Source organism: Populus alba, chromosome 15, assembly GCF_005239225.2.
Source record: "Populus alba chromosome 15, ASM523922v2, whole genome shotgun sequence".
Taxonomy (NCBI): Eukaryota; Viridiplantae; Streptophyta; class Magnoliopsida; order Malpighiales; family Salicaceae; genus Populus; species Populus alba.
In genome coordinates, this window is record NC_133298.1 from 6,502,503 (window position 1) to 6,560,619 (window position 58,117).

General features: G+C 31.3%; 4 protein-coding genes across 9 annotated transcripts; 2 read left to right on the forward strand and 2 right to left on the reverse strand.

Moving 5' to 3' along the window:
- Positions 1 to 4,954: 4,954 nt before the first annotated feature.
- On the reverse strand, positions 4,955 to 9,303 carry LOC118057277 (uncharacterized). 5 transcript variants are annotated; one of them, XM_035069800.2, is made up of 10 exons: positions 9,144 to 9,221; positions 8,398 to 8,469; positions 8,232 to 8,301; positions 7,863 to 7,988; positions 7,639 to 7,744; positions 7,136 to 7,318; positions 6,348 to 6,510; positions 5,728 to 5,960; positions 5,441 to 5,497; positions 4,955 to 5,310 (listed from the first exon to the last, which is right to left on the reverse strand). In XM_035069800.2, the coding sequence occupies exons 4-10, from the start codon at positions 7,950 to 7,952 to the stop codon at positions 5,249 to 5,251; spliced, it is 894 nt and encodes a 297-aa protein (XP_034925691.1). In that variant the 5' UTR covers positions 7,953 to 7,988; positions 8,232 to 8,301; positions 8,398 to 8,469; positions 9,144 to 9,221; the 3' UTR covers positions 4,955 to 5,248. The 5 variants fall into 5 exon arrangements, with proteins under 5 accessions (XP_034925691.1, XP_034925692.1, XP_034925690.1 ...); XM_035069801.2 differs by lacking the exon at positions 8,232 to 8,301 and having other exon boundaries at positions 6,348 to 6,429; positions 9,144 to 9,303; XM_035069799.2 differs by lacking the exon at positions 8,232 to 8,301 and having other exon boundaries at positions 8,398 to 8,446; positions 9,144 to 9,289.
- A 952-nt stretch (positions 9,304 to 10,255) lies between these two features.
- LOC118057278 (ubiquinol oxidase 2, mitochondrial) lies at positions 10,256 to 13,074 on the reverse strand. Its single transcript, XM_035069802.2, has 5 exons — positions 12,575 to 13,074; positions 12,128 to 12,256; positions 11,114 to 11,602; positions 10,882 to 10,996; positions 10,256 to 10,620 (listed from the first exon to the last, which is right to left on the reverse strand). The coding sequence occupies exons 1-4, from the start codon at positions 12,950 to 12,952 to the stop codon at positions 10,937 to 10,939; spliced, it is 1,056 nt and encodes a 351-aa protein (XP_034925693.1). The 5' UTR covers positions 12,953 to 13,074; the 3' UTR covers positions 10,256 to 10,620; positions 10,882 to 10,936.
- Positions 13,075 to 29,172: 16,098 nt separating this feature from the next.
- On the forward strand, positions 29,173 to 31,545 carry LOC118057280 (NAC domain-containing protein 100). Of its 2 annotated transcripts, XM_035069804.2 has the most exons (4): positions 29,173 to 29,722; positions 29,932 to 30,251; positions 30,356 to 30,633; positions 30,729 to 31,545. In XM_035069804.2, the coding sequence occupies exons 2-4, from the start codon at positions 30,062 to 30,064 to the stop codon at positions 31,338 to 31,340; spliced, it is 1,080 nt and encodes a 359-aa protein (XP_034925695.1). In that variant the 5' UTR covers positions 29,173 to 29,722; positions 29,932 to 30,061; the 3' UTR covers positions 31,341 to 31,545. The 2 variants fall into 2 exon arrangements, with proteins under 2 accessions (XP_034925695.1, XP_034925694.1); XM_035069803.2 differs by lacking the exon at positions 29,173 to 29,722 and having other exon boundaries at positions 29,738 to 30,251.
- Positions 31,546 to 42,730: 11,185 nt separating this feature from the next.
- On the forward strand, positions 42,731 to 49,613 carry LOC118057281 (uncharacterized). The gene is made up of 2 exons (XM_035069805.2): positions 42,731 to 42,909; positions 46,787 to 49,613. The coding sequence occupies exon 2, from the start codon at positions 46,921 to 46,923 to the stop codon at positions 49,102 to 49,104; it is 2,184 nt and encodes a 727-aa protein (XP_034925696.1). The 5' UTR covers positions 42,731 to 42,909; positions 46,787 to 46,920; the 3' UTR covers positions 49,105 to 49,613.
- Positions 49,614 to 58,117: the final 8,504 nt, after the last annotated feature.

The following is a 58,117-nucleotide window of genomic DNA, read 5'->3' on the forward strand; positions in this document are numbered from 1 at the left end:
ATATCCCGATATATATGGGATTAACGTAACTTACCTAGATGGTTATCTTGGGAAGGGTTTCTCTATATAAGAGAACTTCTCTGTAACGTTTTGTTTTCAATAAGAAAAGAGAGAAATACAGGGCGGCTGCTCTCTGAATTATCAAAAAGACTGTCTGGAATATCAGAATCATACCAGAAGAATTTGATTTCGTTTAAGAATATTGGATTTAGTTTAAGATTTGGACACAATGTCTACCCATAACAAGAAAAAAAAATGGTATTAATCATGTAATATTTTTATTTTATTTTATTACGCAGAAGGTATTTATTTATTTATTTATTGGGTTATTTGTTGGAAGAAAGAATATGTGTGGTAGGTGTTTATGTGAAGCAAAACAAAATAACAAAGCTAAAGTACGATAAGATATTTCAGAGAACATATATATTTCATTAAGTGTTTTCTCAAAGATACACTCTTATTCTCTTTTTTATTACTTCTCTCATGTTCTTGTTCTGATTACACATTTAATTATAGGCATAAAATCATAGACATTCACGGAATTAAATTAACAAAAAAAAAATCTAAACTAATAAGGAAAAATATTATATCAATTCAACCAGTTGATCATTTTTGAACTGGTTGTTTGATTTATTTAATTCAACCAATCGACCGGTTCTCAACTGATAGAATAACTCCTTCATTTTTTTAAAAAAATCAAAATCTAGTTTATTTTCAACATCCTCCTTAAACTCAATTTCTTTATAACTCTCAATATGTCTCTTATCTTGGCAAAAACATCATGTTTGAGTGGCTTAGTGAAAATATGTGTGATTTGGTCTTGGATCTTCATAAACTTAATAGTGCTTCAACCATAGTTTTGAAACTCGACTCGGTCAAGTGATTAGGTCACAGGTCAGATGGGTTAATCTAGGTTGACTCGGGTCAACCCAAAAAAAAAAATCTATACAACACATTCACTTTTGTTGAATAAACACATTAAGTTCTTCTGTGTCCATAGAAGTAAAATTTGGATTAAATTTCAAAAAAATTAAGCTAATCCCATCAAAACACCTAATAAATCATCAATATACTTCTTTAAAACTTCATCATTATAATCATCTTTAATATCATTAATATTTACATTTTAAACACAATTAATAAATAAATATTATATATTAAACAAAATTTTATTTTAAATAATATTTATTACTAAATAATCATAAATCTTCAACTCACCACGATTATTCAAAAGCAGATTTGATGTTTTCAAATATTTCACACCCTCCAACAACTGGAGCATTAAGCATTTAACTTCACTCTAACTAAATGGCATTGCATTGACTCCACGAGTCCTTTGAGGTCATGCTCCATGTACTCCATCACCATAAAAATGCTATCAAGGCTACTCCCTACCACAACTTCTTTAACATCAACAACTGAAGGATGATGAAAAGAAAGAAGAATGTTTATTTTCCTAAGAGAAGTCAGTGGAAAACCTTCATGTTCTTTCTCCATCTTTACCTTCTTCAATGCTACAATTTCCCCAGTCTTCTTTTCTCTGGCTCTATATACAATACCATAAGTGCCCTCATTTATTTTATTTAGTCTCTTAAACTCATCAACACTTCTACAACCCTGAAGCATGTTTATACTTCTTTGAGGTGGACCTGCAGGTTCTGGTGTTTCGCAAGAATCATCTTCATCCTCAGAATTTGTATCAGAATCACAGATCAAGAGTCAAGTCGTCTTCTACTCCTCTGGTCCTTCGTTTTTGTTTCATTAATTCAAATTGATTTCGTCTTTCATTAATTAGGTTTTCATTTGTCCCTGATTCTGCTTCGTTCTTCTTCAACGACGTCGTTTAATATCTATTAATAAAAAAAAAATAGATCGGTTCTCACCTGGGTTTGACCGGGTGGACCGGGTCCCGTGTCGACCGGGTTTCACCGGGCCAACTCCCAAGCAGGTTTTTACCTCTACCCGGACCGGTTTCAGGACCGGGTCAGCTGGGTTCTGGGTTGATCCACCGGGCCAGTCCGGGTTTTAAAACTGTGGCTTCAACTAAGTCATGATACATAAAACTGGGACATATGAGTGAAAGGGTAATAATAGAGTTAAGCAAAAAATATTTGCTATGTGATTAAAAAATAGATAAATTAGATTTCTATTAGGATTGTGTTTATGGTAAACAGTGTTGATAAAATCCAATATGACTATTCATTGTACCAAGAATATTGTGAATTATATTTATTCTGACCTTTAAGGTCCTTCTCTTATTATGTCAAAAGATGGAGCATAATATTTATTGATATTTTTTTATAACTACTCTAAGAAGGTCTGAGTGTATTTTCTAAAGAGAAAAGGTGATGTGATAATCACCTTCAAGTAATAAAAAGCCTTGATTGAGAAGCAAGCTAGGAAAAAAAACAAGTGCTTAAGAACCGGTAATGGTTTGGAGTTCAATGAGTTATACAAAAGTGAAGGAATTAATATATATCACACTATCAAGAATATAACATAACAAAATAAAATTGTAGAGCATATAAATAGGATATTCTTGAAAAGAGCACGTTGTATGTTTTCACAAGATGGATTGTCAAAGGATTTTTAGGATGAAGCAGTTAACATGATTTGTTATATGGTGAATAAATCTTCATTGATAGTTTTAGAGTTGAAGATCCCAAATAAAGTATGGTCTGATTTAATATTTAGTTAAGAAAAATAAATTTGGGTTGAGAGCAAGGAAATGTATATTCCTAGACCATACATCTTTGATGAAGGTATACTAGTTATGGTGTGTTGATTCCAAGCCAATTGAGTTTATTACTAGCAAGGATATGATATTTGGTAAGTCCGAAAAAAAGAAGTAAACTTATTCTGATGTCGAGATGAACTAAAGTACTGATAAGCAGGTGGAGCTTATTTGCAAACATTTTCCCACATAAAAACTATCAGACATCATCACTACAACTAGACTTCTTTTCATCATATTCAAGAAATGGGAAATGATGATCGTGTTGAAAATAAAATTAAACTAAGATTTCTTGCATCCCGAGGCATTTGAATTTCTAGATTGAGCCGGCATAATTACTTTCCTAGTTAGAATAGATTTATCGTTCATTTCAATTTCTTATTTGTCTAGAACTTTAGGTATATAAATAGGCTTGTAATTAGAGTTATAAGAAGCAGAGTATAGCATAGACAAAATCAGAAAGAAACACATAATAAAGTATACATTCCTCTCAGTTTCTTCTTATTCTTTAGTTTTGCAAATTAGCATTACTCTCCAGAGTAAGTTTACGCACCAATCTTCTTTCAACAAGAGCTATCAGAGCCAGGTTTGATTATTTATGGCTAAATTTGATTGTATGTAATGGCCAACTCAAATCTCTCCCTTCATGTCCTTACTTGACAAAGGACAATTATGAGATATAGAGTGTCCGTGCAAAGGCTTGGTTAAGAGCTCAAGATGTATGAGAGAGAGTTAAAACATGTTTTAATGGACCTGTTGAAGGAGCTGTGTTGACACCTGCCCTAAAAGAGGTTGTGCAAAAGGCAAGGAAAAAGAAAATCAACACGCACCAACAATGATTCATCATTGTTTGGATGACACCACTTTTCTAAGCGTGTCAAGAGCAACCACAGCTAAGAAAGCATGAGATATTTTGTAAGGGACAAACCAAGGAACTGAGAAAATAAAAAGGATTCGCCTTCAGAAACTAAAGGGAGAATTTGAGGCATTATGAATGCATTATGAAAAAAGCATGAGATCAATGCCTAGAAGGTTCAACTCTGTAGTAATCTCGATAGAGGAATCTGTGACTCAACCACGGGAACCCTTTAAGCCCATGAAGATAGAGTTAGTGAGAACAAAAGAGATACAAGTGCACAAATACTGTTTTTAAAGTTTTCTCTAAAAGAGAAACATGATATTCCAGGATCCAGCCAAAGGTGCAGAAGCCATGGACAAGGCAGAGGAAGAGGAGGAAGAGGCAGATTTGAAAAAGAAGGCTGAGGTAGTCTCAACAAATCATCAATAAACTGGATGAAGCCAACCGGCCTACCAAATCCTTAAGCAGTAGCAATCCGAGATACAGGTTTGACAAATAAAAAATTAAATGTTATAATTGTCAAGAAAAAAAGAAAGAAGCAAACCAAAGAGGTTGAAGAGAATGTCAATTTTCCCGCAGAAGAGTAGTAGGAAGCCACCCTATTACTAGTCTATGATGAACAATTGAAAATCAAAGAAAACATGTGGTATCTTGACAATAAAACTAACAACAACATGTGAAAGATAAAGACAAGTTTATAGAACTTGATAAATCAATTGCAAGTAATGTTATTTTTATAGATCATTCAAAGATTTGCATAAAAAAGAAAGGTACAATACTGATTCGAAAAGATGATAATCATCAATTTATTAGTAATATTTATAATATCCTAACTATAAAAAACCAATATATGGAATAATTATTGGAGAAAGGTTATAAAATCAAGATGAAACATTGTGGCTAGACATTATTTGATTCCCATGGAACGCTTATTGCTGAAGTAACCATGGCAAAAAAAACAGCTCCTGTCTGCGTCGATTCTCTACCCAGAAAAGGTGTCTGAGAAACTTTCATGCAGGTGTCATAAACAGTCCTTTAGAAATAGGGTTTTTTGAATTCGTAGTAAGGGTGCGGGAGGAAAGGGTTTACTTAAGGTGTTGAGGATTCAGGAGCCCAAGCACCCTTCACATGCACTTGTAGCAAAGTCTTGTGACAAATATTCTACTGTATAACAGGATAAAAAGGGATCAAAGCTAAAGTTATTAGCTTCCAATATCCTCCTTTAACTTCTGTTCAAAAACGTATTGCAAAATTCTACCCGCAACACCCTATACTACCTGCAATGCAGTGCGGGCAAAAATGTTACAAACCCCTGATAGATAATAAGTTGATTTTATTGAATGCACACTTCAAGATCTCAATTCATAAATAAAAATTTTCTGGATGTAACAATATATTAATAATGTCTGTACATTTTTTTATTGCATTAAAATTATTTTTTTATTTGTCCCGCAGCAAAATGCAGGTGAGTTTGCTTATTAGAAAGATAAAATATAGCAGAACGCTTATTGATGCCTGCCTTAATCTGCTTTAAGGTTTCAAATTCACCCTAGTGCACTAGATCCCTCTAGAAAGTCAAGAAAATTTGGGAAACTTCTCGAGTTCAAACTAAGATCTAGCTAAATATAAACTAGGGCCAAGACTGAGGGCTTCACTTAAGATTCTTCTTCTGATTGAGAGCTTGCGGCAGGAAAGGTATCGACAAAGAACTCCTCGACTGATGCAAATAACAAAAAAGTTAAATAAAAAATCTGGAGATAAGAGTGATGCAAATAACAAAAAAGTTATATAAAATATCTGGAGATATAGTGGGTCTAAAACACGATAAAAAAGAACTGGCAATTTACCATTGTCATTTTGCTCTGAAGGATCAAGCAATCCGGTAGAACTGGAACCTGAATACGCTGCTCAGCATATGAAAGAATAACATGAATTAAGCAACTCAGCAAATAAAAGGGGGATTTTTATCATATTATGTAATCAAGTCTAATGCAGTTTTTGCTTAATTGCTGTTGTTGACTTTCCTTGAGTCGGTTAATGATTTGATAGATTAATAGTGAATTACTTGGAACTAATTTAGAATGATGCGCGCGTGCACCACGAAGAGTTTCAGAATATAATGTGTTTGTCTCACCTTCTACCAAGTTATTGAAGCTAGCATTACCACGTCCATGTGGCACCTGTCTTACACTTTGCAAACGAGATAACTCAGCAAATTCAACAGCTGATGGGGCCCCACTCTCTTGTATCTCTCTTGGAATGAAAGGAAAATGACCTTGGGATGTAACTGATACAGGACTTGGAATCTCTGGCTTCATAAAAGGATGGTTAGGTTCTATATCTGCTGCGTTATTGTCCATTGCCATCCTTCAACAAACAGCAGAGCAGTAAGATCACAACAGCATAAACCAAGTACTTATATTGTTCCTATTATATCGCTTGATAATTTGTATGACCTCTAAACTTTTCAGTTCAATCTAATTTATCAATATTTTGTATATCTACAAACACATTTATGTATGTCAACTCTGTTTCTGTTTTGTTACTTGTGCAACAAGATTCACCAAGTTCCAGGCAAATCAACAATCACAACATAATGCATGGATGATAATGAAAACTTCTATGGAAGAAGCATATTTCAAAATCAATGCAGATTTATACTGTTGAGAGTATATATCTATAACAATAGCATTTAGAGCATTAAACGTTAAGAATAGAAAAGACAAGAAACCAAGACTGAGAAGGAAGTCTCACCATATCCCATAATTCATCTGAGTTGAGAGGAAATTGCCCCATCCTGGGTTTTCATATACCGGCTCATAGTTGGAAATGGTGCCTGTGGAATCATTCTGGGAATTACTAGTTGATGCAATTGGATGCTGCTGCGGGAGGGTATATACCTTATTTAAATGGTTAACTGTGCTACAGAAAAGGAGCAAAAAGCTCTAATTCAGAAAAAATATCATGATAAAATAGCAATAAGGATTTTTACTTGCTGGAAATAATTGGCATGATGAATAACAACTTGAGAATAATTCAGACAACCTAGCAAAATTGTATATGTTTTGTACTTGGATGTGGTTTTTTATCTTGAAGAAAGTTTTGGATTGTGTTTTATGTGCCCGATAAGAGATTCAAAGTGTCTAACTCTTACGCACTCCTTTGGCCACCTCTTTGTAATGTACATGACTATAGAAATACCATACTATCAATACCATGGTTATTCCTTTCACTCAAAAGATTTCTTCAGAATTGTCTGTGCAATTAACAAGATCCCCTTGCATACCAGTGCAAAAAAGGAAGACTGTGGAGGTGCTACCTAGGTAGGGGGTAAAGGTTGATTTCAGGGCATCAGACGCCCAGCTCCAATCTTCCATTCAAGATAATAAAATTAGCCTTTACAAATAAAGGCAGTAGAGAAAAATGTTGAGAGCATATTTTTTCTAGCAGTATATTTTTTTCAAATTTATTCAAATGCTAACTTGTATTCTCTAACTTTATGATGCTTTTGATACAATATAATATTTATGCCATTAACTTACCTGGCATGTGCTGAATGCCTTCCTGCATGGGTGCCAAGGGAGCCTCTAGAGGTGCAGCGTATCTCAGCAAATTGTGGTGATTCTCAAGTAATTCATTGAACTTAGCAATTTGTTTCTTCAAAACTAACTTTGTGTAATAGGCCTTAAAAAATCCTGCATTTTCTTGCTCCAATCTATTCCATACTAGGAAAAAAAGAATGTTGGAGCTATTATTTATAACAAAATATATAATATTAATACAAACCATCGATTCATGCACTTAATCCCAAATATATGCAGCGGATAAACATAGCATGTAACAGAAGAATAGGGGAAAAGGAAAAGATTATCATTAGCAACACTGGATCACAATGATAAAATATCAGCCCATGCACTCCAATGATAGAAGCACCATTGCACTAACATCTCGTTCTTTTTGTCCATTTTTCGAGTGATGACAACCAAGCACCACTGTATGTAGAAGAGCAAGTAAGAAGACTTGTAGTGAGGAATGAGTGATTTACCTATGCTTGTAAAGCCAGGCTGAATTCTAGCTTGTTCTAAGAGTGTCTTAACCACTTCATCTTTATTCATATAAAGTTGAAGACACCTTTCGATCAAATCTTGGACCTAAACAGCCAATTATATAAAAACAAAGCAAAAACATAGAATGATTTATCTCAATTGCAATCTATAAATCAACAAAACCATACACTGATGCAGATGAGCATCAAATGTATTCTCTTACAATTTTAATTTCTCTACAGAGAGAAGCTGTTCTGCTGTTTCTTGCAATGGACACTGAACCAGTACCCACACCAGAAGCCCCAGGTGTCATATTTTGTTGGTTTCTTAGTCTTGCTTCGGCCGGATCCTGTAAGAGTTTATTTCAATTAGTGATCCAAACCAATAGGAAACAAAATAGGTTTAATAGCGCTCAATTATCTTCACTTGGCACAGCAATGCAAGCAATATGGGAGGGGGTTTTCAATAATTGGAAATGCCTATTACTTATCTAGCATTGTCTGTAGTTTGATTAGAACAGAATTTTCAACAGAGATAAAAAATGTTCATCGTGGCCAATAACTCCACGCATATAACCAGCCCAGATTCTTACTGGTAATTCAATATCAGTGTTCCACAACAGAGATGAGCTGTGACAGCACTCGAAGCTGGTTTGCTACTAACTACAACATTAATACCATATGACATAAGACTTGAAAAAATTGACTAATTACATTAAGAAAACAGACAAAGAAAGTACGAGTTGATGAAGTCAATACCTTTTCAAACTTCATTTTAACTCAATAATAGCAAGGATCTCTCTTGATGCTGTAAAGGAAATGTATGGTTACCTGAATTTGATAATATAAATTAGAAATTATATATATATATATATATAAAGAAAAAAAATGATTCTTCGAATTCTACACAATTATATGTTTTGTGCCTGAAATAAATAAGATTAGATCAAAACAAGGAGATTTTTTTCGTGAACTTGATAAATAACCAAAATTCAAAACAAGGATAAGAACAAAAAAATCACCTGGAATGAAACAAGATTCGATTTTTTTCTTTCTTGCATTTTCTTAAGCAACCAAACAAAGCCAGTTCCAGATAATGGCAAGAGATTCAAAATTAAGATTATCAAACAGTAATTTAAGCCATAATCACATTTAATTAATGATAATGAAAATAACAATTAAAGGAAGTTTCATTATGTCATCTTCTAAGAAATCAAACACATCCAATCCAACAAAAAACACCAAAAAGATTCAAACTTTGAGTAGCCAAAATTTAAATTCCTCACAGAATATTTTTATTTCCTTTTGTTATTCACTTCATAAACAACCAAATCAACAACTCATTGAAGTTCATAATCCCAATTTTGTAAGCAACCAAACACACCCAGCTCCCAAAAACAAAAAAGTTTTAAACTCTAAATCACCCCAGATTACAAAAACTTGAGAATTGCCAACAGATCACAAAAAATAAATCCTTGAATTGTTTATGATCACAAATATCTTACCTTCACTGGTATTGAAAGAGGGTTAGTGGCCGATGTTGGCCAGCCACTACAAATAAGGAGTGAGAGTGTTTCAGTTCTAGCTTTCTACGTCTCCCTAAAGGGCGCACCTGAAAGTTGGTCACTAAATAAAGAAAGAAGTGGCATTTTCTGGGCTTGTTTGCGAAACTCTTGGGCTTTCTTAGCCCAAAAACTTTTCTACTCTAAATTTTCTTACCATCCAAACATGACAGAAGTTATCTATCAGTCCCTGATATTTTGAGATTGCATTAATTGTTATGTGTGAACAGTATATATTTATCCCGTCATGAGATAATAAGCGAGCGTGCTAGTGCTCAACTTTATAAAATTCAACGAATGTAATTTTACAAATAATTTGGATAAAAGGTTTCAAAGATTTTAGTAACTTGGTTTCCATCTTTGACTAGATTCTTGGATTCATATCCCCAACATATTAGAGTAATGGAAATCCTTCATAACTACTTTTCTATTTTGGTTTGGATGCATATCTGGGTAATTTGCTAACACATAGTTTGTTTTTATATTTTTAAAATATTTTTAAAAAATTAAGATTTTTTTATTTTATTTTTTGCTTTAAATTATTTTTTTAATATTTTCTAATTATTTTGAAGTGTTAATATCAAAAATAAATTTTAAAAAATAAAAAAATATATTATTTTAATATATTTTTAAATAAAAAATATCAGACTTTTTTTATACAGATACCATGGTTATTTGGGCATGTTCATGGGCTGGTTCCTAGACTGAAACATTTCTTGAAAATAGGTTCAAGGCTCAGCCCATAAACATAAACATGTGGTGGTGCTATAATAATCTGATAATTAATAATCATCATGATTATCACACATGCCTTGAAGGAAAAGGAGGCCAAGATGGCGGCCTGAAGGCAGCCGTACGTAATGCCTGATGGTGGCAGACTCGTGCAGCAGACGTGTTAGTATTTTTTATTTATTTATAAAAATATCACTTCGCTACGATAACTAAATAAATAATTATTATGAATAACTCATGAATAAGCCCATGTAGCAAAACTATAGAAAATTTGATTTAAAGGGCAAGGGAATCTGTAGCAAAAATAATAATAAAAATAAATAAATATATATATATAAAATCAAATAGCTCCTAAAACATGGCAGAATGTTTTTTTGAAGGATCTACAAAACAGTGAAAATACAGATATGTCTCTAAATAATTATAGAACCACAAATTAACCATACCGTTACAATACAGTAAACCAAGAAATGCGTGCAGTGGTTTTCCCACTGTAATAAGCATCTTATCATTTAATAATCACCACTCGCCGCCATTGTTGCCTGAACGTTAAGGGTCACGGTCATGATGACTAGTACCAACCACCGGCCGATGGTGATATCCAATACTAATCAGCCACTATGATTGGTGGCCGGGGCCCCACAATTCTAATCAACCACCTCGCCGCTCCACCAATGACCATAAATTGCTATTTAGAAAAAAAAACAAAATCAAAATCACATTATTAAATATGCTGTCATTTCATCAGAAATAATTGAAAGGAGATCATAAAGTTACATAAAAAAACACACAGATATATAACTTTATATTCAAATGTGACTTTGACCTTAGAATTGATTATAAAATTAACAGCAGATGATAGTTTATATAATTTAAAAATAAACTGAAGATGATATATATATATTACAACAATATGTATGGCAAAGCATAATATAACGTGGCACCATACCACAATAGTTAAAAAGTTTCAGCCTGTCTCCTGGCAGCAGCCGCGAGTAGGCATTTTAGTGATAACCAATAGGAGCAGGAGCTTCTTTTAGTTCACGTCCTTGATAGTGTATGTCCTGCAATTGATTCAAGAACAACGGATAAGAATTTGGAAAGAAGAGCTGTCTTAAATGAAGATAAGGGTTCAAGAATGGCGGATTTGAACAATTTCAATCAGATTCTTGATTAATTACCGATGCAAAATGATTCACATCGCGGTGGTGGGCCTCATCAGCTCTCACAACCAGAACAACATCGCGGAGGGTGGCGTCAGGAGGCAACCGCCAGTAATCAACAGCAATGGCCGGAGCAGGAACATTCTCAATGTTGCCTTTGTCCAACTCCTTCAAGAACTCGGTGTAGGAATGGATAGCTTCTTCCTCGAGGTACCCCACCATGCGATGAGCGAATTTGGGAGAGATAATGTAGCCAAGGAAGTAAGCATTCAAGAAAACACCTTGGACAGTAATCACCAGAGCGCGCTCATACCACCTGGGCTTCGCCACCTCCATGAACGTCATGAGATGCATACGCTCGTTTTCAGCCTCGTCAAGAAGTGTTTTGATCCATCCTCCACTGTGTTCAAATCGCCTCAAGGACTTGCAGTGTAGCAGCATGCCTCCTACCATTCCTGGCACTGCTGCCACAGTTTCTAGCATCATTGCACGGCAGCCATACCTCCTCTGTTACATGCACAAACAAGACCAAGTTTTTAATACATCGGCATTAATTCAATTTTTGAATTGTGAATCTAACAATCTTTTGTAGGTAGCAAGATTCACAGATAGTTGTTTTTCCTTGCAAAAGATAGGAGAATTTAGAAATTTGATTCCTGATATTTAAGAACTAAAGGAATACTTTCCCAGATCATTTTCCCCTGAACTCATCCACAAGTAATTTTCATTTCACTGATAAACGCCAATCAATTGGCCTCTGATGCTATATTTAACACAACAACAGAGGGCTAGCATTCTGTATTACCTTAAAAACCAAAACAGAAGTCAAACTTCTGGCCCAATAGCAATATTTTCATGGATTATCTTTCAATTTCGTTAACAAAAAACAATCTTGATAATTTGGTGTGAAGGTATCTGAACAGACACAACTTAACGAGTCTAAAGAGTCAGAATTTGCAAGCTCTTTAATTAAATTGATCAAAAAGGACAAAAGAAAACAAGGGTAAAGTGAAGAAATTGAACTAATCATACCTGAAAGAACAGATCAGTGGGAAATCTCAAAGCCTTGACCATCCAATAAGCCATTTTGTCCAAAAAAGTGGCTGGGACATGATGTTTCTTCAGGTCAATTGATAAATCAGCAGAATACGTCTCCCATGGCTTCAATTTCATAGAACAAACCATAAGTACAGGATCAATCTTCAAATCCCAAAATGAAAAGAAAACATGTACTGAATTCCACAAGATTTTTTATGCATATCTAGTCCAGTACTGATCCTCGCATCAGACTTGAAAAAGAGAGCGGATCTTCAACCTGCTCTCCTATACCACCCTAACAAGAACAAAAAGTTTCCAAATAAACAAAGAAGAAAACTTTTTTACCAAGAAAGCAACTTTGATTCGAGAAACCAAAACCCTACTAGGAGGAACACCCCAGTAAAAAAGTAAAGAAATATTTAAAGAAATTAACAATCTTACCCTAAAACAATTCCACTTCCATTCAGCCCCATCTTCTTTAGTAACCCTACTAGGAGGAACACCCCAGTAACTAGCAATCTCCTTCTTCTCCTCTTTATCACCACCTTCCGCAACCGGTTGGGTTTGCTTCATCTCCACCTTCTGTTGATCCTTCTCGCCGAAACTCATAGTACTTCCATGCCTCACACCAAAAACCGAACCACGAACCCAAAATTCACCAATATTCTTACGCACAACATCCCCATGAAACTCCACCGCTTTGGCTGTGACTGCCTCTTTGGCTATCATGCCACGAGAGATGGCTGTTGAGAAAGAACGTGAAACCAATATCATGGAACTCGCCAACTTGACGCCTCCGCCGCGGCTTGCCATCATCATCTTGATGATCAGGAATGCCACAAAATGGGAAGTTTTCTTTCTTCTTTTTTTTTTTCCTTGTCGGTTTCTGTGGTTAGAAAGTTTGCAGAGATATAAAAGAGAGATTTAGAGGGCGTTTTGGTATTTTTGTTTCGACTTTCTTTTGGTGAGGTTTAAGGAAGGTTTATATAAAAATGATAGAGTGTGGGTGTAAGTTTTCTATTAGAGCTATAGACACGGTTTCCTGTGCATGTTATAATAAAATTATATATTTATCTTAGAATGGAGAAAAAAAAGCTTTGATGATGGGGTGCTTTGCTATTTTTTATTGTCCATTAGTTATTAAAATATTATCTAGGGTTGTTTAAGTTTTTTTTTTTATATATATACAATAAAAATATTATCTTACTTTCAAAGCCAAAAACATTTAGAGTTGTTGAACAAGAATATTTTTGACTTTTCATGAATTTTTAAACAATAAAAATATTTCTTTACTCCCACTATTAAAATATTATTGGGCTATTGAATAAGGATTTTTTTAGTTTTTTAATTATTCATGTACAATAAAAATATGTTTTGGCCTTTGATAAGACAAAAAATAAAGTTAATATTTAGAGGTATTTTTATACTTTAACATTGGTTTTTAGGGTAATAACCAGGGTTATAAGGGATGTTCTTGTATTTTAAAGTTGTATTTTTAATTTTTAAATAAAAAACAAAAAGTAATAGCACGTGCTCAGCACGAGGTAATGAGTGGGTGAATTCAAGTGGCACGTATATGACATCACCCAATAGCCAAACCTGATCTTCTGCTGTCTTTTTTGATGTATCATCATGCCTTCTTTCACGTGATATGGCGGATGACGATGTATGATAGTTGGATTGTTTCTGAAAGTCTTTTTTTCTTCTTCTTCTTATCTCTCCTGCCATGTAAAGTGCCTAATTATCCTTTTTTATCTTGTTTCTTAATTTTGATTTTCATTTTTTTAATTTCTTTTTTTTTGGTTAAAGCTAATTTTCAATTAAATTTAACTCTCCAATTAAAAAAATTTTGTTTTCCCTCTGATTAAGTTTTTTTATTTTCACCCTTATTTTTCTTAAATCCATTTATGTGATTGATTTTTTTCCTTGGTATTATCTTATGATATTTGATTTGTTAGGTATTTGGCTTTGTGCAATCTTATCTTTATGTATTAGTTTTTTACAATATTAGTCTTGTGATTTTCTTTGATTTCTTTTGTATGAGTTTATTCTGGTCTCATGATGTAAGTTGTAGGTTTTGCAGTCCTTTTTATAATATAAGTTTTTTTAAAAATTGTCTTGTTCATGTTTGGGTTTTCAAGATGTTTTTCTAATTTATCTATATTTTTTTGTTTTATAAAAATGAAATTTATTTTTTAAAATAAAAAATATTTTTTATATGTTAAACCTTGCATAATATCTTTTAAAAAATAAGTTGAAATGCAAAAATAAACACGAACTTAAAAAGTCCATGAGATATGGATATGAGTAAACTAAATTTCTAGGTGAGATGATTCTCTCGTGGAAAAATAAGAGTATGGATGAATTTTGAACAAATGATAAATTATTCTGTTGTTTTAATAGCTAAGGTGGTTTTGGATCATTTTTTTATATTAAGGTTGTGTTTGTTTACGATTTTGCATTTGCGTTTTGTTAAAAACATAGATGTAACCTGTTTGGTAATTAAAAAAACATCGGTTACTATTCACGGATCCCATGAAATGCTGCGTTTAAATTGCAAGAAAAAGGAAAGCAGATAGGAGCTACTTTTTGTGCGGCAAAAGGCTAAACCATGCTTTATTGTTCACTGAACAGGAGTATGACTCCATTGTTCATTGAACAGTGGAGGCATGCTCCATTATTTCAGCTGGACCAGGTCCAGTTCAAAGCTTAAAATGCTATGAACTGGTCTAACCCAATAAAATAAAATAAAATATTTTTATTTTTTAATTATGTTTTTATTCAAAAAATTAGTGTTTAATATTATTCAATAACACTACATAAATTAAACGGAGAGTGCTTAAACACGTATCATTTGTAGAATTTGATCGCAATCCCAAATTGTAGATAGTTTAATGGAACAATAAAAAATATTTTATATAAAGCATTATTTATTTCATGATGTAATAGTAATAGTTAAATCTACAATATTTAAATTAAAAACCATTAATATATATATATATATATATATATTTTAAAATTATTTTATAACTTCAATTTCAAACGCATTCTTAACCAAACACATTAAACAACTTTTTATTTAACCTCAATTTTAACCACAGTTTTAACCAAACATATATAAATATCAAACCTATCTCAATTAAAAATATTTTTTATAAAATAATTTTTTTCAAACCACAACTACAAAAAACTACCACAATACCAAACACACACAAGAAGCAGCGTGAAACTGCTATTTGCTGCCTTGCGTTCAAAACACAAAACATGATGGGTCCCTCATGAAATAAATCATATTTCCACATTTACCAAACACTTGTCTTTTATGGTTTGTTTTAAAAATAAAAACAAACACGAAAACAAACATTCACTAAATATACAAAATGAGTCAATCGAATTTATTGGCTATTGGTAAGCTAATAGCTATAAAGATTCAAACCTTAGTATAAGAGATTAAGATTTTTATTATTTTGTTCTTGATGATAATAGAAAAAAGAAAAAAATGAGTAACCAAGCTCATTATATTTTTCAAGGAATTATTTGATTTGGTATCCAAATGATATTTTTTAATCAATTTATTTCTATCAAGAAAATTATATAGCTTTTAAACCCAATTTGGGATCGACTGAGTACAATTCTCTGGTCATAAGTTAACTCAAATTATTTTTTATTTTATAAAAAAAATGAAAATGCATCACTTTAGAAAAAAAAATTAATGAGTTTTAATTAGGTTTTTTTCCTGACTAACTAGGTTGCGACCAATTCATGTTTTTAATATGTCATACCCTGTCAATTCTTTGATTATTTTTGTTGAGATTCGGCTTGGTCTACACTCTAGATTACTCGAGTTATGGGTCAACTCACTGGTTTTAAAAAAATAAAAAAATCAACCTTAATAATTTCATTTAAAAACAAAAATATTAACCGAGGAATTTGCTAGAACGAATTAATCAGAACACCACTAAAGATATTTAGCATGAATTAGTCTTTAATTAATCTTTCGACTCGTTTTATATATATATTCTGCTGCAAGACTTGACTTTCTGACATTGAATGTGGTCGCCATGTCGGAATTTTCTTTTTTATCAGAGAACGTGTCCTAGATTTTTTTTTTCCTTTTTGCCGATTATGTCCTTTCAACTTTTTCCAAAAATATGGGGAGTCAGTAAGAAAGAAAAGTCGTATGAAAGCGACTCCCGGCAACTTGCGCAGTAGCCTGACAACTTTGAAGCCTTCTATGGTCACAGTCCAAGCCAGAGTAGTCAACACGGTTTTGAGGATCGATCCGGGTCATCAGATTATAGAGTTAATTTGTGAATTATCATATTAATATATGTTTTTTATATTAATTTATATTAATTATTTTTATTAAAATAAGTTTTATTTTTTAAAATCTTATTTGGGGTTGTATAAATGAATTTAACTGAATCAACTAAATTAATAAAAACTTAAATAAATTAATTAGATTTTATTTCATAAATCTACTTTTCAATGAAACTTAAAAATTAGTTTTTGGTTAGGTTATAAATTGTGAGTTTTTTGTGTCAATTCGAGAGCTGAATTTAACTATTATAATTCAAACTATACTTTTTATTATTTAAATATATATTGAATATTGACAATTTTATTTTTAATAATTAAATGTTTTAATTTTAACTTTTTATCAATTGAGAAAAGACATAATTAATTGTTTTTTACGAATAGTTTTTGAAAATTTAGTGATGTATTAATTAAATGATGACATGAATATTATAATTTTATTTTTAAAAAGCACTAAAATTACTTAATTATAACATTATCAATTAATGATGGTAATTTAATTGATAAAAAATAAAACTGTGACATGAAAACTTAAAAAATTACAAAAGCTTTCACAGCACCTGTGTATTTAATATTTTAGTATAAAATGTTTTTTAATTAAAAATATATTAAAATAGTATTTATATATATATATATATTTTAATTTTTGTTATCAACACATTAAAATTATCAAAATATATTTTAAAAACATTAATTTAATGTTTTTTTTATATATATATTTTAAAAAACAGAAACTACTACGATTGATCAATTCAAGTAACATGCCTGAATTAATTATCTCTTTATTTGAATGTAAAAAAACGTTTAGAGAAAGAAGTACTCATTTCAGATGCAAGTAACATGCCTGGAATCAAGCTAATTAAAATAACTTTAATCTTAGTATAAAAAATTGACTCGAAAAAGCTCTAACCGTTGAACAAACTACAAATCAGTCTGAGATTCTCACTTGCATGTGTTGCCACAAATGATCACCCCTAATAAGCACAATCAACCAATTAATTAATTGCAAAAGAACTCTTGCTGTTTGGTTGAAGAACTGCCCTCCAAAAATGCAATGCTTCATTTGGCTAGCTATTCAGAAGAAACTCGGTATAAAGAGTTTCTTGTTTCATCAATGCTGGAGGCTCAAGCAACTTGCAGTCTTTATGATATAGCTATTGAGAATACTATCCACCTTTTTATTTAATTGTGATTTTGCCTGGAATTAATAGATGTTTTTCTAGGTGTTCAATGACATGTTATATGAATGGTTTGCATTGGTTATTGGAATGCTTTTTAATAAAACTTTGAAGCTTTTATTCTTCTGCACAGTTTGGAGTATATGGCTAGTCTAGAATAATATTATCTTTTAAGAGAATACTGCAAATCTTGATTCTTACTTTAACTTGATCCTTCAACGTTTTTTTTATTAGCTAAAATCTTCTAATAAGTGCAATTGGCTTTGAGTTTGAACAAATCATCATAGGATTTACTGGTATTGTTTTTAATTTGTTATATGTTTTTCTTTTTCATACCTCAATGTAAGTTCCTTGTCTCTTTTTTACTGTTGTCATCTAAATAATCATGTTTTTAATAAAATCAACAATTATATATATATTCATCTAAATCTACCACGACTTTGACTCCCTCACTTCCAATCATGTCTAGTGTATAATGTACATTTTGAACCATAAGTTTAGGGTTGCATGCATGGTTTCCTCCACTTCATATGTTAGGAAAATAGATTTCAATAAATCCTGGGGGTGTACATGCCCTTAACAAGGAGTCTCTTACAAGTGCACTGGTTAATTCATGGACTTTGCCAAAGTCTGATAGCCTTATAAAATTCTTTGCACCTGGCAAGAGTCGAACCTAAGATTTTGAATAGGACCACATTGCCAAGTCTCAACTTATTAGAGAGGTTAGAAAATGTTAGACCGAAGTCCAATAAAAACAATGGAGATCCTTAGACTTGAACTATAAATCACATAATAACTTATTACTAAACCAACTTTATTTGTTAGACTTGATTTGATGATTGACTGAAAAAAATTCTGAGTTACTAGGTCTATTAGGTGTTTAAGATTATGATTGGATTATATTTTTTTTTAAATTAAATTTTTTAAGCTTCAAATCTTTTTTTTTTTGTGTTTTTGAATTGTTTTCATGTGTTGATGTAATAAATAAAAAATATATATTATTTTAATGTATTTTCAAGTAAAAAATACTTTAAAAAACAACTTTTATCATACTTCCAATTAATAAACACTAATTTTATCAGATCAATATATCTTATGTTTCAACTTGAAACCGATCTAAATCGGAATCTAAATACTAGGTTTTTTAAGTAATCCGTAGGGGAGGTTCAAGTTTAACAATTCCAATTATTATTGTTATTAAAAAAAAGGCTGAATCCTAGAAGAAACAACATTACAAGCAACTCATATCGGCGTAGAGAATACACGAGACAAGTGATGTCCTGGTTTGGTTGTCAGGTGTAAACTTAGGCCCTTTCTCCTTCCTCTTCAAAACCAGAACAACTAAGGTCAATTGATTTGACGATTAAACATAAGTAATAACAATTATATAAACTCCCACCTAGTTTATCTAAAGATTCACTTTAAATTTTCTTTCTCCTTGTAAATAATTTTATATGTAGTTTTTGAAAATCAAAACCTTATACTAAAATTAAATATCATTTCTCTCTTTTTTTAATGAGAAATAATTATCTGCATTCCAAAAGAAAACATAACAAACAAGAAACCTATAAATACAATAGAAAATAACGATGATTTAAACTTCGACTAGTTTGAGAGAACATTGAAAAAACATTCAGTTTTACCCTTATGTTTGTGTTAATTAAGTCATAATCCAATTTTTTGTTTCGCAAATTTTTTTTATTTTTTATGTAAAAAAATATAAATATTTTTCTTTCGAAGAAGAACAAAAGAGAAAAGATAGTACTTTGGATCAATCATGCATACTATTCAAAATAACAAGAATATTGTAAAGTTTGATAGTCCAATTTTGGCAAGTAAAGGCTTGATTAAGAAGAAAGTTGAATATGGGAGCAAAATTGCAAAATAAGAGAAGCCAAGGGCTCAATCAAATTTTGGAAGGGTTTTGGCCAAAATTATAATATTTAATAAGTTTAGGGAAGTAATTGAACTTTTGGATTGGTTTAATTAGTACAATCAAGTACTTAATTGAAGAAATATCAAAGTTTTGGAGTCAATTCAAGTTAAAATTGCAAGGAATAAATATCCAGGAGCAAAATGAATAGGCATTGAGGTTCCAATTGTTTAATTGACTTAATCGGGGTGAAATTAAAAGAATTAGGATTTTAAAGAGTCAGTTAAGGACTGAATTGAATAAACTCAAAATAAAGGACCATTTTATAAGAAATATAGAAGTCCAAGAGTCCAATTACAAAATTCTAGCAGTGAAATTTAAAAGCTTATAAAAGATAAGGACAAATTCAGGCTTAATTGAAAGATTTCAGAAGTTATGGGGGCAAATTGAAAAATGACTTTAAATTAACCTAAATCCCTCCTAGCAGACGACTCGTCCTATGGTTTTAAATCAAGGATCGAATGACATGTCGTTCGAATACTGTTCATTTTCTTCTTCCTTTTGAACCAGAAAAAGCTGCCACTGTTAGCAAGGGAGGAGGAAAAAAAAGGAGAGGACCGGAAAGCTTCAAGCTTTTGACAGCCAGCGAGGACATAAACCAGCCTCTCCTCCACCATTACCTCACAGTCTCATTGTCATTTCAACCCTTCCTGACGTACGGCATCAAAACTGACCTAGCAACGGTAGCCATCATCACAAACTCCGTCACCATCTACCCAGCCTCTCCTCCTTCCATCTGCACATCCTATGTTCTCTCATCTGAAAAGGAGTTTCAAAGAATAGTCCAAGATTTGTCTCGTTTTGGAGTTTTCCTCCGGGATTCAAGGCAATAAACTATCAATTCTTGCGTCGTGTGGGCATATTCAAACAATCATCAAAATCTTCACTGCCGTAACAGGAACGTTGCTTTGCAACCCTCACCTCATTATTTGAATCTAAGATCACTGTTAATCATGCTGCCGTAATATGAGATGTCGGCCTTTTCTTCGATTTTTTAAGGTTTCTTCATGCTTCCTTTCTTGACTTGGCGTTTGAGCAACGAGTAGAGGAGAGTCTAAAACAAAAACCATTCTTTGAGTTAATCATGGTTAAACAAGAAAGCTTGCACATTACATTGCTACTTTTATTTCCTTGCGTATATAATTTGATGTATTCTTCAATTCAATATTGCATGCTGCCATTTCCTTGAAGTTGTCAAGTGAAAGACTTGGGGCCTTGATAAAGGGAGACTAAAAAAACAGCACGTTATCTACTTTTTAAATAATATCTTTTCTCTAAAAAAACAGAATAAAATATCAAATATCTATTTTTTTTATTTTTTAAATATCATCATTATATCATGTGTAATAAATTAGATAGCAAATAATAATAAAGTATTGGTCTAACAATTAAAATATTACTATATTATACACTATAAAATATATTTATTGAAAGGAGTAGCTATAAATTCTAAACGGGATTGATTTTATTTTAAAAAAAAATGTAACAATACCTAAATAAAAAGAAGAAGAAGATAACAACTCCCGAGTAAAATACTTTCTCAATTTTAACCTGGAAAGAGTTAATTGCTTAAAACTCCATCTAATTGGATTGTATTATGAAATGTGATGAATTTCTTTCTCGAAATCTCCTTTTGAGTTTGAATCCAAGATTACGTGAGGAGTAAACTCACCAAGAACTAAAAATCTTTGAAACCTCAAAAACAAAATGCAAAAAACACTTGTTGGTCACCTCCATAAGAAACCAATTTCAATTATTCCTTTAACAATAATAATAAAAAAAAACAAACAATTCTTTGGTCATTAAATATCTACCACCAACTAGCATCTTGAATATTATATTTTTCCTTATGATAGAAATATTTGTGATGTTCTCGAGAGTTTTTTCAATTTGATCAACTTAAACCCTGTAAGGTGGTTTTATTAGGTTCAAGGTTAAGAAAATTGGAAGACCCCAGTTGCTCATCTTAATTGCGTGTTTGGTACTATGCCGCTAAATATTTTTTAAAAATATTTTTTATTTTAAAATGAATTAAAATATATTTTAAAATTTTTTATATTAGTATATTAAAATTATCAGAAAACATTAAGGGCTTGTTTGAAATTGTAATAGCAGTTACGGTTCAAAGTATTTTTTGCTTAGAAATACATTAAAATAATATTTTTTTTATATTTTAAAAATCATTTTTGAGATTAAAATATTAAAACAATCTAAAAAAATAAAAAATATATTTTTTTGTAAAAAAAATTAAAATTTAAAGGAACACGGTTTGGAGAGTCTAAAACAAAAACCATTCTTTGAGTTAATCATGGTTAAACAAGAAAGCTTACACATTACATTGTTACTTTTATTTCCTTGCGTATATAATTTGATGTATTCTTCAATATTGCATGCTGTTATTTCCTTTAAGTTGTCAAATGAAAGACTTACGGCCTTCATAATGGGAGACTATAAAACAGCCCTATTTGTAACGTCCACGTTATCTATTTTTTAAATAATATCTTTTTTTTGAAAGAACATAAAAAAATATCAAATATCTATTTTTTTTTAAAATATCATCATTATATCATGTGTGATAAAATAAATAACAAATAACAATAGAATATTGATCTAATAATTAAGATACTATTATATCCTTGTAAGAATAAGAACACAAATTTAATATCCAAGAAGTGTATTTATTGGGAAAGGCAACCACAAACTCCGAATGGAACTGATTTTATTTTTTAAATAATATATTTTCTCTAAAAAAACATAAAAAATATCAAATATATATTTTTATCTTTTAAAAATTATTTTTAATATCAGTACATCAAAACAATCTGAAATCATAAAAAAAATTTAACAAAAAAAATTAAAATTTAAAAAAATACTGTTTTAACCGTGTTTCCAAATAAACAAATATCATGCTGATATTTTTTCAAGCTACAAACATTTTTAAAACACATAAACATAATTATAAAAATAACAACAAACAATTATTAATATAAACTACAATTTTTAGTCTGGGTAGTTGAGGAAATTTCAGAAATCCTAGTTGTTTGGGTCAAGCTAGAATCTCTCCCTATCCTCACCGTTTACGGCTAGGGATAATTCTCATGCATATTTTTCCCTCCATGCTTAATTTTCAACTCATGCACACATGCATTGTAAATACACGGGAGAAGAAAATAAATTTGATTCATGTGCTGACATGGAGGAGAGGGGAGAAAGAAATAAAAAAAGAAATTAAGGGAAAAAAAGAATGAGTCATTAGGAACTTGTCAGTCTTGTTTTCGACACCTTTATAATCATTAAAAAAATATTAACGAGAAAAAACTGTTAATACCTAGAAAAACAACCAAGCATGTCAATAATGGGTTACATGCATAGTGGTGTGCTCAAGGGCGGAGGCATGCATGGGCTAGGGTGGGCTCTAGCCCAGGTCAAGATTTTATTAATATTATTTTACTAGTTTTATATAAAGAAAATTTATAATTCTCAATTGAGGAATTAAAAAATTCTAAAAATTTACATGGAGCCTTTTAATATGATGTTTTAACTTGGGTTAAAATTTTAGAATTTTTGAAGAAGTTCAGAAATTTGATAAAAAAAAATCATAATTTGATCAGTTTTACGTTATTGGATGTAATTTTCAATCCAACCATCAGATTGAGCTGGAATTTTACGAGGGATCTTAAAATATATTAAATAAAATCTGGTTAAAATTTTAGAATGAACAGGGTTTGGTAGTGTTAACAAAAAAAAATCAAATAAAAGCAAAACGACTCATTAAAGGTAAAATGATTATTTGCCATTAAAAAATAAAACAAATAAGTTCTTTCTTTCTTTTTTATATATTTGCCAACTGGCCAGAAGCAGAATAGAAAAAGAAAGAAAAGAAAAGTAGAGAGAGAAAAGTAAGGGAAAAACATAATAAAATCCAAGGTAAAAAAATAAAAAAAGTGAGAAAATAACATTGTAAACTTACAAAGTTCAACTTATAAAATACTAATCTAAGAAAGAATCAAGTGAAGGAAGAAGGAATTGAGAGGTGAAAAAAATTTAATTATTTTATTTTTCAATTGATATGAGATTGTTATTTTATTCTGGTTAATGGGTTATTATAATACCGATTCAGATTCGATTATAGATAAATTATATTTCATAAAACATTGAAGGATGTAACTTTAATAGTGAGTTTATTTTTACTTTCACTTTAATTTTATATACTTTAAAGTTTATTTTTTAATATTTTAAGTATAGTATTTGAATTAAAACTTTACTGTTAATTTTAAAAATTCATGTACATAGATTAATAATTTATCTTTAAAAAAATTTATATATTTATTTAATAGTCCAGGACAGGAAAAATTCCTAGCTCCGCCCTTGGGTGTGCTTACTCATCTAACACGTGTAGAGCACACACTAGATAAAGAAATATTAAATAAATATTAGTTATTTGGGATTAAGCTCAAATGACCTAATTTTTTTTAGTTGCTTAAATTGAAGCTCAAACGATCACCAACATTTTCTCTCTTCACCTCCCATACTTTCGCTTTCTTCCTTCCTCACATAATTTCTTCCTCCTTTTCTCACCGTACATGTTGTCCACTACGTACATACTAGATATTTTTTTGAAGTTTTGATGAGTTAAAAAGCAGTTTTGTACATCTCCCACATATAAAATTTTCCATGCTTTACTACTGTTACAGAATAATATAAATTATATTTTAGAATTTCGTCTAACAATTTAAATTTTTAAGTTAAAATGGTTCTTTGACATGGTATCAGAGCTTTGATAACCTAATGATCACGGGTTCGAATCTCACCATTCCTATTTATTTGATAAAATTAAGCACAAGATAATATGAGTTTGTACAAATTTCAAGCCCAAAAGGCTTTCATTTAAGGGGGTGTGTTAGAGAATAATATAAATCATATTCTGGAACCTCATCTAATAATTTAAAATTTTAGGTTGAAATGGTTCTTTGACAATTACTAACACATATTTTTTACAAGTATATATTTTTATAAAAATGCTATGCAAAAACAAAATAGACATGATGCAAACACGCATCATATTTACTAATATTTTTACCAATCAAATGCCATGCAATTTTTCATGGAGTGAGGTGAACTGACATAATTAAAATTTATAAATATCTTATATCACTAGTAAACAAAATAATTTTTTCATACTCTACAATTACTCTTTTTCTCCATTTTCTCATATATTCATGGTATCTGAGAGTCCCTTTTCATTTTTAAGGTGAAATTTCATTTACTAATCAAATCCAACGACTAAACCCGTACAAGCCCAAACAGAAGTCTAATCACAAAACCTCAATCCAAGCCCATGTATTTTGGTCTAGAATCGCAGTACATAGAAAGCTCAAGTTTTGGGTGAAGTGTTTTCAAGAACTCATCATCATGATTGAAATGGAAGATGAAGGGGAAACTTTCTAACCATCGAGTATGATCATAACCTGTCTGCTCTTAATTTATCAAAATTACCTCATAAAGAGCAAAGTTTTATATCTTTTATTGTTTTGACCACCATGCAGCGTTGTTATTTTTCACCTGTTTACATAGCAGTTTATACAGCATTTTGACGAGACATTTATCGTAAAAGGTGTGTGTTTGCATCTCTTCCTCTGATACACTGTTTTGAAACTGAAAGGATCTTCTTCTATAATCTATAGTGGCAAAAACTGGATGCTGATTCCCCCCTCTGACATATAATTGAATGCTGCATTCAACAGATTGAAGTCCTTGGAGCTAGATTTACTTAATTTTAGTTCGTCTAATATACCTGCAAAAGTGAACTAATTGAATCGAACAAGAACGTGCTCATGTTTGTATAAGAATGCCAGTTATGTGTTGAACTGTTCCAACTAAGGTCCGCTCATCACATTGCTTGGCTCTTGGTCTTAAGGTCATTTCACGACATTTTAGCATCTTTAGAATTTGTTCTTGAGAAGCAAGATTCTGAGGAAGGTTTTATAACTTGATTCTTCGTTTACACCTGTTCCTATAAGCTATCTTTGTCAAGGAATAATTTCCTTTTGTAGAATTTGAGCCTTCTCTCTTAATTGCATTTTGATGAACCGATAAATTTTTGTATATATTTTCTTGCCGGATGGAGAAAAAGACACGGATATAATTTAATTTTCTAAACTCTTGGACATGATGGGCTGTATGCACCGGCACTACTGGGTCTGGCAGGTGTTGCCAGCCCAGCAGCTTGGCTTGGCACTCTATCAAACCAATGGTATGGGCCTGTCACACATCTCTCAAGTTGTTGAGTCCAAGGTATTTTGCCATCACACCTCAAGTGTGATTGGACGCTCCATATTAACCTAGATCTAATATAAAACTGGATCCATTACACTTATAGATTTAAACATAGTGTCTATATCACACCTTCATATATTTTACATACATTTTAAAGGAATTATTTCTTAATAAATAGATTTAATTAAAAAAATTCATACTTTTTTAACATCATTAGGTATATTAAAATCTCTCATGACCTATCATGTTTCTATTTCTTAACTGAATAAAATAAATAGAACACTTCACAATATAAAATTGATTTACTCGCAAATAAATATGGTTAAGGGGCTATAAATATCCCTTGAATCATCTAGGTAAGAAGATCATAATTTTCATTTTCTATTGTATATATATATTTTCAGAGTTTATGTCTCTAGAATATCATTTTATTGTCTTTTTCTAAAAAGATATACTTACCTTATAAGCATTCGAAAGTATTCAAATTTATAAAAAAAAACATTTTGCCGGTATTAGTCATTAGCCTCTTTATCCTATCAAACAACAGGTACAAGGCCACCTTGCTACTAAGTTACTTTGATATTTTGGGATATCATCACGTAGCTCGGTGTTGTGTGCTAGTCAATTAGCAATGATGGTGGTAGCCGGTTCCTTGTTTTCTTTTTCGTTATCTGAAATATAGGAATTGAAATATTGTTACCAGTAGTGACCTTGATCATGATATGCATGTTCAGAACCGGGGAAATTGGTATTTCCGTGATTAGGAGAGTCCGTTGCCCAAAATAATCTGATCATTTGTTGGTTCATTCTCTTGGGGAAAGGAATGGGACCTAAGCTGACAAATAACATACCCAGGATCAACATCACAATCAGTTATTGTTTTATGCATAACATGAGTTTCCGTAGACTGTTTGAGAGATTGTAGAATTGAAGACTGATACGTTCTATTTTGACCAGTGGATTGCAATGCTGATGAAAGCTGTTGCTGTTGGAGTGACATAATCAGTCACCGGAGCTGTAGGTGTCAGTGTCTCTGTAGTTTTGGCGCCCGAGACCTATCCTAAAATATCAGTAATCGTTGCTATTAAAGCAACGATATTCACCATTCTTGACTTGATTATGGTGGATTTATTACTAGGATGGTTATTCATAGAACAAATTTGGTCGATTTGGGTATCCAAGCAAAGTGAGAGTCCATACAATCTGTCAAAGATTTTCACTGCTCTGAATTAGCATCTGCAGAAATGAAAATGCTTCAATAGCCACGCCAAGCAAAGGTCAGGAAAATCTTGGCATTAAAATTAGCAGAGGCTCCCGTGATTTCCGATCGTCGGTGATAACCTTCTTTTGACTGGAGCATCTGTGACAGAGGTGGATGAGCTGAATCCCCGCCGCTCGTGGATAAGGAATCTTCTTAATTTGAAACGTGGCAAGAGAATTCAAGTCCAGGACAGCAGAAGAGTGAAGGAAGTGGAGATTCATGACAAATTAATACCCATGTCTTCCTACATTCCTCGGAAGATCAAAGAAGCAGGATTTGAGATGGTGAAGATTAGAGCTCAGAGGAAACATACGCGATTGAAAGAGAAGACATTGTTTTAGCAGGGAAGTAGTGGTAATCAAAGTGGTGGCTCAATCAATCCAACTTCATCAGGAGCTTCTTTAAGCATCCAGTGAGCTTGTACAACGAAATTGAGCCTAGCATCGAGTTCTCCGCCTTCAATATTGCTGTGTTGGTTGAGCAGGGATGGTGTTTAATCAAAGAGGAAAAGTCACAGCAAGCTCATATTTTCGAGGCTCACTGCAAAACCAAAACTTTCCTTGAAGCTTCACATAATGAAAGGGTTCAATTAGGCCAAGAAATGGAGTTTGAGATTGAAACTTTGGATCAAAAAAGCAGTAAAGATTGAAACTTTGTGAGAATCTGAGCAGAAAACCAGATCAAGTTTTGGGCTTTGAATGCTTTCGGATCACTTTAATTCTTTTGATCACGAAGCCACAATTGATCAGTTGATTGATAGAGACGCCGGTCAACTCTGTGTTTCGTTCTTTCGAAGCCCGTCAAATTCTCCAGTGTCCACTCGGATTGTGGAAGAAGCCTACAGGAAAGCAGTCTGGCATGTGCACAAAAATGGCGACTTTTCTGTTGAAGTCCATACAATCTCAAGGCAACATCCCACGGGCTAAAATCTGTGACGCTTGGATAAAAGTTAGATTCTTCAGGTAGGAAGTGTTTTGGAACGCGGTGCAAACCGTGTTTCCATCAAATTAAAATTTTTGTTTTTGTTAAAATTTAATATGATTTGTAATTTTTTGACCGTTTTAATATACTGATGTCAAAAATAATTTTTAAAAAAACAAAAAAAATCATTGGCATGCATTTCAGCACGAAAAATTATTTGAAAAGCAACCGTTACCACACTGCCAAACACGCTCATATCTAAACTGTAAAGAAAATTAGAAAAAAACTTAATGTTTTATTAAAAATCTTAATAATAATTTCCTTCTTGAAATAAATTAGACACTCCTATTAATATTATTCTTAAAATTCTTTATAGTAAATGATTCTTAATTAAAACTAAAAAGAATTTATAATTAAAATTAATGTAGTTAATAGAATCCATCTAGTATTAGGATTTCTAAATAGTAAAATATTAAATAAATTAAAAATACTAATCTAAATAAAAAAAAATTCAAATACAATAAGGTAAATAAAAACAATATCACACCATAACTTCTAAATTTTATTTGAGTTACTTCTCAATCTTCCATCATCATGAATTCAAAATCTTTTGTTGAAATTATAGTTTTATGCAACAATAAAGTTAAAAGTGCTTGATGATTTAATAAACTGAATCTTGAATTCTTATTAAACTCCTCAAAATTTATTAAAAATCTTAAATATTAATGAAATAATGCCACAAACATTATTATGCCAAGAAAATTTCCCCGCTTCAATCCTCTCTATTTTTAATAAGTAAGTTCTCAACTTTATAAACCACTTAATAAATTTTTTCTTTAAAAATCTCACATCATAAAATAAAATCTTATCAAATTTAAAAATAAGTCAAGGGTTTGGCCAATACCGAGATAAGTATCGAAACAACAAGTTTCTCTTCTCTTCACGATCTCTATTTATGTGATCTATTAGTCAAGCCAGATCTGTTATGATTTGCTCAAAACGAAGACCAGTTGGCATAATTCGAGAAATGCTTCCCTCTAGACTGGTGGTTTCCTAAAAAACGACGGTGCTTTCACGACTGGCAGGCATGAAATTAGCGAAATTGGAATTCTCTCTCACACAGAATTATACTCGAGAGTTAGACCCTGCAGCTATCCCTTCGGAACATCTCCATGTAATTACGGAATCCAGACTGGTGAAAAGCAGAGATTATAAGAAACAGTGCACAGTTTTCCACAACTGAAGAGATAGAGCCAAGGGTGGATTACGCCTCTACAACTAAGGTTGAGAATTTCTGAGAAGACCCGGTGAATATTCCTTCTGTATTTCCTCAGGTGATCATGGGAACCACCAAATGGAGGAGAGAAAGGAAGAAACGGCACCGAATTCTTCAGAAATTCAGGTAAACCTCATGAGTGGAGAATGCCTTGAAAGCTAAGAAAGGTGAGATGGAAAAACTGAAGAACAAGCCTGACATGAGAATCCCATTAACATTTGGGTGGAGAACTAAGTAGCCAAGTCAGCCAATACTGTAGTTGATTATTAAATTTCTAACACCCCATAGTTAAGAGAGAGAGAGAACTAAAACAACCTACCAAAAAGTTGCTTTACGTAGCACGTTTCTTGCTCTCTAACACCACAAGTATTTAGGGGCTTCTGTTCCTACGTTGTGCCTTTTCTCTTAAGATCTCTCCATCTTTCAGGTATTTAACTTTTTAATTCCATGGCTTCTCCCCGTCCACTCTCTCTCTCAATCTCTACCTTTCTTCCTAACTTCCCATAGCTTTCTAACCTTTTCTCTTTCTTTTAGCTTTTCACTTTCCATCGAATTCTTTCAGGCCTGCTGATTTCTTTACAAGGTTCCTTGAACCTGGAGAACTAGTCTTGTTTGATCAGTGCTCATTTGACACAGGAGGTTATATATAAGGGTTGGGGTTGAGTTCTTAGACTTGATAGCGTCTTTATCAGACAGAGAAAAAACCAGTTTCTGAAACAAAGGTCCTACTGTATAAAATAAGACGGGGGTTTTAGCTTTCCAAGAAATGGAAAACATTTCTGGGCTTGGTAAGGAAGGTGATGATCAGATGGATTTGCCTCCTGGATTCCGGTTCCATCCAACCGATGAAGAGCTTATCTCTCACTACTTATACAACAAGGTTCTTGACATCACCTTCTCCTCTAAAGCAATTGGAGATGTGGATTTGAACAAGTCTGAACCCTGGGAACTGCCATGTAAGTCCTTCTAGTAAAATGATCATTTTCTTTCAATCTTTCTTCATAGAAATTATGTTGAGTTAGACCTTTTATCTTATGGCCATGTTTTTGTTTGGATGAAGGGAAAGCGAAGATGGGAGAGAAAGAGTGGTACTTTTTCTGTGTTAGGGACAGAAAGTACCCTACAGGTCTCAGGACAAATAGGGCAACAGAAGCTGGTTACTGGAAAGCCACAGGGAAAGACAAGGAGATCTATAGAGGAAAATTCCTGGTTGGAATGAAAAAGACCCTTGTATTCTACAAGGGTAGAGCCCCTAAAGGAGGGAAAACCAATTGGGTCATGCATGAATACAGATTAGAGGGTAGATTTTCTGTCCATAATCTCCCCAAAACTGCCAAGGTATACCTCTCCTCTGTTTCCTCTGTTTTTATCAATACTGTTTGTCTCCTTTTTTATTGTTCAAGTTAAGCTGATTGATTTTTGCTCTTGTGTAGAATGAATGGGTGATCTGCAGGGTGTTTCAAAAGAGTTCTGCTGGAAAGAAAACCCATATTTCAGGTCTAGTGAGATTAGGCTCGTTTAGTAATGAATTTAGCCCTTCTGGTCTGCCACCATTGATGAACTCTTCACCCTACAGTTGCAAGATTAAGCCAGTGGCCGAGTCGGTCAACGTGCCCTGCTTCTCCAATCCCATTAATGTTCAAAGAAACCAACAAGACACGATTGATTGCTTCGACAATCATCTTTTAGCAGTTTCAACAAACCCTCTAGAGGTTTTTCCACGAATCCCACTTTTGAATCCATTCTACACTCCTCAGGCTGCCCCGGTTTCAGGAAACTTACAGTATCCAGGTTCTGTTTTAATGCAAGACCACTCGATCTTGAGAGCCTTGATTGCAAACCAAGGCACAAACATGAAGCAGCAAAGTTTCAAGATTGAAAGGGATATGGTCGGTGTCTCACAAGACAGTACTACAGATATGAATACTGAAATCTATTCAGTCGTATCAAATCTTGAAGTGGGAAAAAGGTCAGGTGATGATCAAGATGCAACACCTTCTACATTAGTTGCATCAACGGGCCTTGATTGTTTTTGGAACTATTGAGAAACAGTGCTAGAAGACGAACCTCAAGTTGAAGAGGATCAAGAAAAAGAACAGCTTGATTTACTGTTATTATCTATTTTGAAATTAAAATGTGGTCCTGTGTATAGATTTTCTTGATTCTGATTGATAAGTTGAAAGAGAGTGAAGCAAGTATTATGTATTGTAAGAAACTATTTTATGAACTATTATGTTGTTTTTTTCTATATCTGTTTTGTTGGCTTTTATTGTTATTGTCAAAATTGCTTTCGAATGCAGAATCTGTCACATATTAGATTTAGTTGGTGGCTGACTGATCATATTTTAAAATCTCTCTTAAAAATAACTAAATAACTAAATATTGCATGCACTCCTTTGGATTAATTAATGCTTACATTATTAGAGATTATGCTTACATCAATGGAGATTATGAGTTACATTCTCATAGTTTTATATTATATTGTATAGTTTAGGATGTTACGGAGACGGTAAGATATCTTTGAAACGATTTTTATCAACCAAGACTAAATCTTTCTTTGAACGAAGACTATATTTATTAAAATTTTATTTTCACGATCTCTCTTTAGATCCAAATTTAAAATAATAACATAAGAAACCTATCTATTTATAATGGGGCAAAGTCTCAAAAGGATTTGTCGGGACAAGCGGGTTAACATTTATTGCAAAGATTAACACCTCATTACGGCAATCCCTCTTCCCTCTACTCCTCGTCTAGCTGACATGTGATTTGGAGAATGAATGATACAAATGTCTATACCTCTAAATTAACATTTCTTTGGCTGCTGAACATATAAAAAACATTGCTTGTTAATTCTATCTGGCCTAGGGTTTGGAAACTAAAAGCTCCTGAGAAAATAAACATGATGCTTGTTCATAATAGTCTTCTTATGAACCTGTTTAGATGCAGAAGGAACATTGTTAACTCTCCCATTTGGAGGAGGAGACTGCTTTGTATTGCTTGCGAGACTGTTTCTTTGCTAGGGACATGTTGACAAAGTTGGATCTTGTTAATGCTCACGGGTTTTTGAAGCTCTGATGTGATGGAATGGTTTTGAGATATGGGTTCTGCCAATGATTCTTTTGTTTTTTTTTTTTTTGTTTTTTTTTTTTTTTTGGGTTTATGGTGGATCTAGAGAGGTGCATGAACATTATTTCATATGGTGATAATTATGCAGGTGACAGTTGGATTTTGAGGAGGATTATCCTTCTCAAGGATGATCTTTGTAATGCTTTTGAATTGTCAAGCATAGACATGAAATTATTATTTCTTGGTGTAGAACTGCTAAGGGGATTATCTGTAATTCTGATTCCAGAACTTCTAGCTATTGGCACAAGCTTGCTTCCAGAAACTTCTGGCTATTAAACATGGATTAGCTCTTGCTTAGAATCAAGGCTTTAGAAGGATTATCTGTAATTCTGATTCCTTGAATGCCTTGAGACTTGTTAACGAGGGAAACTCCATTTTTCATAGGTTTAGACTTTAGAGCTATTATCATGGATATCAAGGAGCTTCTCTCAAGGGATTGAGAGGTCAATCTTGATGATGCATTAAGGTAAGTTAACTTATATGCCGACTTCTTAGCTAGGCATGGGGCTAAAAATTTATCCTAGTTTTGTATATGAAAAGATTTATTTAAGCTTGTTTGTTTTTATGTTTTAAAAATATTTTTAAAAAAATTTAAAATTTTTTATTTTTTTCTTTGCTTCAAATTAATAAATTTTTTGATATTTTTAAATTATTTTGATACTTTGATTTTAAAAATAATTTTTAAAAAATAAAAAAATATATTATTTTGATACATTTCTAAGTAAAAAACACTTTGAAAAATAATTTTATCATAGTTTTGCATATGAAAAGACCCACCTAAGCTTGTTTGTTTTTGTGTTTTAAAAGCGTTTTTTAAAAAAATTTAATTTATTTTTGCTTCAAAATAATTTTTTTTAAATAATAAAAAAATTATTTTAATACATTTCTAAGTAAAAAACACTTTGAAAAATAACCGCAATCACACTCTCAAATATGTTGTCTTCATGCTTGTAGATTCTAATTGGTACTTATTATTGTTGAAGAGTCTGGTTTATTTTTATTTTTTCACTGATAAAAAAAAATATCAGGACTAAATTGAATGTTTTATCAAAAAAAGATAACTCATAGAGATTCAATGATAATAATAAATAATCCATGTATTAGGTCATGGAATGTTAGATCTCCTATTCTCTCTTTGATTATCACAGTTCATGCATTTGATTTAGTTACAAAAATGAGGATGAGGACAAAAACTTTTGTTGGAGTTAGACGCAACCGATCAAATAAAGAAATTCTATCATTTATTCTTTCATTTTCATGATGCACGCACCTTCTTTTCAAGCTCTAACGCTCAAGAATGAATGTATCTATTTCTTGAAGATAAGGATATCCTCGCATTGATTTTGTATATTCTGAGAAAATTAATATTAGTTATAAGATTTGAACTTACAAAATCAAGATAGATATACAATATTTATTCGCTATCAAATAATAATATTAATTAAAAATTTAAATTAAATTTATATTATTTTCTAATAAATCTTTCAAATAAAATTAAAAAATAGAGTATTATGATGAGATTAATTTGAACTTATTACTGTTTAGTCACTAAAACTTTAATATCATATTAAAAAAATATTTTAATTTAAAAATTTAAATTATTAAATAAAATAATAAGAATAGTTTTATATTACTATCTAATATTCCCCACTATGCCACTATCTCTTAATTAAGAACGAATATATCCTTGATTTTTTCTATTAAATATTTTATACCATGTGGGGTTTTAATTTTTGGCGCATGAACATAAAATTTTGGCAACCCTTTTAACTAGTTATTAGTTGAGTCCTACACGACAAGATCCTTAACTGTACATGAAACTGAAGAGCTTTTGTCTTGCACAAGTTTTTGTTGTATCGGAAAATATATATATATTTTTTCTTTTTGAATATGCCCATATATCTTCTGCACTTTAGAAAGAGTCCATCCAGCTAATGAAAATATGAAGGGCATTGAATGCTATATATTACACATGTTTTTCTTCTTCTATTCTTTTTAGGGTAGGCTCCCATGATGTTTATCATGTTTCTATTAAAAAAAGACATTTTGATCGAATGACTATGATTTTCAAAAACATTGGGAGTAAATGCAATATGAATTTCAACAATGACTTTTTTAAGATCGCTTTGTTTTTTTTATATATACTTTTAAATCTATCATTCTATATTACTTTGTCTTGAAATTAGACTTTATAATTATTATTTTTTTTATATGTTTATTGTGATGTTAAAAAAAAATTGATGGTAAGTTTATGATTGATTTAAGAAAAAGACTGTATTAATTTAAACCAATTGAAGATTTAGAGGTCGGATTTGAAACTAGTAAAAATATTCAAAACCTTTTTTTTTTTAACAAAAAACAAAGACTAAAAAAGAAAGAAGATGAAAAGTAATTGATGCATGTAACACACGTGCCAACGTGTGGAGAGTGGTCTATGTGACTTTATTTATGTTTTGAATATGGCTCTTTTTGGTACCATCAAAATCATCTCAATGAAAGTTTTTTATGGGGTTGTATATAGTGATATTGGAGCTCCAATATGGCTATAATGGCTTATCTTTGTTTTCTTTTTTTTTTTTTTCTCATCTTTTTTATCTTTCATCTCCTTAGTTTTTGTGCTTGACACTCTTCAAAATAGTAAAGTGATCATCAGTTTAGTGTCAAATTTGATTATTATTTTTTAAAATTGCTATTTTTTTTATCATTTATTATTATTTTTTAATTTTACCATTCACTATTAGGTTAATTAGGGATTAGGCTTCATAGTTTTTTTATTTATTTGTTTTATATGAGGTAATTTTAATCTCATGTTTGTTTTATATGAGATAATTTTAATTTTATAACCCGAGTTACTGATTTGAAAGACTAACCCAAATGGAGTGAGGTCTTTTTTAGGGTTTATATATATATATATATATATTATCAATTTCATCCTTCAACATTTAATTGGTTGAGAATTGAGTTTTGAAATTTTTTTTATTTAATTTTTATTATGTTATTCTGGTCTCATGACCTAGTTTGCGTGTTTAATTGGTTGACTCATGTTATTTTTTTGTTGTTTTTTAAATGAATTTGTATTTCAATTTCGTTCTTTAACATTAAGTTAGTTGAAAATTAAGTTTTATTTTTTTATTTACTTTATATGGGATTATTCAATTTTTATTATCTAAGTTGTAGGTTTGACAGGTTTGATTAGGTTGACTTGACTCATTATTTGTTCATTTTTTTTTAATTATTGTTTTTCAATAGTGGGTTGATTGGGGAATAAAATTTATAATTTGTTAAAAAAAATTATGATGTTATCATGATCTCATGACCTAGATGATAAAATTTATAGGTTAACCAGGAATGAATTAGGTCGGTATATATTTATCATCTTAATATTTTTTAAGAATATCCTCCAATTTAAAAAGGTGCTGTCAAATATACATCAATTTTTTAGTTTATGATTAATTTTTTTCAACTAGAAAACATGTTGACAACATCTTCTCTAATTTGTTTTTAATTTTTTTTTAATCCAACCCACAGTATAACAAGACTCAAGAATTTAGTTACAACTAGTAGAACAATTAATTAATTAATTGTACTTTTAAGATTTCAACAAATTTCTACCCCATAGTTAAGATCTATGTTCATAACTAGAAAAAAAAAAATTGGTGGGACAGGAAATTATGATTTAAAAAATATTACAAACACATACACAAAATCATTTCAAGAAAAAAAAAGTTATTGCTATGATTTTAAAAAATATTACAAACACATACACAAAATTATTTCAAGAAAAAAAGTTATTGCTACCCTTAATTTGGTGATTTTTTTTTTTATCAATTATCTAATTTCTTTTGTGAATTCTGTTAAGAAAGTCTTGAATTGGCTGTTGATTCTTTATATATATTTTTATAATATTTGGAATTAAAATTTATTTTCTTGGGTGCAAAATATCAATCACGTGTGATGTGTCCCACGAGATGATGAGGTCAAGTTCATCAGGAGAGTTAGGTCTTTTTAACGGTCGACACGTAATCATATGGTCCCACAAGCTATTCCCGCGCTAATGAGACACGCGGCTCAGGTTTTGCTAACGTCACCTTCTCATCTTCAATTCAAATTCCACCACCATTACATGGCAGTGGGGCACTCACAGTGTTGCCACATGGGCTGCGATAAACGTGTGGACCCTCTCTCAGCTGTAACATGCTGTCGTTTGAAAAGAACCCCAAAGCTTCCATAACGGTATCTTTCATCCCATCCCTATCCGGCAAAATTCGTGAGAGAATCAAGGGAAAGAAAAACACAGTTCATAGTTTTGTTTTAAGATAACGAGTGTTTTTTTTAATCAATTTATCATCCATTCATATCACATTAATTAATCTAGTATATTTTAAAAAAACTAAAAATTAATTAAACAATATCATTAAACATCATTATCTGGTCTAAATAGTCGGCTTAAGACTTAATTTGAGTTAAATTTCAAAATAATTAAGTGAGAATCTGACGTGATATAATATGATTAACCTCATAGATTAATCCTTGATTCGGTCAAAACTTAGTTTGATTTTTTTACAAAATAATATAATTTTAATTTTTTTAAAAAATTAATATAACATTTTAGTTGACCTGTGTTAATTTGTTCAACCCGTAATCTAGTTCATTAAATGTAAATTTCTTATTATCTCTTTAAATTTTTTGATAATGAGAATCGGAACTTCTTTTATATTTGAATGACAAATTCGTAATGAAGTATCAAAAGACTCCTTCATAGAATTTCTTAGATGAAACCAAAGAAAAGTGTTAATTTTTTTTTTTTTAAGTAATGAAATAGCATGACACTCCATGCGTGTGTTAATTACCATTATTTCTAGAAATTTCATGTAGGTCAACTTGTTGATTGATAAGATATTTAAAAACACAGATTAAAAGAAGAAATTTCAATAAGGACCTAATCATTTATATATATATATATATATATATATATATATATATATAGAGAGAGAGAGAGAGAGAGATCCCATTAAAAAAAAAAAAAAAACAAGAAGAAATTCCCATTATACATTGAAAAGATTGAAGACATGATTTTGGCAAGCTGATTGGTTCGTGAGTTGATGAATTTGAAACACTGTGATATGCTAACAAACGTTAGAAGTATTTTGTCAAATGTCCTGGCTCCACTCGAAATCATATCGCTTCGAAACTAAAAAAATAAAAAAATTAATTAGAATTTTTTAAAAAAATATATGTGACAACCCACGAACATTCTGGAACGAAAATAGATGATTCTTATTTCTCTGCTTGAAGTCGGATTCATTTTTTAAATAACAAAACATTAAGTATTGTTAATATATCTTGATTAAAAGTATCACATTTTTTTTATAATATTAAAATGGTAATATATTATATCAACTTAGGTTAACTTGTCAAATCAATTATCTAGATCATGAGACCCTGATAACCCTATAATAAATAAATAAATAAATTATTAAATTCGATTCTCTATCAACAAAATATTAAGAGATGAAATTAAAAATAAAATTCAACTAAAAAAATAAGCCGAGATAACTCGAGTTAACTTATTAAACCTAAATCATGAGATCAAAATAATTACATCGAAAATAAATCAAAATAAATTATAAAGCTCAATTCTCAATTAAATCAAATGTTAAAAGATTCAATTAAAAAAGGACTCAAATAACCACATAAGTTAACTGAACAAACTCGTGACTAGGATCATGACCCTGAGATAATATCATAAAATACAAACCGAAAAAAATTAAGAAGCATAATTCCCAATCAACCCCATATATTAAGGGTGGAATTGAAAAAAATCAACAATAAAGAATAATAAAAAAAAAACCTAAGTCAACCAGCCTAACCCGTGATCCGGATCATAAGACCATAATAATTGCATAAAAAAAAAGAGATTATGAAGCATAATTCTCAATTAATCCAATATTAAAGGATTAAATTGAAAAAAAAAATCAAATAAAAAAGAAAAAAAATGACTCAATTTAAACCGAGTTGACTTGTCAAAACTAGATTAGAAAATCAAAATAACTCCTTAAAAAGAAAATAAAAACATTATAAAGTCTTAATTAACTCAATGTTGAATGATGAAATTGAAAAAATATATATTCAATTAGCCCAATATTGAAAGATGAAATTGAAAAAAAAAAAAATAACCTGAATCAACACGACTAGCTCACAAAACTTATAACTCAGGTCATGAGATTGGAACAACTCAATAAAAATAAATAGAAACAAATTATGAAGTCAATACCTAATAAATCTAATAAAAAAAAAATAAAATTATATATAAAAAAAAACTCTAAAATTTTGTGAGGATCAGAGTAAACAAATCCCTGGTATCTCACTATTGATTGCTACGTTAAATGCCGAGAACTTTTTAATATATGTTAATAATTTTAAAATTGCTCGTTTGGCCAATTGGTTGGTCTATCAAATCTCTAAATTAACATAATAATAGCCTAACTCTTAACATTTATTTTGGGTAGAATTTTTAGTGCAACTAAAGTTGCTAAAGCCCATATATACAAAAAGGTAAAAACTGACCCAAACACAAAGTTCTAAGAACTAGCAAATCAAGGTCCAAATGATGATACTTTTTTGAAAATCATTAGTGTCTCAATCAAGGTCCAACCCCTGATGAAAGCCATTCTTTTTCGATTCATCATTAGTGTGTCAATTGTGAGTTTTCTCCATGCGAGTATGCCATTGCTTACTCTTTTTTTTTCCTTTTGTTTTTCAAGGTGTTGAATGATTTCTCCTCACCCTCCAACAAGACTAACTCCATCTATTATCCATATTTTCTTGGTCGCAGCACAGTTTTTAGACCCGGTTTGGTAGCCAGCCTAATTCAAAACTTGAATTTCAGGTTTTGACCGGATTACCGGGTCGTCCGGGTCAAATATTTTTTTTTAAATCAAAAGGACGTTATTTAAGTAAGAAAAAAATAAAAATCAACGGGTTGCAACTGGGTTTTTGACCAGGTCTTGCCGAATCACACCAGGTTTTTTCTTCTTGTATTTTTTCTTCAATCCGGCCTTGTTTCCAGCCCCGGATCAACCTATTGGGCTAGACCGTGTTTCAAAATTATGATTAGCATGCATATTTTCAAACTTAACTAATAATAGTTAAGTACTCGGGGTGTTCATGATTTAGTCTAGTTTAACAAAACAATTTCAACCAAATCAAAACTTTTAATTTTAAAAAAATATAACCTGAATTAATATAAAAATAAAAATAAGTTCAAAACAAACTAATTCAAGTTGGTTTTTTTTATTCGAAATGGGAAGACCCAAAGCATTTTAAATGGGCTTGTTTATTGGGTTTTAATGCCCTATTTAAATTGGGCTTAAATAATTTTTTATCGGACTTAGTTTTTTTAGGCTTTTATAACAAATTTTAAATTATTTGTAATACAAAATCAAATTGAAATATATGCAATTCATCAAGGTGTTCTCCCTGACAATAAATTGAATTATTCATGCAAATCTACTATTTAGGAGAAAAAGAGATTTTTTCAACTCACAACCTGTAACCCTATGCCTTTGAATGAGAATTTTTCAACATACATAAAACTAACATTTTGTTTGTTTGTTAACAGAAACTTGCCATGTTCATTAGGTAACATGATATTGCTGACAAACTTATGTTGTCCGATTGATAACAGAAACTTCATGTGTGATTGCTGGATATAAGAAATGAGTGAATTAGGGTTTCAAGTCAAATATACCTTTTATATCATGGTTGGTTTGAGTTACAGACTGAACTTGTTCAGTAAACAATCTAAAAAACAGGAATATAAATAAATCCAATAAGTTTTGTAGGCTGAATTTTTAGAGGTTTTGACGCGACTCCAAATCAAACTGAAATTTTTTTAAGTTTTTTTAATTGGTTTTTTTTTTTCCTGTTTAGTTTTCTTGATTGTTTGATTTTTTTGAACCCCCCTAACATAAAAAAAAACTTTGATATTCAAGTCTTAAACCATGAATGCCTATTCTTTTCATTCTAGTTTTACCAATAATAACTTCAAGTTCTAATTTAAAAATTTCATAATATATTGATTTTATCTTATTGAAAAACTAAGGAATCATCATGTCTCGTCACACAATTGATAATGGCTTGTTCTTGAGGAGTTGCAATCTAGTATGGTTCTTTTTGAGAAGAGACTAGCTAGAATTTTTCATTATTCGTATGGAGTTCTAACATTTGTAATATGCTTCAACATTTATTTTCAATGGCGGTCCTAAAAGAAAAATACTATTTTGTTAGAAAATGTATTTGGAAGTATGATTATGGTTACTTTTTAAAATGTTTTTCACTCAGAGAAAGCATGTCAATAATATTTTTTAAAAAATTATTTTTGAGATCAGCACATTAAAATAATTTGAAAACATAAAAAATATATTAATTTAAAATAAAAAAAATTCAAATTTTTTTAAAAATATTTTTTAAACACATGCCAAATGCCCTCTTAATCTTCTGCTTATACAAGACTCTATTAATGCCTTCGACTGATTGCGTGTCTTAAGTACTGTTGACTACTTCCTAGAGATCTTGGCATTGCATGTTGCCATTGTAATTCTAGTTGTTAAATTTCTTGATTCCTTCAACTATTTGAAGGTCTCCTATCGCCTATGTGCTATTTTTGACAACACAAAACAAGATTGATTGTAGCTTAAAAACCAAGAAACTAATGCATATTCATGTAAAATAAATCTCTGTGGATTTTATGAAAGAGCAACTAATACATATTCATGTATTATATATAGGGAGATTATAATATTATCTTAATTAAGACTAATTACACCAGCAAGAACTAATGAAGGCATGATGGAAGGATCAAAATGAACCATAAAAGAATTTGTGGAATCACATTAAAACAGGTTATACTTGAAGGACCAATTTGAAATTTGGCAAGAACAGAGATTACGGTTACAAATTACAATTAATTTTGGCCTATAGTGGGTATTGACAAATGCTAAACATGCAATAATGGAATCCCTAAGCACAAAATGATGAAATGCAACCTCTTGGTTCTTGTTCTTTGTACGGAAAAAAAACTTTTTGGCTTCCCAATAATTCCAAAATTTTATTTATTTTGCATGGCTAAATTATGTGTTGTGGTTTTGAAAACCCAATTTCAAAGCACATATAAATTTATATCAGTATATTAAAATTATTAAAAAATATTTTATAAAAATTAATTTAATATTTTTTAAATAAAAAAATAGGTTGAATTATATTACCATACAAAACATTGACAGGTATGAACATTTATTTGTAGAACTCAGAATGCTTTAAATTAGACAAATCTGACCAAATCTATAGTATCTGCAAGAGGAATTCACCTAATTATTTCACCAAATGTGCAACTCAAGCTAAAAGTTAACCATAGACCCTAGTTAAGAGTCCCGATGTTCTGCCAACACAAACCCTATAAAAGAGTTAAAATTTAACCCTAATTAACTTCTTTCCGTTATAAAAAATTGGATTTGCATATGACCAATCCAATAAAATGAAGTTTCAAGGTTAAGGAGTGATAAATATATAAGAGACAAACATATTTTGTTAACGAAATAAATATTAAGACATAAAATAAATATTATTTTTAAAATAATTTTAAAATGAATTTCTATATTATCAAAATACTAAATACATGTAGACATGTTATATCTATCTCTATTATCTCTGTTTTTTTTTTTATTCTGATATAGCAACAAAATACTATCTTAATACATACACGAACAAATTACTTCTACAAAATTTTATTTTAATGGATATTATAGTTGTTTATATATATATATATATATATATATATCTAATTCATCGCATTTTATAAAATAAAAATTTAGTATCAATTAAAATAAAAAACTAGTTCATGAATACCTTTTATCATTGAAATTTTTTTTTATAATACTCATAATTCATCCATTATCACTTACTATATTATTTTGTGTAGTTAGTTAATTATGTTCATTTATTTTGTGTAGATAGTTATAAATGGAAAATAAAATCTACCATGCTTGTTTTGCAATATGTTTAACACCAAAAATTGCCATTAATTGCCCAATTACCATAAATAATTCACCAAATTTAATCACAATTTGCAAACCCAATTCTAGTTAAAAATTAACCCAAGTTAAAACTTAACCCACACATTGCCAATATGAACACAAATCAAGAGTTAAAATTTAACCATAGTTAATTGTGTTTCTACTATATATATATATATATATATATATATATATATTATATATATAAGTAGGACTTGGGTTGCTAATAAAAAAGGACACCCTCCTACTTAAATATTAACCAAATCCCCACCCGCACTTTAGAGAGAGAGAGAGAGAGAGAGAGAGTTCTTCAGAGTTTCTAATGGAATTTTGACAAAAAAAGATGAAACCCATTGTGCATGTTGATTGATACAAATTTTCTTCATTTTAAAGGACCCCCCCCCTTCTATAGGTAACTTTTCATTTTTTACACTTTTTTTTTTACTCCAGAGCAAAAGTTTTTATTATTATTCTGTTTTTGGCAAGATTGGCAATCCTTGTACTGGTTTTTTGAGACTCTATAATCTAGGGCTTCGGTTTGAAATTAACTTTTGTATAATTCAAATGAGTGAAATTTGACCGTTACATGTTGCTTTAAAAACCCTAATACTGTAGATCCATCAAGAACTTGTTTTATTTGATTGTAGTGTTTTTGACTGATTTTTGGACTGTTTGCAAAAAGGGTTTTCTTGTGTTTTATTTTTGTGATGTTCAATGTGGGTTGGTTGTGATTCATGAATTGTTTAGAACATGGAATGGTGAAGTAAAGCTGCGACCTTTTTTATTTTACATTTTGTGGGCGTGTTGCTTGTTGGCTGTTTTTGTTCGAAAATGAATTTACTTAGTTGTTTTACTTTATAATTTGAGGTTAGCTTTAGTTTATTGCTGTAAATTCTTCTGATTTTTTTGCTAAGTTGGAGCTTGTACTGTTGAAATTAGTTGATTAGGTATCTGAAGAAGTTAGGAATTCTGATTCTGATTCTATCTTGCTTTGGATTTAGATCCATTAGATTTTTCAGGGAATGCTGCACATTGCTATTGTTTGTGTTTTAGTGATAATCAAAGTGTTGAAAAGGTTGAATTTAGCATTAGTCTAGAGTGTTAAAAGAAAAGTCTATACAGAATTGGAATGTATTGACACGTTCTGTTCTCAGAATTGTGATAATGGTAGCTCCAATAAGGTGGGGATGTGTAGTTTAAGAATAATGAACAAGAGATTCTGATTACCTTTGGAACTACTCGGTGTTGGGTTTCAAATGTTATGGTGCTGTTTGTGCCATTTTACAAGAGTTTGACACGTTAAGGGGAGATCATGATTTTAGGGAAACAATTTTGCTACTTTTATAGGCATTGAGAATTATATTTATACACATACTAAGTTTGATCAATTTCAGCATATTTCTTTTCCTTGTGTTGATGGTACCTTTTGAATCTAATTTTATTTCGTTTGCCCCTCCTCTAAATGTGAGATTTCAAATTCAATACTCTGAAAGCTAAAAGAAAAGCTTTGTACTCCAGGTAAATTGAAAGATTCATAAATTTCTGTCCAGTATCATTGATCCTTAATGGAAACAAGAAGCTTTAAGATTTTATGATCTGAACTTGAAAGAATTTGAAAACATCTGTCAATGAGACTTTTCTAGATACATTGTTTCTCTAAGTCTGGAAACTGAGAAGAACAAAGGGAAAAACCAAATTGGAAAATCTAACTCCCATCTGCAATGCACATTTCTTTTTTATTTTATGAGAAAAAAACTGGTTTTTGCTGAAATATGGAAAATACTATTGTAACAAAATTGTTGCTAGAAACTACTTTTTATCTATAGGAAAGCTGAATTTATTCTCCTTTTAAGTCCAATATTATGTGCTTGGGAATGCTTAAAATGGAAGGTAAAGAAAAATAAGAATAAAAAAAAAATATTTCGTTTGCATCTGCATGTAAATATGTTAACCTGGATTTCAAATTTATTATAAGGTGTAACACTTGTTTGTGAGGGTTCATACAGAAAGCACTCACGCATTATTAACTGAAGTAGAAATCTGTTCTATATATTGATTATGTTGCCTTTCCATGTCTTCTATGTTTAAGAATTGCGAGGGAAGAAAATTGGAAACGTGTCATTACCTTGGCACATGGAACATTTGCCAACTGCTGGTTATGTCACATGATATAGGCATTGTTTACAATAAACTCATAAATGGGGTGTTAACCTCCTCAATATGCCCTCTTATCACATATTGTTTAGGAGTTCCAGGCGGTAATTATTCTATGGCATTAGTTCTTAACTCATAAAATGAAGAGTGCATGTACTTGATTTATTTATCGTATATTACATAAGCTTGCTTAGAGAATCGGATTCACTCCTTTTGCTGATATTAGTATTCACTAAGCATATATATGGTAGGGTTTGAAAGTGCCAATTACTGGTACTTGTAATTAAAAAGAAAAAAAGAGACCTATGCATGCCTGATTGAAACTATATGTGTATGTTGGATGAGTCACAGGATATTCACTGGGTCTTCTTGGTTAGGCAAAGTGCCTAGGGGGAAGACCTATCTAGTGGGAGGGAAAAATGTGAGTTTGGGCAGAAGCTATTAGGCACTGGCAGAGGGCAACAAAAATAGTGTTTTTTTTTTTTTTTTTTTTTTTTTTTGGGGGGGGGGGGGGCATGGTTTCCATGCTGCCCTTGTTAATAGGGGACACGCCGCGCGCACACACACGCTCCATTTTAGGATATCCATGGAAAGACACGTATTGGTATTAATTTGTCTAGGCTTGGGGAGTTGTTTTGTTCAATTACTTGTGCTTTATTCTTATTGCAATATATGTATTTGTGTGTGTGTGTGTGTCTTTGTAATTGTATACTAGAGACTTTCTAAATATATTCAAGTACCATGATTAAATTCTTTAAGTTGGTGGAGTTACTCCCGGCCTTTCTTTGAAAGTGCATGATGACTCTTGCATGATGTGTGCTTGTGTAAATGCACATGTATAATTTTCATTTATAACTAATAGTAGTGGAAAGCATGCAATGCCATTAGGTGGCATTTGTATTTATTTAGCTATCTGAATTAATTTATGTCTGTTATGGTGCTATATCCTTCTTCCCGCCCTTTAATTTATTGACATCATATATATGTTAAGCTATTGAATGTTTTTCCACCATTATGCATATTCTTAAAATGGTATCCAACCCTATTGTATCTCATGGATGATCTGCAGTAGGATTTTGTGGGCTTGAAGTTTGAGATTTACTGTTAGGCATGAGGATACACAAAAAGTTACTGCGAGGGATTATGTGTTTCTTTCGACAAAGAAAGATTGTTTAGCCATTCCAAAAAAGATCTTGGAGATTGTCTAATGCTTACTCTCAAACTCTTTGTTTACACAGTAGTAATAGTAGTTGCTTCCCTTTTCATCTTTGGGTTTTTATCTAATGATCCTAGGTGTAATCCTTGACGTGAAGAATAAAATAAAAAAAAAAAAGGCTTTTTCCTTGCTTGATTTTTTATTTTTATTAAATGTTAGAATTTTATCTATTCTACATCTTTAACTATTACAAAATGAATAAAGAAAAAGACTTGAAAAAAAAATACCAAGTCATCAACGGAACTGGTAAGAGAGGGATTCGAACCCTCGATACGCATAACTCATACAACGGATTAGCAATCTGGCGCTTTGGTCCACACAACCATCTCTCCCAATTGAGAAAAGATAATCCCCATGTTACATTACACAACAATACACAACATGTAGGGCTTGAAAAAAAAAGTCGTTCTATACTCTTTTTTAAAATCTTTTTTATTACTATTTTTTATCTTTTTTTATTACTATATTATTATTATATGCATCTATGTTTATAGGTCAAATATTCCAATGAAGTAATTTGTATGCCTTTATGTTTATAGGTATTAGGGAATGACATTACATGATGAGTGGACCGTTTGTACTTCTTAATTTATTAATGTATCGCATGTTGGGCTGCTAGTTTTTCTGTCATTTGTTGCTCGTATTAGAAGAAAATGAGACTTACTGTTTTGTCAAATATTGAATTTTTCTCCTAGTTAATGTCAATAAATGACATACATTCTAGAGTCAAATAAAGAATTATGTGATTTATAGTTGTTTTTCCGGCAGAGATTTGCTTTTTGGGAAAGAATAAGAAATACAAACATTGTTGGTTGTGATTTGTATGAATATCATGTTGTCTTTTGTAATTATAAGATAATGATACCTTGCATTAGAATCTATTCGACATTGATTTTAGTTTTAATTTTGCTTTGAACAGGTCAGAAAATTGATGGTGCCATTTGTCTAGAAAAATGAACCTGGATTTGTGGAATTTGTGACTCGAGGTTGAAATCTTAGAAACATTCATATAATCACAAGACTCAGGGCTTTATTCCTGGACATACAAATTTTATGGAGTGCAACAAAGATGAAGCAGTCAGGGCTAAGGAAATTGCTGAGAAGAAGTTTATGGGGAGGGATTATGTTGGGGCGAAGAAATTTGCTTTAAAGGCTCAAAGCTTGTATCCTGAGCTAGAGGGTTTATCCCAAATGTTGATAGCATTTGATGTGTATATTTCTGCAGAGAACAGAATAAGTAGTGGAGAAGTTGATTGGTACAGCGTGCTTGGTGTGAACCCTTGGGCTGATGATGAGACTGTCAGGAAACAATACCACAAGCTAGCTCTCATACTTCATCCTGATAAAAACCAGTCTCTGGGTGCAGATGGTGCGTTTAAGTTGGTTTCAGAGGCCTGGGGTTTGTTATCTAATAAGGAAAAGAGACTAGCATACAATCAGAAACTGAATCCGTCAGGACAGCAGCAGAGAGTACCAACCCAGACTAAGGTTCCCTCTTCCCAGCATAGTGCAAATGGCTTTCATAATCATAACAGTACCACAACTTCGCACACAAGGACTCAGAACAAGAATTTTCAGTCGAGGCCCACATCAGGCCCTTCTCCTTCATCTCAAAAACTTGATACATTTTGGACTATCTGCCATCGATGTATGATGCATTATGAGTATCTGAGGGTTTATTTGAATCACAACCTGCGATGCCCCAACTGTCATCAGCCTTTTTTGGCTGTTGAGAAGGATCCACCTTCAAACGTTACAAAGTCATCCCAGAATTCAAGACATCATGCTGCAAATAGTAATCCATTTAATTTCCCAAAAAATGGTGGTCAAAGCTCACGATCTGAGGGATTTGGAGTATGCAATTCAACTACTGCCCCAAACCTCCAAAGGAGTAATTTTACTAGAATGAATGATTCTGGAGGCAAATTTGCATCAACACCAACTGCTGGTCATGCTGATAGTGTGGTTCAGAAGGCACATGACCAAGTGAAGAGGGAGCAGGATGCACAGGGAGCCAATGAACGGGAGAAGCGTTATGTTTCTAAAAGGATGGATAATTCTTCTCTTAGAGCAGACCAACTCTTTAAAAGGAGGAGATCTGATGAAGCTAGTGTGAACAATTATGGAGCTGATATTTTGAATCAAGCAGCCACCGGAAATGGAGGAGCGGGATTGGGAAATTCATCTGAACCAAGAAGGGGCTATTTTGAAGCGCAAAGGGTTTATGGTTTCTCAGATATTCGTACCAAGTCCATTACCGAGAGAGAGTTGTCACTTCTCGAGGTTCGAAACATGTTGATGAAGAAGGGTCTCTCAGATGTGTGCGGAAAACTTAAAGAATGGAGCTCAAATCAAGTGAAACTGAAAGAGAGTAGAACACAGGAAAGCATGGTGAACAATGATGCAAATAAACATAAGAGGAGTGGTCACTCCGCTGGCACTTCTTCCAATGAATCTACTAAACAGGCACCAGCACCTTTGTCTATCAATGTTCCGGATTCTGATTTTCATAACTTTGACCTGGATCGAACAGAAAGTTCCTTTGGGGATGACCAGGTGTGGGCTGCCTATGATGAAAATGATGGGATGCCTCGATATTATGCTCGAATTATCTCAGTGATCTCTTTGAAGCCATTTAAAATGAAGATCAGTTGGCTTAACTCAAGAAGCAACAGTGAATTTGGCCCTTTAGACTGGGTGGGGGCTGGTTTCCTAAAAACCTGTGGCGATTTTTGGACTGGCAAACATGAAATCAGTAAAACTCTAAATGCTTTCTCACACAGGGTTATGTGGACGAAAGGCACACGTGGAGTTGTTCGCATACTTCCAAGAAAGGAAGATGTCTGGGCTCTATATAGAAACTGGTCTCCAGACTGGAATGATGATACCCCAGATGAAATGGTACAAGAATATGAGATGGTAGAAGTGCTCGACGACTATGATGAAGAGCAGGGTATATCTGTAGTTCCTCTTATTAAAGTTGCTGGTTTCAAGGCAGTTTTTCGTAGACATGTAGGTCCAAATGAAGTTAGGAGGATTCCAAAAGAAGAGATGTTCCGCTTCTCTCATCAGGTCCCTAATCACGTGCTTACTGGCGAAGAAGCTCATAATGCCCCCGAGGGTTGTCGGGAATTAGACCCAGCTGCTATCCCGACGGAATTTCTTCAGGTTATTACAGAAGCCAGTGAGGCAGCAGTGGTGGCAACTGGTAGAAAGGCTAAGGAGGAAATGGCGTAGGATTCTTCGCACATTCACACAGATCTCATGGTGGAGGATGCTTCAAAAGCTAAGAGAAGTGAGATGATGGAAAACTGAAGAACCTTTCTGAGATGATACATGAGGGTGGGTACTTAGGCAGCCAAAGCAGCTAATACTGCAGTTTATCCTGCAACAGTTAATAAGTTGCTAGTGGAAAAGCTCAACATACACAATATAGGTAAGTTTTTCCTTTGTTTTATAAGGCTGATCAAAACTGCAGATGCTTCTTTTTGCCATAACTGGAGATGTTCTGTTACTGGATCAGAAAATGATCCCGAGGTTTTTTTTTTTTTTTGGTTTTATTGTTATGGCTGTGTAATCTTCGGATGTTTGAACTATAAAGAAGCTCATGCTTGACCAGAGTCAAGTTTTAGCAGCATCAAGCTCTGTTGTTGAATTACTTTGCATAATGTCTGAATTTTCCTTCATGTATCTTCAGAATCCTATTGTTCAATCCATGCTTTGGATGCCAAGCAATTGTTTTGTTACTTGTTTTGTTTGATTGAATGAAATTGGTTAGCTCTTCAATCCATCCAAAGGGTTTTTCAGGATGTGTTTTTTCTTCATTTCCACTGCAGAGTCTCCTTATTTTCAGTCTACCATGCAATGTTTTTCATCTTGATGATCTTGCTTTAGAATGTCAAGATTGGGCAAAATCTCCAAAACCTAGTGACATAATCTGCTGCAAGAAAACCCTAACTGATTCATTGGATGCATTTGATTGGTGGGAACATGTCGTGCGTGCAACGATAGCATAAGCTTTGTCTGAAGTTACCATTTCTATTCGCTGTAATGGGCCATGGGTTCCTTATTGTTTTGAACCCCAAGCACTGACCGGTTTGTTCAAGAAACAAAGGGGTGTTTTTTTTCACATCATTTTCAACCATTTTTTTCTCCTCATTTTTTTCTCTTCCTTAATATATGTGTGTTTGCTGGCGCATGGATGAGTAAATAGCTTCACCTGTACTGGCTATTTTTTATATTTATAATTTTATCTTTTGTATAATATTTCAGAGATTCTCTAATTTATTCAATCATATTTTTTCATCCAAATTAGAAAATTAATTCAGAATATTTTAAGAAATGAACAGTTTCCAAAAATACTCAACGAGGATGTTTAGAATGAAAATAGTACTTGTGATAATTTGGATCGGTAAAAAAGACAAAAATATATTAAAATATTTAATATTATACAATGATATAATATTTTAGGAAATGAACAGTTTCCAAAAATACTCAACGAGGATGTTTAGAATGAAAATAGTACTTGTGATAATTTGGATCGGTAAAAAAAACAAAAATATATTAAAATATTTAATATTATACAATGATATAATAAACACGATTCAAAACATAAGATTATATTAGGAATTTCCAGTTATGTAAGAATAAATTGAATCATTTATCCTAAATTTTATAAAAACTTTAACCATAGTTTTAAAATCCGGTCCGGCTTGATGGGTCGCCGTTGGATCTGGCCGACCTGGAGCTGAAACCGGGATGGATTAAAAAAAAAACAGGGAAAAAAAAAAAACTCGGTGTGACCTGACTAACCCAACAAGTTAACCCGGTGACTCGACAAGACCCAGTTAAAAACTCAATTGTAATTCGTTAATTTTTTTTTATTAAAATGATATTGTTTTGATATTTTTTTATTAACTTGAATAATCTGGTAAAACCTTAAAATTTAATCCAGCCACCGGGCTGGATATGAAGACTGATCTTTTTTAAAAAAATAAATTTAAATACATATTTTATTATTTTTTATAGCTTATTGATCTCACTCCCCATTACTGGTGTCCACCAATCATTTGGGCCCCTCCACTAGTCGGTCACATTCCATAAAAACAAAAACAAAAAACTCTCAATCAGAATAAATAATATTCTGTACACTTGGATCAATTATTGACTTGATAATTAAAGGTTATTTCTTCAAAAAGAAGGGGGAAAAATGTTAGTGAACAAGATATAAAAGCTAAAAACCTTTTGAAAAAATATTGTAACCCCAGATTCAGAGATATTGTTCATTAGAATAATATTATTAAGGTAATTTTGTTTCTCCATTCAAAATATTTAATACCAACTTTCAAAGGTATTTGAGTTTTTTCAAATGATTTAACAAATTAATCACAGATAAATAATTTTTTTTCATATTAAATGTACAATGAAATAATCAAAATACTCTTAAAAGCAAAATAAATAAATAAACTTGTCATCTAAAAGCATTTTTATATTTGTATAATGGTTTTTTTGTTATCATAATGTCAACTAAGGAGCAAATTAGTATTTTTTTCAAATGTAAAAATAATTCAAATTAAAATGCATAGTGAAACTGCTAAAATACCCTTAAAAATAAAATAAAAAATTAGAGTCAAATGATCTTTGATCTTTTAACAAATGCTTTTCTACCTTGTTATTGAAAGCGTCATCATGTTTTTTTTTTTTCTTGGTGCAACACATTTTTAATAGTAGTCTAGTTTACTATAAGGTCTTTTTTCTCCTTTTTTTTTCTCTCCTTTCCTGAAAAATATATCTTGATCTTCTTTGTTTTTGATATTTTAATTTTAGTTTTATTATTCTTTTGATTTTTAATTTTTATTCTTTATTTATCTACGTAAAAGTTTTATTTGTTTTCAATTTCATCATTTAATCCCAATTTACAAATGTTATATTTTTCAATTTGATCATTCTTCTTTGGTTTCTAATTTTTTGTAACGGTTTTACAATTTCATCTTTCACCCCAAATCAATGTTACTATGTATTTCAATTTAGTTATTGTTGTTTTGATTGTTATTTTTTTTTTCATGGTCTTTTTTGGAAAAGTTATTATTCTTTTCAATTTCAACCTTTAACCATAATTTTTTTTATGTTAATTTAGATCATCATTCTTTTGATTTTTTTTTCTTTTTACTAAATTGATTTTTCTTTTCAATTTCACCCAACAATCAAATTTAAAATCTATTTCAATTTTGATCCTCATTTTTTTAATTGCTATTATTTTAATCCCTTTTTATAATTGAAATTCTTTTTTTTTTTCTTATCCTTAAATATTTGATTGATTGTAAATTGAACTTCATGGTTTTTCAAAGAAGTTATTTTGAATAATTAACACGAGTTTTTTTTTAAAAAAAGCTTTATAATTCTCTTTATTTATTTTATTGGGTTATTTCATTATCATAATTTGAGCCATGACTTCAACGTAATATCTTGAGTTGGTTCAGTCTCGATTATAAAGGCTACAAGTTTGTCATGTTAAATTAATTAAGATTGATTTTTTTATATTTTTTTTTTACCCAGCTTTGTTTGTACATATTTAATGGGATATAAAAATCGACAATTGATGGGAAAAATAATTATCTTTGACCGATTCAACGAAATGATCATAACTGAATATGACACTGAACTCGTTGAATTATATGTTTCAAACATTCAATTAATACAGTATTAAGAGCCCACCTACCAACCTAACACTTATTTCAATATAATATGATATTAATTAATTAATACTAAAGTCAGCATGATTTATATTCTAATTAGTTGATGTTAATTACCGCTTGTCTTCGTTGGAGACACCATGCAAATTACAAAAATAAGAGATGTCAAGCTCCGAATTAAGGGCGGAGAATCTTAGGGTTAGCAATAATATTAATTAAACACAATTGTTAATCAGCACAAATCCCATGCAACTTAATTAATGGTGAAAATGAAGTTTCATGGGCAATAACTCCTATAAGTCATCCATCACCTTCAACCTCGACCATGCCATTAATAGAGTTTTTGGATACTTTTTAAAAGTATTTTTTATTTTAAAATATATTAAATAAAATTTTTAATAAATAACAATTATTAAAAAAACACTAAAAAAATATAAATCTAATGTTTTTTCAACTGAAACACTGAGCAAAAAAACATTTTTTTATTACATTCCCCAAAAACTCACAAAATGTTCTCTCTTAATAAATAATGCATTATTTTATGGTTTCTCTGGTAGGGAATTATTGGTGGTGGTGCTATCTCCCCATGCATTGTCAATTGGAGACATATTTTGCTTCCTGAGACATGGATTGGTCCTATTTGCCTAGAGTTTCAAGTTGTTAGGTAAGATATAATTGAAAGGTCTAATATTCAAAATCTAAAACCTCTTCTCTTTTTATATATGAAAAATTAAATGTCTTCCAATGCAAATGGACTTTAAATTTAGTTCACTTAAGTTATTAATATTATCTAAATATATATGTGAAATATCTTTTTAATTTGAGATCTAGTCTCTTTATTGTTTGATCATATAATTTCACTAAACAAGTACTCTTAGCTGCCAATAATTTTAACCCCAAGGGGTTGGCCTAGCGGGTAAGAGCTGGGACCTGGCAGTTTGCTCCTGTCCAGGTCTCAGGTTCGAATCCGTCTGGTGCAAACAATTTCTTGGGGCCATCGGACTTGGGCGAAGCTCTTGATTTAACCGTGGTGCACTTGCGGGAAACTTCTTGCCGAGGACCTGTGCACCCCCGGGATTAGTTGGGTTTCGACCCGGATACCCGGTGCCAATTCAAAAAAAAAAAGAGTACTAGCATAATTTTATTATATACTTTTTATTATTGAATTCACAAAATCAATGAAAAAAACTAGAAACATGACTCTATCACATTCTCTTCAAAAACATGAAAATAATCAAAATCAAAATCCATTAATTAATGTCTACGTCTCTCAAATCATGATTTTAGCTGCTTCTTTGGGAGTAAGAAGCACTTTAAATGCCAAATCTTGTAACCATATACTCTTACATCATAGCAAAAAAATTAATGATGTAATAGAAAGAATAGTTTAGGGCTTTGATCAGTAATTAATATCCCTTTTCTTTCTATAATATTGTTTAGGGCTTTGAGTAAGCAACAATTTAAATGCCAAATCTTGTAAAGCCACCATAGAATAACGTGCATGTGCATTTCCCTTATAGAATTAGAGAAGATTGTGGTATCTCTTCAGATTTTGGAGTATATTCGTACGTTTTGTCTTCACTTGTTTACCTTCTTCTTTGACTATTATTCCATTTTATCTTCAGTTTTTTTTTTTTTTCTATCTAATTTAAATAAGGGTAACGAAGCAAGCCATCTTTTCTTCTTGGAAATCACTAAATAATTGGTGGAGTTAATAATTGTGGCAGTGGCAGTTGTCTTCTTACAAAGCTCATAAATTGAAGTTGGGGGAGAAAAAAAGATTCAATTTATCACTCATTTTCAAATAGGGTAACGATGCATGCATGCAAGCCATCCTCTTCATGATGATCATCAATCAATTGTGGACACAATAATGGAGACGATGGCGACTGTTGTCTTGCATTAAAGCTTTCACAATTAAAGCTCTCAGAATAATGGTGCATGCATTCTTTGGATGCAAATGGTTTGCTTTGACTAGTCATAAAGAAATTTTGATTTTACATTAACTCAACTCAACAGGTTATTGTTTTCAAATTGGGAAACAAAAAAAAACATGTTTACTTTTACTTTCTACCTTTTATTTTTAGCATAGTTTTTAAATTTAATTTGAGAGTTGACTTTTAATAGGTTTTTGGTCAGTTAAGTTGATTTAGATTAATCCGGGTGAACTTATTTTTTATTTTATAAAAAATTAAAGATAATATCATTTTAAAAAAAAAGTTTTAAAAAAAAATCAACAAGTTTTAATTAAGTTGACAAAATAATAAATTAACATAGCTTGTTGACTGAGTCACCAAGTTAATTCTCTTTTTATTTTTGTTAAAACATAACCTAGACTGAGTCCCGAGCCTCTCTACCGCTAGGCTGAGAATGGTTTAAAAAAAACATCATGTCAAAAATTAACTCTATTTCTGTCTTTTCCCACCAGTCTCTTTGTCGGTTCAATTATTAGACCATACACCTGGAATTGGAGTGATATCTTTTCTTTTATTATACGTTGGAATCAATCTTTCTTAAAATTACATAACTAATTAATGCACTAAATAATGAAAATGATGCATTCTTTGTTGTATTCAATATATAAAAACCAATATTGGTGAAGAATATTTTGGAATTATAACCCTAGTCAATGGAGTCAAGTACTAACACTGAAGCAACGAGATCATTTACCAACATCTTTTACTATTATTTTAAGTATAGTGAAATACACGAAGAAATGTCTTGTCATTTGCTTGAATTGCAATTAATTGGAAGAACTTAGTTGTTCCTAGTCAAGGCTTTAGATGTCAAAACGAAGGTTTCCATTATCGGGTGAGCTCTTTCCTGGAGATTGTTGCTCTGATCAAGATGACATGGAAGGGGTGTTCTTGTGTCTCTTGGCTCTCTGTTTACTATCTTGCAATCTTGCGCGCCTACACCTAGATGTTTTCCATGTATTCATATGCCTATAGAAAAAACAAAACGAAGGTTGCTATATATATATATAAAGATTTTGGTATCTCGACTAATTCTACAAATTTTAAAATTAATAATTATAAAAGTCTCAAGTAAATAATTAAAAGAAATTCAAACTCATAACTATTGAAAAGTAAATTTAAAATCTAATAAGTTGAGCTACTTTTCAGAGTTAGGTTGCTATATTTTAATGTGTGTGTAACACATGGTATGGCTTTGCAAGTGGAAAACTTCCAAGAAGCACCATCAATCTCTTTTTGAATGAAAAGAAAGGTCTACTACAAAGAGCATAACAATTTTCTGCAAAGGACATATATATCCAATTGTATATTTATATAAACAATACCCACTTCGATTTTGATCTCTGCATTATTATTTGATCCCTCCACAATGAAAAAATATATATACTCGATCAGAAAAGAATTTATAAGAAGAATTTACTCTTATATCGTCCCGATTGACATATAAATTAAATTGAAGATATCTTTTATATTAATGAATAAAAATCTTTTGTATATAAATAAATATTTTTTAATGAAAAAGAGACGAGAAGAAAGAGATACGCACGTGTGTAGGCCTATTTTGGTCAATGCGAACATTCCAAAAATTAAAAAACAGTAAAAGGGCTTAATTATATTTAGGAAGTTTTAATGCAATAGGTCTCTAACACGTCCATTAAGAAAACTTCAAGAATCGCTAAATTATCTTCTTTACCTGTATAAATAAACCTCTCTTCCTTACCTCTCCAGTATCTTCTTCTTTTCTATCGTTTTCCTATCTTTCAAGATCTCTCCTTCTTGCTCTCTGCTCTCTAGCTAAGCTAAGCTTCGCTTTCCGCCATTGTTGCTCATAAGCTTCTGCTTGTCGTCAACCTCTTCTTGGCTCGCGGAAACAACCAGTCAAGAAATTGATCACAAGAACAAGGTACGTCTGTGTATGGCCTTTCACCTTCCTCCAAGCTGCTACATGTTCGTTTCTTTCTTATCTTTCTTGATCGATGAACGTTTATGTATGTGCATGTTAATCTCTTATTTAATGTGAAGGAGATTTCGTTTTTTAATGCAAAAACCCTTTCCTTTTATGTTGTTTTTCACTTCCATGATTTTTTTAATTAGGTTAATTAAAACCTAAAAATAAATTACCCTAAAAATCCCACTTAAAAGTCCTCTAGGAACCAATTATTGTTTTTTAGCATTAGTTTTATTTTAAACTTCTCGCAAGAAAAACACTGAAACGGTACAAATAAAACAAAAAACAGTTGGTTTTCGGTTTCTTCACTCAACATAACGTAAAAGATCCTTTAAGCTCTTTTTTCGTAAATGAATGGCATCTGGGCTGTACACGTGTATCTCATTGGGCCCCATAAGTGGACTGGGCATGGAAGCCCATTTGTCCACCCATTGTACTTCAGAGCTGTAGTCCACAGTAGTTTCCAACTATCCTGATCAAGGCTACAGATGAGTGACACGTGTCACCCTGATGTGCTGATTCGAAACGTGTCGAGTTGAGATTGCAAGGCACACGACCCCTCCCCTTTCTTGTGTTAAAGTGTCTAGTACTTTTGGGGAAAGTTGTAGGGGTACAAACCCTAATAAAGAAAGGACAAGAGTACCTTAAAAACGGTTGAGAGCATGTTGTGATAGTGATGACTTGTTTGGTGACAATACCAATGCTTGTTTCTCACTTGTCTTGAACAATGCAATGGATAGGCTTGTCCTCATTTTCTTATGATTTTGTTTGGTTTCCAAGGTTTGTAGGGCATTAATTAATGATGTTTTTGAAGGTTTGTTATTATTATTATTATTATTATTATTATTTTATCTTTGATTGAATCAATTGTATTTTTAAGAAATAATTTGAGTTAAAATCTATCTGCTCATCAACTCATACATATAACTTAATATTACAATAAAAATGATCATAAGCTCTATAAATTTGTCAATGATAATACAAAAATAAATAAATATATAACTGATTATGTTATGTTGATTTTTAAAAATAATTGAATAATAGTTTGAAAATCCAACTATTTTACAAAAATAAAATTAATTCAAGTAAGAATTATACATTTATAATCACTTGATCATCTTTCCACTAACGAGGTTTAGAAACTTCAAGTGCTTTTAGTGTGTATTTTGCATTATGGTACTTTTTGGTTGTTTTTCTAGAAAGTAAGTTAATTTGTTTTTTTTTAATTATGATTGTAAAGAACATTAAAATTGACAATTGACGTGAGATGATTTTTGTATGGAAAATAAATAAAAATAAACAAGTTATTAGCAAGGCTTAAAACACAATTATATATAAAGTTAAGAGTTAAAACTAAATAAATTATTTTTTTTCTATATATTTGGAAAAAAACCAAACATCTTAGGCTGTGTTTGATTGCAGGAAAATGGATTACTGGAATTTACTTTCTTGCTTTTCCAATGTTTGACAAACAATAAGAAAAAAGTCAAAAAAAACTAAATTCAATCAATGAAAAATGTATTAGTGTTTTCCTTTCTTAAAGAAAGGAAAACACTTTCCGACAGTGGCTAGAGGTGAAAAGCAGCCAGCTTTTCATGTTTTTTTTTACTGTTCATGTTAATTGTACTGTTCAA

Coding starts and splice junctions, on each gene's coding strand:
- LOC118057277 (XM_035069799.2), bottom strand. Junction 6,511..7,135: donor AGGCATTCAGCACATGCCAG/GTAAGTTAATGG, acceptor TCTGTAGCACAG/TTAACCATTTAAATAAGGTA. Junction 5,961..6,347: donor CAGATGAATTATGGGATATG/GTGAGACTTCCT, acceptor TGTTTGTTGAAG/GATGGCAATGGACAATAACG.
- LOC118057278 (XM_035069802.2), bottom strand. CDS start 12,952: ATGATGATGGCAAGCCGCGGCGGAGGCGTCAAGTTGGCGAGTTCCATG. Junction 11,603..12,127: donor CCACTGATCTGTTCTTTCAG/GTATGATTAGTT, acceptor TGCATGTAACAG/AGGAGGTATGGCTGCCGTGC. Junction 10,997..11,113: donor ATGTGAATCATTTTGCATCG/GTAATTAATCAA, acceptor AATCAATTGCAG/GACATACACTATCAAGGACG.
- LOC118057280 (XM_035069804.2), top strand. CDS start 30,062: ATGGAAAACATTTCTGGGCTTGGTAAGGAAGGTGATGATCAGATGGAT. Junction 30,252..30,355: donor TGAACCCTGGGAACTGCCAT/GTAAGTCCTTCT, acceptor GTTTGGATGAAG/GGAAAGCGAAGATGGGAGAG. Junction 30,634..30,728: donor ATCTCCCCAAAACTGCCAAG/GTATACCTCTCC, acceptor GCTCTTGTGTAG/AATGAATGGGTGATCTGCAG.
- LOC118057281 (XM_035069805.2), top strand. CDS start 46,921: ATGGAGTGCAACAAAGATGAAGCAGTCAGGGCTAAGGAAATTGCTGAG.